Source organism: Centroberyx gerrardi, chromosome 11 (genome assembly GCF_048128805.1).
Source record: "Centroberyx gerrardi isolate f3 chromosome 11, fCenGer3.hap1.cur.20231027, whole genome shotgun sequence".
Taxonomy (NCBI): Eukaryota; Metazoa; Chordata; class Actinopteri; order Beryciformes; family Berycidae; genus Centroberyx; species Centroberyx gerrardi.
The window spans coordinates 16529566-16586147 of record NC_136007.1 but is presented as its reverse complement, the minus strand read 5'-3'; the positions used below and the strand labels follow the sequence as shown (position 1 = coordinate 16586147).

Genomic DNA, 56582 nt, shown 5'->3' with positions numbered 1-56582 from the left:
TAGTGGCATGCTACAAAAAAAGGGACATGTTTGTAAATGCAATCAGATGCTCTGTTCACTCATATGCAAATATAAAGGCTGTGGAGAATTGTGGTCTCAGGAAGTCAGGAGGCAGATCACCATCCTCCCCATGCTTAACTATGGAGCTGTATGTGAAACTTGCCACTTAATACTCCTCACAAAGTGTCCTGTACCACTTTATAAACTGTCCATCTCTCCAGATAAAAAGCTCAGCGGCTCACACTCATTTACAAAACACTGCTTGGGCTGACTTCGCCCTGTCTGCAAAACCTCTTCCTTACAAAGTGTTGTGAATCTCTTAAGCTGTTTTGCAAATAAAAAGGTGGATAAACTGATTTCAGGTGGGCTTACCCTCCACTACATCTCTGATTACAGCTAACCCCAAACCCCTGCTCATCCTGAGGAGGAAGCCTTTCAATCTACCAGAACTGAATGAACTCAACAGCACGATATGGATCAGATTAGTTTTATATCTATAGCTGATTGCATTCTGTTCAAGGTATTAGGTCTACAGTGTATCAGATAAATGGCATTATAGGAGTCGTCTCTATGCCTGACTCCTGTTCAGATACGTTTTCATTATAAAACTTCACAAGCTGCAGTTTGCACCAGGAAACAAAGAGGTTTAGGTGTGTTGTTTTGAAACAAAGCTGCAAATCTAGCTATAGATAGAAGTAAAGGACACAGAGTGACACATTTTATATATTTAGTTTTATTCATTCTCCAGCCCAGTTTCAGTGGTTTAACCCTAGTTTCTTTCTTAGCCAGTTTTTCCTGACAGCCATACCAAAGAGGCCAGATGCCAACAGCTGGCTTCCTTGTATAAAGAGGGTTGAAAATTGCTTTCCGTGTGCTTCTGCATGAAATGTGCATGTAGTTTAGGAAAGCTCTGGGCACGTAGTTTCATTGAAACTGTAACTTTGAAGTATTCCTTTAGGGGGCCATCCATCTTGTTTTCTTTGTGACTATCAATGATTCAACTTCACAGTAAGTTTGTAAAAAAAAAGAAATACCAAGGACAGCTGATGAACAGTTAGTTCACGCTTTTAGCGGAATTGCTTTAGTTTAATCCATCAAAATAGCTAAGGTTTATTTTATCAAAAATAAAATGATGCGCCCAAATAAACTAATATTTAAGTAATTTTCATGCTATGCAAAATAGGAGATAAGTAGATGTGGAAAAATGGTTTTCAGCTGAACTGGTAAATAGAGAGAGAAATAGAGAGAGAACACCAAGGTAGGCCTAAACCATAGTGTTTGATGTACTGCACTTGCAATCACTTTCAGTCATAAGGGAGTTAAATTTTGAGGCACCATTACACAAATCACACAAAGCTAACATACCAAGTACACAGGCGCTGCACCAACTGCAGTCATTGCAGATTGGAAAACTAAAATAAACAAGACAAAGGAGAATTTCACAAAAGCTAATACCAGTGATGGAAGTGGTGCTGCAGTGGTGGTTCACAAATATTTAACTTAAGCAAAAGCAGAAATACCTGAACTGAATAGTACTATGGTAAATGTCATTAAACTTACACTTAGGTAAAAGTATTGATGTGTTTGGTATATGCTTCATTATCAAAATTAGGCTATAAGTATAATATAATGTCTTTGTTTTTTAGTGGATATGAGGCATGCTTTCCTAGATTACAAGTGTCAATTGTTCACACAACGGATACTCAGATTGTGATTATTTATTTAAGATGCAAATTTTGTTTCAATTTTGGACTTGAGTCATTATGCCACAGGGCCAATTTGGCTTTATACCAGGATGACACTGCCACCTAGAGGTGCATTTGTACGGTCTTGATAAATGTATGAGCCTGTTTGGATTACAGCCAGCATGTCTTCATATGTCATAAGAACATGCTATATTATCTCAAGAATGACATTCAGTAACTGTCTATTGGTATTCTTACATGCACACAAATCTACAATAAGAACATTTGCAACAAAAAATATATATAACAGAAATATTTCCAATGTTTTGTGAAAATCTCCAGAAAAAGGTAGATGAAAGCAAAACTTTGATCCCAAAATAGCTAAAAGCCAGCGCTCCAGAGTGAGAGGTAAGCAGTGTGACAACCAATTCTGTCGGCCCATACTGTCCCATCATGCATCATTAACCCTGTCTTTTACAGTGGGTTCGGAGGTTGGGATTGGACAGTGGTTGATGTGGAAGTCACATGCGGGTTACCTTGCACTAACCGTGCTCCTGAACAGCCAGACAGTCCTGCAGACCAGCCACATTTATTCAGTGCTACTGTGCTTTGAAATCTCATCAAACGCAGAACATTTTTTCTAGGTCACTGGTGAGAAACTGCAATAACATTTCTATTAGGTTTTTTTTTTCAGACATGAATGATGTCTCCACTAGCTGCCTTCACTTGTGTTCCTCTTCAAAACACTAAACTACATGTACATATACAGTAAGTGATGCATTATGTAAGTATATTAACTATCCACAGATTGCTGGGTGTTCAGGACGGTCTGTCATTCTCTCTCTCATTCTCTATCAAAACCGAACATTTGATTTGTCCTGCAGTCTCTCCAGTCTCTCCCTCTCAAGCTGAAAATCTAGTTCCTAATACAATCTGTAGGTTTGTCAAATTGCATTTTAATTTGGCTTACTTACATATTCTCTAGTTGTGATTGGACATCATTTGCAGCACAGTTACATTCTTATGAAGATGATGTTCTCTTTATAGTGTGTTTTGTGGATAATTTGAAACACTGGGTGCATTACTGCTTCGAAATGCAAGTGAAAGGTTTAATTTGAAAGTGTTTCACATTTGGTTTAGGGGGAAAACATGTTACCTGATATTCCTTCATTATTGTTTCAACAGTACAGATTATTTCTCTCTGTTCTCTCTCAGTGTTACTGTCAAGTTGCAACATAATTTAATCAATCATTTTGTCACAGTAGTTCTCACATTCTTAACTCTTCATACACAACAGTCTCTCTCTCTCTCTCTCTCTCTCTCCCCCTCTGTCTCTCTCTCTCTCCCTCTCACCTGTATGTCATGGCGGTGCGCTCCGCCTCACAGTCGGCCAGGGAGAGGCCACACTCCCTCAGGTAGAGCTCCAGCCTGCGTCGCTCCACCAGCCTGTGTGCTGCCTCCAGGATCTGGGAGGCCAGGGCCTCGGACTCGCTCCTCGGGCCCTGGCTCTTGTGGCTCCGGGGCCCAGCCTTCGCCACCGCCACCCCGGAGGACGACGCCTTGGGCTTCTTACTGATGCCATAGAGATCCTCCACCGAGAACTTCCCTCCCTTGCCTCCTCCACCACCACGACTACCAAACATTATTATACTGAATATGGCAACTGCTCAACTGAGAATTGGTCCTCTTGTTGTTTGCACACTTCCACTTACTACATCTATGTTAAGTAATAGCAGCTTCCAAGTTACAAGCAAAACAACAAGGCAGTGCGATTCTGATAGAGATTACGGAAGATTTGAAGCATCCAGCCCGGGGAAAACGTCAGGCGTCCAGCTGCTGGAAACAAGAACTTAAAGCACCTGTAAAATATCAAAAAGTCTTGATTGCTCTTCTTTGGAGTCTAAATTCAAAATGAAGCGGAGCCAATCCTGACATGCCAGCCGCAGCAGCACCCAGACACAAATAATGAATCCAACAGTATCAAACTGAAGTGAGTTGCTTCTTTGACTAAAAATGGATAGGAAAAGCAATCTGCATCTTTTATCTCTCAAAGGAGGGACAGTGAGGGATTTGTGTTGAAGCCCCACCAGCTTACATTCGTTCAGATTAACAGAGCGCCCGGATGAAGTATGTGTAGTTCTGCAGCAGCATATCATCTGAAACCAGCCCAGCGAAGGCTGCGAGAGTTCAGCTCTCTGACCTTTTCTTGAGGCATCCAATACTAGCAAATCCTTTCACCAACATCGGAGAATTGATCAATCGATCCGCATGGACTGTAGACACTGGGCTCATTTTGAGGGCAATGTCATCATAACTAAAGGCTCTTGCTGCCTTCTGGCTCCGCTGGCTTCAACAGGGAGAGGATGGCATCAGGCCAACGCCTGGCACCGGCTTCAGGCCAGTGCTGAGTGTTATCATCAGGGTCTGGGTTAATGTGCTGGCTAAGCCCCAGGCGCCTAATATTTTACACACAAGCCATATAGGAGCCTGGTACATGTGAGTCTCTCCCCAGCGGCACAAATCTTATTATTGACTGCCGGTTCACCTCATAAAGTAGGACAGGAGGAACATCTGCATGCAGCTGTATATTATCTGCTTTATCTCTAGCAGCCTGCGAGAATATGAAAAGAATAAAAAATAAAGATAGACACAGAGAATATGGAAACACATAAAAGAACAAAATTGTGGTGTCGATAGAAAGGGATTACTTCTATTCTCAACAATGTAAACAAAGAAATCCACATTATAATCACCTGCAGGTGGGAAGGCAGTCCCACCCAACAGACCCAGAAAAATGCTTGAATGTGCATCTTGGATTAATATTATTCATTTTTGATTTACTTCTAGTTGTTCTTCAAAACAATCTTGGCAGTGTCAATCACGTTGTTTATGATTTTTAATTTGAAGACTTAAAAAGCAGACTAAAAACACACTTGTCAGTCAGATCCTTCACTTCCACCCACCATCAAGCCAGTTAGTAGCCTATTAAATTGCAAAATATTGGATTGCTTTTTCAATGTCAGCTATCTCAAAAGGCGGCCCTCAAAGATGCCAGATCCAGGACTGACATGTTGAAGCTGCTCACTGTAGCCAACATGTCTGTGAAGTAAGTGAAAGTTAGGCCGGACAGGACAAAGAAACAGTATCAGTGACTTAATGAATGAATGAAAGCCCATCAGTACACTAAACTCAAGCCCATTGACTGTGTGAGAATCCATTCAGCTGTCTGAGTTGACGTTTTCTGTGCGTCTGCTTCCATTCCTTTATCTTCCAGCTGTCAAGGCAGCCAGGACGTTTCTGAGCCGCGGCTCCCTCTGCCTGGGCTGCAGTGGCTTTTAGAAGCAGAGATCATCTGGGATTAAGCCGCTGTAATCGCTCTCTCCAGTGACCACAATCACACGGGCAGCTGGCTGAGGTCAATCTCCATCTTCCCAGTGTAAATTACAACCCCCAGTGTTTCCAGACCACCTTTGAGCTGAGAGACGGGGGGAGCGGTGGCCTCAACCCGGTCTAAGTGGTGGGATTATCATGATGTGTGGTAGGATGAAGTAAACACGCATATGAGGTATACTAAGTAGAAAAATGTGTGTTTACGTTTGTGTGTGTGTGTGTGTGTGTGTGTGTGTGTGTGTGTGTGTGTGTGTGAGTGATCCTGGTTTCCAGATTGTGTAACTATCTGGTATCTGGGCTAGAGCAGTGGAGTTTGTTTTTAGTAATCTGTTGCATAACTGCTCAAAGATCTTAGATTTCGTCAGTCTCACAAAGTGGTAACTCGGGAATATAAAGCATAAAACCATGATTAAATCCAGCTTCATTTCCTGCAGCCTGGCACCTCGCACACAAAGTGACGAGAGGGTGGCGAGCTCTTCTGCTAGTGAGAGAAGAAGTGGGCATATTTCCTCAGTGGGTGCGTGGCAGAAACACCCGGCTTTGAAGCAGCACAATGTAATCACCTTTCTTGATTCATGTGCCACTCTTCAGGATCCTTGCTTGCCATCGCTCACTTGCCAGCACCTTTACAAGCTGCTGGGTGTATAGGTTTCATTTCAACCTTTTTTTTTTTTTTTTTTTTTGCTTTTCCTGGATCAAAGTCTGGGTTGCAAATCACACTGACACGCTATTGGCCATAGTAGTATAGCCTAGATGCAACTGTTTTCCCTCACTTCATCACCAAGATTGAAATAAAAGACTTAAATTCACACAAGAAATGTATGCAGGTATGAAGTGAGTGAGGAGAATTACTTGTCCATATGATATACAATGCGGCATTGGTAAACTGAAAATGAAAATAAGAAGCATGCCTAATTTGTTGTCAAAATTGCTTTATGAAAGCATACAATATAAGGAGTTTCAATCAACTAGATGAAGAGTTTGTTTTTGTTTTTTTTAAGGGGAAGGAGAGTTCATACTTATGACCAAAGTTTTAAACTGGGCTCAATGTGCTTTTAAAAACGCAGAGCGAGAAAAAAATATAGTATGCATTTGAGACAAATAATGTGTGTGTGTGTGTGTGTGTGTGTGTGTGTCCTAATATTGGAGAGGGACATACCGCGCCTGTTCCCCCTCAAATCTACACCAGTGGTCGCACAAGCAAAACATGACTGTTGTTCCTTTAGGGTGCCACATCCTCTTCCCTCCACAAGGTGGCGACAAGGCAACACAGCAAATCAATACTGTTATGAACACACTGTTATCACTGTTGTGTACTGGACTCAAAGTTACTGTGTAGGCTACATTAAATGAGGGATCAAGTATCAACAAGCAACTATATCACTGCAGCGTCTGGCAGTGTAGACCACGTGACCACCTGGAAGAAGCTTATTTATTTGAACGTGGAAAAAAATAACTAAGTTCTCCCTATTTAAAATCTTTGGAGATATCTTTCGAGGTGCACGTTGAGCAATTTGAATGGACTGTGTGGATCACTTGTGATATGACTACTGACAAAAAGGCTTTGGCATGACTTGTTACCGGTGGCGGTTGTGTAGTCCAGACCAATCTCTGAACTCATAGGCATTCACCGACACACGCCGCTTTCTCTATTAAATGGGATTTCATCTGTCTCTGTCAATAAAAACATCTGGATGCAGTGTACTACCCAGAAGAGAACACACTGTGCATAAATTGTAGCAAATAAAATGGCACCCTCAGTTTATTAAGATGCTCTGCTGCAGGCGGGAGACATATCGGGCTTATTGATGCAGACAGAGGGTTTTTCCAACTCTGAAGTCATATCTCATATCAAAATATGAAGAGACACTTACTATACTGCCACATAAAGAGCTGTCTACCAGTTAGCTGCTGGATAAGTGCAGGTTTTGCATAGTGTTAGATGCTGTTTCAATGTCCATTAACATGTGATCTCTGGAAAATGCTCTTTCACTTTGTGCATCTTGAAGTAGGCTAGTTAAGTCCAGGTGTTTGGTGTGTATACTAGATACAGACAAAATCTTACTTTTATAACCTAAACTAACATTACATTATCAGTTGTTAAAAGGCTGACTAGTAAATGACTGTGATACAAGTAAATACATGTCTTTGATGCCATGTGCTAATAGTTGTGCTCTAACAGACAAGTGTGACACGGATAACTTCTATTAAAGAACGGGTCGGATGGATTAGATGGGTTGAGCTTTCATTAACTTCATTTTGTTTACACAGTGGCAAGCCGGAGTGCTTCAATCAACAGATAAACGTGGAGTAACGCAATTAAATGTTTCTTTCAATATCAGAAAAAGCTGACAGCAGCCTTTTTTTGCACACTAGAGGGAGACATAACACGGTAAATAACAGTAATTAACACCAACGAGTCCGCCTGCGTAAATGGCTGCTGCCCCTTTTTGGCTATTACTAGATATTAAACCGTGGGTAGCCTATGTTGTATCTATAAATATCATGGAAAAGAATAACTGCATGTTATCAGCTGTAAACTGTTATACAAGTCAAGGTTGATTACAATTACTTTATTTCTGTAATCTGATTACATCATCTAAGGGTTACCTTCATGGTTAGTGCCCAGCATTGCTCACATACACACACACACACACACCTACACACACACACACACACACACACACACTCAATATATTTTGGAAACCTCATAGGCCTATATTGCGTCCAGATGCGAGTTAAATCATAACCATATGCTCCTTCCTCAGATTTCTAAGTATGCACATGGTGAACAAAGGTGTAGGGACCCAGAAAGAAAAACACACGCACAAACACACACCGCTCCTCTGACGGCCTGCAGATTGTCACAATGTGAGTCCAGAAAACACGGCGATGGTTTGTACATGGGGTCAGTAATGAACGTGAGTGGTCATGTTTTTTCAGTATAATGAACAATTATGAGGGGCTGTAATTTATCCCAGTAGGGCTGGACCAGCGGGCGTAGGTTTTGGGGCCAGAGGGGAACAGAAGGGGAACGCTTGTAGGCCTGCTAAATGGGGAACTGCATTCATGCACCCCAAAAACTGATTGAATAAGATTCTAACTTCGTATTAAACAGCAAATTCCTTTCATCTCAATGCAATAAATCAGAAATCTTCTTGCTATTTGAATCTATATACTAATCATGTGCTTGGTAAACATCCATGAGGAGAGATAAGTTACTCACTAGGCTGCCAAACTATAATGTAACAGCAGAAAACGGGGAGAGAAACTTCCAGTTGAGATGAAGAATAGCTTTGACCACTATAAAAATATAAAGACCAGACTTCACTGGAATCAGAAAGACGGAGAAAGCAGACAAAGCCGAGAGCTCTAGCCTACAGCAGCACATAAAGGCGCATTGGAAGTATTTCACAGCATTTCAACTCCAATTTCGGTGATGTTCATGTTTTAACTTCAGCTGAAGGATGAAACGATCCTCTGTGGGTTGAGAAAGTTCTACGACCCCCTTGGGCTGATGAAACGCTTTCAAAACCCCACTGGATAAACTCAGAAATGCATGGTGGTCAAGCTACAAACAAGACTGTTTTTCTTAGTTGCCGAAAAGTTGACATTTTGGGAGATGGAAGTTTTTAACTCGAGAGGGACGATTTATACTTCTGGGGTTCACAGGTGAGGACGGGTTAGGGTGATATAGGAGGTAAGGTGAGGCCAGAGTGAGAGGTTAAGTGGAAGATTGACTAGCAAACTTTGAACTGGGTTCAAATAGGCTATCAAACACATTTCTTTTAGACACCTTTGCCATTTCTTATTATATTCTGTCAATCAACACAACATTCCTCCACTACAAACACACAGCCACTCACAAATCAATCCCCTTTTGTGACATGAAGCCTCTCTTACTCTTAGGACTTCTGGAGTAATTTGATAGTTTTCCACTACTTTTAATTCCCCTAGTGGGCCTTGAAGCATGTGGATTGAGTTTCAGAATATGGGGTGATTTACAAGGAGGGGCTGAGGAGCGGGAAGGTCACACTTCTTTCATTTCCTCACAGAAGGGAACGAGCACATCTTAGGAGAGTGGGAAACAAAGGGCACTACGGGGGAGATGGATGGCTGGAGTGTGTGTACTGAAAGCTGAGACAGAGCAGCAGATAGGAGCGAGGACCCCCGTGGAGCTTTGGAGGGGCGACCGCTCGTCCTGAAGGTGTTACATTCTCACTCCCACTAACGACTAACACCCGTCTGACATGGGGTTTGTTCTGCCAGCTTTGAAGTGTCAACATGACTGGAGAACGAGAAGTGGATATGTTAGCTAGAAATATTGTTTCTGATCATAAACATTAATCATATTGGTAAAACAGTTGGCTTTACGCATAATCAATTTCTTTACCAAACAGATGCACAAAGGACCACCATTTTCTGGCTGAGAAACATGGATCTATAACTTCAGCTGAGGCCAAGATTAAATATTCACAGTAATTGGGAGATTTCCCATAAATTGAAATTACACACAAGTCCATTTATTCTCAAGACAAAGCCCTAAGAGAGAATAAAGAAAATACTAAGACACTAGTACTACTTAATAATTAATGATAATGCATCTCCACAATGAAGAGGCAGCAGGGGTCTGCAGTGTAAAGAGGTTCATTAATTCACTGTTGGTTAGATGCATGCTGGAAAATACAAGGCAGGTTCCACATCAAACCACACTGCAGCATGAGAGTGTAATGATGTTCGTACAACCTTTATTCGACCAGGCGCGTCAATTAAGAGCAAATTCTCATGTACAGTGATGGCCTGGCACAAGCTCCTGCATGCACAGTCAACACAATATGCTGCATAGCAGTGGGGAACCAGTTACTTTCCCAGTGCAGTGATCAGATTTAATATAAAACAGAGTGAAACTGCTCTACCAGGCAATGTGCTTACTATGTTTCACCACAACTGCGCTGCACACATGGCTGAAAAACAATCTTCACTGGCTGCTTGTCAGATTTTCTCAGAAAAACCGAGCCACTGCGACCAATTTGGAGAAAACCTGAGGCTCGAGGCGGTGTCAGTGACAGTGACACAGGAATTACAATATCCAAACTAACTTTCCATCCTCAGCCTTCTGTCCTTTAAGAGAACCAAAAGAAAAAAATATGTACATTTATGGAAAATGAAAATTACTTGCGGTGGTTACCAGCAATCAAGCAAAGAGCTGGCAACTTTACATGGAAACAATACACAGTTGGCGCAAGATCACACTTTGTATATTGTGGACTGTGAATTGGTCTGGATGTAGGTTGAAACCATTTCCCACATCTTTCTTGCCCTGCCCCCCCATCTCTCTCAAACACACACTTACCTGTCCCACTGGCACCCCCCCTCCCCTGCCCCCACCCCACCCACACACACACACACACACTCTCCCGGCCCCCCACCCTACACCCCCGGTGCACCACACTTGAGTGCACGCAGGAATGCAAGGGGAATGACACAATCCCCTAAGTGCTAAAACCTGGTTGGCCCGGTCTCTTCTGTCCTCGACCACAACCCTAATGAATGACCATTCAGATAAACAGACAAAGCTCAGGCTAGATTCATACTTTACGGTGCGGTCAAGGGTCACGCAGGCGCCGTCAGAGGTAGAAACCAGAGACAACAACCCATCTCTCACACCAATACACACACACACACACCCTGGCATAAACAGCATGTTTACAAGAGCAGTTACTCATCATTGTTTATCTCCAGCACATGAAAGCTCCTCTTGCACAGCTTTCTGCTCTGCGGGCCACGCGAGAGCAATAGCAGAAGAGGAATGACTCAGTAACACGGAGATAATCAAAGTACATAAATCAATGAACCTAAACACTTCTTGAAACCATGACAAGCACCACTGTGGTTATGGTAGCTGTGGAGGTAGGGGAAGAGGGGGAGGGAGAGGGACAGACAGAGAGAGAGAGAGAGAGAGGGGGAATGAGAGTCTGAGTGAGAGAGTTTAAGCTTGTGGTGTGCTATAAGCTGCTCTCAGCCCGAGGCACGGGAGAAGAAAGAACATCTCCTCATGATTAAAAGGGCTGAGGACCAGGAAGGGAAACATAGGAGAGGACAAGCCCGGAGCCCTCGGGGGTAAAGGCTCTCTAGAGAAACAGAAGACAGAGGAAAGGCTGCGAGAAAGCAAAGCTGGAAAACGTTGGGGGGAGAGAAACTCAATTCTCAATTCTCTCCCTGGCAGCCTCCTGTTTCTTTCTCATTACTGAGGACGGTGATAATGTAGGATTGTTTGCAACCAGAGCTACAAAGGAAACAGAAATCCACCCCGAAACACATTTTACTTATTATTGCTATGATCTTAGGCAGTCCAGGAGAGATATTATAATAATAATCATTTATAATCTCATAAAAAAAATATAAGCAAGTGAACGGTAGACAGAGATAACACCTACTGCACAGTAGCAATGTGTATATGGGCCAGTTTTCTGGTTCACATCTGTTAGCACTGAAATAAAACTCATTTGGATGTAAAACCTCAAACAATCCACAAAAAATCAGTCTTGAATGTTTTGTCAATGGTGCAGCTCCCAATTTTGGTTCTCCAATTTTTTGTTTTGGCAGAGTCACTGGGAATTATTGGGATCAAACTGTTTGGGATCATAGCAATGTGTGAATTCAGTGGATTTTCACTTTTGGGGCAAACATGGATGTCATCAGTGAGTATGTGCATGCACATATGGTTGTGCAGTTTGCACGCTCCACTTGATTGCACGTGTGAATGAACTTGGGTTGGGGGAAATTTGACGTATTGTTCGTAAGATGAAAAATGAGTCCTTGATGGTAAACACTGGTGTGTATCTTTATTATGAATACTGAATACAGATTAGCCTACACACAGGACGGTAATCAAAACATACTTTATCTATTCATTATTTAAAAGACTACTTTATAGAGATCTTCAATATGAAGACCACATTTTCACATAAACTCACACTCTTGAATGACAATACCAGTGTTTTTGACTTGTTTTTGTGTAGTTAATCATCATCTTTTACTGAAATATTTGGCAGTCATTTTGTGGTGGTTCACCACTGCCATGGGCTTCCAGTGTATGTGAAATGTAAAGAATAAGAGGAAATTCTTCCCCACAAGCTGCATTATGGCACAAAGTCAAAACTTTTCACAAAAAAGTGATACGCAGTATGGAATTTGTATTGAACATAGTGATTTTAGTAGGTTTTCAAGCTGTTTAAGGTACATTTTCATACACTGCAAGTCTGTGAGCTATCCGGGCAAACATGATACAGGACCAAAATGTCAAAAATGCCGGTATTATCCTTTAAGAAATGCAAAACTGGTAAAATCTTCAAGGAATTCCTTGATGTTTTGAATGGTAATTTGCTGTTTTTCTTCAGCAAGCAAATGTGAGGGGATTTTTTTTTTTACTGGCTGCTCTGTTAATCAAAAAGCAGCTCATTAGTATTGTAAGCATTCCACATTGAAACATGAACACTGAAATGGATACTGCTAGTTGTCAGCTAGCTTATTAGCTTGCAGCTGTACATTGTTTTCCATGATAAATGTTAACCATTTTAGTGTAGCTTTAGGGCAAACGCAGAAGCATTTTGCCAACTACATGACCAACATCTGATGAAGAAAAATAATAAACTAACATTCAAAATGTCAAAGTATCCCTTTAAGGTACATTTTAAATGAGATAAAACTGAATCACCCATGAGGGCTTTCTGCTTTATAAAATAGGCATTTAAGACCACAAAGATGATTGAATGGCACTGGAACATGAAGAATAAGGAAGGAATAAGAGATTAAAAAACATAGCACTTATGACATCAACAAAAACATAAAACAAATTTGAGGCCAGATAGCTTCCCTGGTGAAAGTCTATGAAGAAACAATTCTACAGTGTTCTCTGGTCTCTGTGTCCACTTGGTCCTTGTTCAGTCTGAGTATTCTGGAAATGAGCTGCCAGCAGAGACACAGGCAGTGGAAATGACCAGCCACACTCCAAGAGAAACACAGGAAGTCACTGAAGACTACAATTCAATTCTCTCTGAAAACAACAAAAGTGCTGATATGTCTCCGTTTCGCTTTTCTCGCACATTGCTGAGCTGGTGAAGGGAGAGCCAGACCGAGGAAGATGAGAGAAGACTGATTAGGATGAGTACAGCGCTCTCCAAAGTCTGTATTACACATCACACCTGAGTAAAGAAGAGGTAACGTTGAAACCAAATGAAAACATAAGGAAAATCCAACAAAGCACGTTCAAATTTTCAGTCTTCCGAGAAAGGTGTCCATATAATAATGTAATCCAAATGGATTAATGCAAGACACCAAAGGTGAAAGTAGTTCATTCATAATTACACAATATTATGAAAACGGCAATCAATGGATTGGCATTGGCATTGCTTTGTGTCTCCTTTGGTGAAAGGTGAAAGTGTCATTTTATTAGGACAACACTACCAGCCAATGGCTAGTCTCCAATTTTTATTATTACACAATATTACAGAAGCTATAACCCTTGGATTGGCACTGATCTGTCCTTCCTCTGGGTTCAGCAGTTTTATTGGGTCCTAACCTCAGTTAAACATGAACACACTGGCCACTACTGTGAAAAGGAGGCAGAGGAATCTGCACAGCGCCATCTTCGCCCCCAGGTCACCACCTTTAAGGGTCACTGTGGGTGTTACGGACAGGCCGGTCATTGTGCGACCCTCTCATGCTGATAGGAAAGTCATCTATAATCAGAGAATCTTTTTGTTCTATGGTAGTAATAAACGTTGCCAATCCTTCATGGAGTCCATATTTAAAGTGGGTCACCGGTGCCCAGGAGAGGACTGAGAGCGCACGGCTACACCTGTGTGCTGGTGCTCATGTTCGGGTTGGGGGCGAGGTGAGCGACGCAGCCATTAGAACGGCACGGACGCAGCGCTCTTGCTCCTAATGGTCAGAGTCTGGATGCTGGAGAGGATCTTCCTCTGATGCCCGGCCAAAGTCACTCCCATATGCAGCAGCTCCCTGAGCAGAGAAACAAACACAATCAACAATCAGGCAATAACAGATACAAACAGATGGAAATAAGTCAGCAACAGTAGTTAATGCCTGAAGGGTGAATGACCAAACAGTGCAAGAAAATGAGACAAATATTAAAATTGCATTTCACTTGGTCAATCACCGAATTTGCCCTCTCTGGGAATCCATAGTCTTTCTTGAATTTTTAAAAACCTAGTCTAAAACTTGTACTACTAAAACAAGTCCAGAAAAGTAGATACTGTAATATTTTATTCTGTGTACTGGTCCAAACTTTTCAAAAAGTAATTTAGGCTGTGTGCAATTATTGAAAGCTTAGGAAAATATCCTGAATGCCAGTGGTGGCTGTGGATCCCCAGGGTAGCTAATGTGGGAGGTTGACTTCCTGAGTTTCTAGGGGAGGTGTGTTTACTGGGAAGTCAAAATGTTCCACCAAATTTAATAGTGGCTTTCAATAAGAAACCTGGAGGTATGAACTGACTCTGTGGTGATCTGGGCCAGCTGGTCTACTGAGGTGAAGCCGGCCTGGAGGAAGCTGTCTTCGTAGCGCTCCATCTTGATGGCCCTCAGCCATTCCCCCACTGAAGCACACGAGGAGAGGGTTAGGGGGGCGCGCTGGTCCAGCAGGGGGTAGGACGGCCTGGGGGACAAGGTACCGAAACAAAGGGACAAGTTACACACACTGTCACCAAAACAACAGTGTGTAGCTTACATATATCCTCCAGCGACATTCCAGGCGACAGGCAGAGGTGGAATCTAAGTCTGAGTGACTGACAGGGAAAGACAATGGGATTTGTCAGGGGCGGAGGTGTCCCATGTTGTATGTGACCAGTCCGTAGGCAGAATGAGGAGCAAGGGAAATGGGCACAGCAAGTGTCTGACAGGTCACAGCAGGACATTAAGGGGGTACAGAGGATTGGGCAGTAGGAGGCTAATGCCTGTCCTGTGACAGGCAGGACTCTACATGGACAGTAAGAAGAAAGAGACATTATAATAGGACAGGCATGTGATTCATTCTCTAGCTGTTTGTTTACTCCCACTGTGGCCTTCTCAGGCAGGTTTCCTGTCTATCACCCAGAAGACATTTGCACTCTTACCCTGCTCCTTCTTGGGCCACTATTTTGAGTGATGCGGGGTTGCGGATCAGCTTGTCCAGAGCGCTGACAATCTCCGCGAAGCGAGGACGCGCCGAACGCTCCTTCTGCCAACAGTCCAGCATCAGCTGGTGGAGGTGGGTGGGGCAGTCAGGGGGCGGGGGCAGCCGGTAGTCCTGCTCTATGGCATTGATTACCTGATAGGAAGAAATAAGGAGAACATTCTTCTTTGAAAGCGAACCAAAAGACATGCATAAATACAGTACATGTATACCCACACTAATGGACACATACAGGAAAAGGACTAAATAACAGAAACATCACATAAAAAAGGACTTTGAAGTAACTGAATCACAATTATACATTACACACAATTATCAAAACCTCTGAGCTGTTCTAAAATCACCGTCAAGAACGGCCCAACATGACTTATTGCTTCAACTTACATCCTGGTTGCTCATGTCCCAGTATGGCCTCTCTCCGAAGGACATGACCTCCCACATGACGATGCCATAGCTCCAAACATCTGAGGCTGAGGTGAACTTTCTGAAGGCTATCGCCTCTGGTGCCGTCCAGCGGATCGGGATCTTACCTCCCTGTAAGGAGAGCCAAACAGGTCAACACTGCACACTTCACAAAGAACAAAATCATGTTCATACAGAGTTCTGGTGATTCAACACTGAAGCAAGTTAAGGACCTTTACTATGACACACTACCAACAAATGTACAATCCTTGATTGAGGAACATCGTTAAATAATTAATATGTTCTGTGCAGCCACAACACAACCCAGATGACGATGTTGTGAGCACAGTTGATATAAAACTACAAAAACATAATGTTAACTAAATTATGGACCACATTTGAAAAAGTAATACATGAAAAAAAACATGGTCATTAGAGTGTAAATGTAGAGCAGAAAATATACCACCACATAATCAATGCCATGCTGGTCCATTCACAGATCAATACCCTGATCAACCACCGGTTAAACTACAGCCATTCACCTGCCATAGCTTCACACGGAGAGTTTCTGATCCTTTTCATGTTAGGACTCCCAAACAGAAAGGCATTAAGCCCCACAGACCCCGCTGGATAAGATTCTGCCCTTGGGACAGATTGCATATTCTGTACGTAGGCTGTGGTTAGTAAGCTGCTCATTGCAGTCATGATTGCCATGTTTCTTTATACATAATCATATGAAATTGCTTTTCAGATTACTTTACTTTTCTTCAGGAGGCTTTTTGGTAGGTGCTACTCACCTTCTTTATCAAGTGTTTCTATGTCTTTTTATGCTTATTGTGCTTGATGTTTAATCAATTTCACTCATAAAACTTGCTAATTAAGATATAACTCTTATTACTATCTTATACTATAGTAGCCTATCATACAGTATAGCAGGCTAACCATTGTCTTGATGTCACTGTACAAATAGAAAGGCAAGGGCAAAGCTTTTGTACGAGGCTATGAAACAAGGTGACTTTTAGCTTTTGTGAATTAATATTGTGAATATTATTGCTATAGATAGACATGAATGACTGCATATCATCTGACTGGGAGTTACTCTAATTCTCTAACTGAATGGATGGTTTCTCAGGCAGTCCCTGAAGAGGGCTGCTGTCTCACCAGAGAGCTGGTGTAGGTCGGGTCAGAGGAGTTCTCCTGCAGGAAGCGTGACAAGCCGAAGTCGGACACCTTGCACACCAGGTTGCTGTTGATCAGGATGTTACGGGCAGCGAGGTCTCGGTGGACGTAGCTCATCTCCGACAGGTACTTCATACCCGAGGCGATGCCACGCAGCATACCCACCAGCTGGATGGGGGTGAACTGGCTATCGTTCAGCTATAGAGGAGAAAAAAAGTTAAGTTTGAGGATGATGAAGTGACTGTGTGTTTCAGTGTGTGTGTGTGTGTGTGTGTGTGTTCACTGTGTCACACTGACCCGTAGGAAGGAATCCAGCGCTCCGTTCTCCATAAACTCTGTGAGGATCATGACGGGACAGCTGGCCGTGATGATGCCCTCCAGGTGAATGATGTTGGGGTGCTGGAACTGGCCCATGATGGATGCCTCTGACAGGAAGTCCCGCCTCTGCTTGTCAGTGTAGCCGCCCTTTAGTGTCTTTATGGCCACGTAGTTTTCTTTCTTCCCCGGAACCCTCAGCCTTCCTCGACACACCTCCCCAAACTCTCCTGCAGCGCGCACACACACACACACACACACATCTTAAATGGATGCAGTGGTAGTTTGTATGTTTGTATTGTAGTCAGGCATTTACCACATTAGGAGGAAAAAGGTCATCTTTCAGAAACCCTAAAGCTAGCTCGCAGCTAGTGGTGCCCTTTAGTTTGAATGAGCGTTGCTAATAATACTAACATGTTTATCGGTTAATTGGTAAATTAAGGTGACAATACTGAATCTTTTTCCCTACAATGCTACAAGTGCCTGGTCAAGACAAATGACAGACCAAAATTTAAAATGTCATTGAATCCATTTAACCTAGCACATTATCTACTTTTAGCTTTTAGAAACATTATTTCTCAAGAGAACAATCTGCAAGGCCGCACGCTACAGGAAAACATAATCACAGTCTGTATATACACAGGAACAGCTGATCAGGACCAAGTTTATAGATTTAGATTTAGAAATAATGGGAAAAGCAAAAGGCAGGGGGCTCACCAGCACCGATAACCTCCTCAATCTTGACAAAGGAAACATCGATTTCCTTGGCAAATTCTCGCACTGCCTCATTAGGGTCCTCATAGGTGAAAGGGTCGATATAAACCTTGACCCCTGCGAGGGAAAGACAAACAAGATCGTGGGAAAGGAAGAGGAGAAATGTCAGAGAACTATGAGCAGCAAAGAGCCCAGTCACATTAAAAAATGATTTCCCTGACGTGTATGACTTTGTAAATCGCTGATGGCTTCTGCACAGTCTGTAAGAGTGTGTGTGTCCTTTATCCATTACCTTGGCCAACGAGGTACTGGCTGTTTTTGTCACTCATTTCTGGATCCTTTATTCGGCTGTGTCTGCTGCAGGTAGAGAGAGAACAGGATAAACAGAATGAGGTACAGAGAGGAAGGAGGTCTAGTTCAGTGGTTCTCAAACATTTTCATGCCACAGACCCCCAGATAGACACATATCATGGCCACAGACCCCTGATTAATAAGATTTTGCCCCAAGGACCCATGGAAACATTATTGTTGTTGTTTTATTATTGATTTGTAGAACTGTCTACAGTGTACATGGGGAGATAATAGGGCCAGAGTGAAACCTAGGATTACAGTGGTCATTCGTATCCAATCTCCAACTGGGATAATTCTTAGTGAATTCAATTACAATGAAATTAAACTATTCCTCATTTTTCTGAGGACCCCCTGGAAGCCTCTCAAGTACCCCACTTTGAGAACCACGGGTCTAGTTAACAGAGGAATGAGCGTTAGGCTTTCCTTTGGTTAATATTCCTAATGCTTTTTCAGCCTAATGTGATGCAAATCAATGGTAATAAGATGTGATTTTTCAGATGCAAAAACAATCACGGGATGCCCCAGTGAGTTAAATTCAAACTGCTGCAGAAATGAGCAAAAAATGAAGCAGCTTACGATTTTTTATCTGCCGTCCATAAGTTCTACAGAACAGCACCTCAGGAGCTTGTAGGGATACAGTGTATTGAAGGACAGTCTCCCCTTCCCAATATACTCCCCCCCCCCCCATTTTATTTTATTTTTTCCACACAAAAAATTCTGCCTTGTTGTGAAAAGGCTTTTATTATCCATAAACAATCTTATGGAATCTCTCTCCATCTCAGACACACAATATACATGGTGGCTTGTGGTAACGGCGGATACCTAAACCAACCCCTATGGTTCTGCTCTTTGACATGAGCGGCTCCATTATAATTCTGCTGGCACAAACTCATCCCTGCAAGACTGTACAGCCCTGTAGCTACTGGATCCCTGCCTTCCTCCATTCCTCTCTCTCTCCCACCTCATAAGCCTAAAATAGCAATAATGCACCACCCTCAGTTAGTGGCAGATCTGGGCCTCAGCCACCGGTGTGTGTGTGTGTGTGTGTGTGTGTGCTCCCGAGTGTGTGTGTCACAAGGTCACAGCTATTGTTCTCTTGTCCTGTGGAAACAGGGTTGGGACGGCTGCATCCTGTCTCTCCCTGCCCTCTACCTCTCTATTGCCGTCTCCCTCTCTCGCTCTCACCCTCTCTCTCTTTCTCTCTGATGGCATCCAACACTATTTACTGAAACAAAAACAATGAAGCCTAAGGAAAATGTTCTAATGAGCAGGATAACTTTTAGCTGTGTAAGCAAAAGGTACCATGAATATTGCTTTGTCTCCGAACAGGCTCACAAAAAAAAAAAAACGGTGTGGGTAACAGAGTGCAAATCCACCCTTGATAAGATAGGATTTGTACAAACAAAAGAACAAAGTGCTGCAAAACTGTAAAATCGGGGTCACGGCTGTTATTTGTGTTGGTCCCTTCGATTTCCCCCCTCTTCTCCGTTTCCTGTTATTCTGTCACCTTCTTTCCCTTGCAAATCTATCTATCTCTCTCTCTCTCTCTCTCTGCCTCGTTCTCACCGTATGCAGAAGACGGCCACGCAGATGAAAGTGACGAGCAGCAACATCCCCACAGCGATAAGGATACCGGTGAGCAAGAGCTGGGAGGGAGAGTCATGCCCTGAGAGGAGGATGAGAGAAAAGACGAGGAGAGAGAGAGGGAGGGAGAGAGAGAGAGCGAGAGGGGTTATCACAGAAATGACAGATGGACGTTTATATTGGTGGTAAAGAAAAGTGTGGGAAAAACGGAAGGAATGAGGAGAAGGAAAGAAAAAACATGACATGAATTTGTAATGCTAAGAAGCTTAATAATACAAGGACACCGGCTCAATGCAAGGACACTGGCAATAAATTCATAACATGATATTATACAGGAACTGATTGTGCAGACAAATATATAGAATATATTTGTGTGTGTGTGTGTGTGTGTGTGAAATGCATGTGAAATTCGCTCTATAAGTGCAAGCTGAGCCGTTCCTTACCATCAGGCAGCGTGCGGAAGATGGCTGCAGGACTGAAGCTGCCATAGCCGGCCATGGTGCGCGCCCGGACCTGCACCTCATACTGGGTGGCCCTGCGCAGGTCACTCAGCACGACCTGATTACTGTCACTCTCTCTGTAGTGGCACTGCTCTTCACTGCGCCGCTCCTATGAAATGGAAACAAAAATAGCGGGATGGAAGGTGAGAGAGTCATTGTGAAAAGATGGAAAGTCAAACCATGAAACAGTGCTAACTTAAAAAGGGCCCTATTATAGGAATTCAAATTCTCCTCTATTTGTATCATATAATATCAAGGATGATTGATGTAGACACTGTTGAAATTTTATTTTGATTGAGTGGTTCAATTCAAAGTTATTGCATTTTGAAAAATCCATCCATTTTTACAAGCAGTTTCAGATGAACTCCAGTCAACGCATCACAACTGGAACTGGTCTTGATTGGCTCCCTTCACTAATAAATTGCTAAAATCCTTCAAATCAGACAAGTTTTCAGCTTTTGAACAGAGCAGGTGTACCTCATTTGAATTAGAGGAGCTGGTGGTGTCAGCCAATCAGGGTCCAGTATTGTGACTTAGCCTTCAAATTCAATAAATCAATACCCTTTTAACAGGACGCCGAAAAACTCCTACACTCCTTTGTTTCAAGTACAGTAGATTACTGTAATGCTCTTTTCTCTAGCCTCCCTAAGAAATCAACTGAACGATTACAGAGTGCAGCAGCAGCTCGCATTCGTACCACAACCAAGAAAAGACATTACTCCTCTCTTAGCTTCCCTGCACTGGTTCCCTGTGACTTTTAGGATTGATTTTAAAATATTATTGATTGCTTTTAAGGCACGTATGGGTCTGGCCCCCCGACTACATATCTGATCTTTTAACCCCCCATGTGCCAGCCCGCCGCCAGCTTCTGTTCCGAAGTCTGGGCTCAGGACGGGCGCTGATCTGTTTTTTTTTCCTGTCAGAGCGCCCAGGCTTTGGAACAGCCTGCCAGAGAATCTCAGACTGCTTCCTTCAAGTCTCTTCTTAAAACACATTTCTTTAAAGTAGCATTTTTATAACATTCTATTAATTTTCATGCTTTGCTCTTACATTGGTTTGTTTCTATTTTTGGTTGTTCTGTTTTCTTCTCAATGTCTTTTTTCTATTTTTGTGAAGCACTTTGTAAACTGTTTTAAAAGGAGCTAGATAAATAAAATGATTATTATAAATATTAGTATTTATTTGCAGCGCATTATGATCAACATTATTCTTATCCTGAGCCACAGCAGATTGGAAAACACAATTATAAAAACTGAATTGTTGTCTAGATGTGTATTTGGTGTCTCTTACCTTCTCACAGTAGCGCAGCTGGTACTGCAGGATGGTGTAGTGCGGCTGGGCTGGGACTGACCAGTGGAGGGTCAGGCTGCTCTCTGTGGACACGCTCTTCCGAATCACAGACACGAGCGCTGGCACTGCACAGACGGACATTATGAACACCATATGAAATTCTCACAACTTAAAACCTCTCTAGCTGTTGCTCTCTTCGCTCCCCTCCTTCTCTTACCATCGTGGCTTGTGGTGATGTTGACACTGTCGCTGGCGGGGCCCTTGCCGCTGAGCTGAGACACTCCGTTGAGCGCCTGGATAGAGAAGGTGTATGTGGTGTGAGGCAGCAGGCCCCACACCTCCACCCTGCGGCCCAGTAGACCATGCTGCGTGGGCCGGTAGCTGACGCTGTCTCCGCAGGGCAGGCACGGCCCCCTGGGGGACCCGCACAGGGAGCACCGGACAGAGTAGCTCAGGTCCGTTCTGCCGCCGTTGTCCAGGGGCCCGTTCCACTCCAGAGTGAGCGTGGTGTCGTTGATCTGGGTGACGATGCTGCGTGGGGCCGAGGGAGGTCCTAGAGTGACAACAACACCCAAGTTAAACCACTTTGGCGTTCTGTGGCAAGACACTGAATCCCTAGCAGCTCCAGGGACGATACTGTAACTCACCCTGACCTCTGACCTCCCTGTGTGGGGGGGGGGGGCAGGTGAACAGAGAATCAGTAGAGCATCACATAAAAACATGACTGCACTGTATGAGAATATTAGTACCATAACGTGGAGGAAGTGAAATACATATCATCACAGTGCACAAACCTTCCCTATTAACTTCATGTGTTGTGCCAAATTACTGCTGCTGTACCTTTTCCACGACACATACAGACCATCTGTTGACGTGTTTTTCAATATGAACTATATTTAATCAGACTGCACAAAGAGTTACCAAGGAGAAGATTAGAGCCCAGCAGGAGCATGTGTTGCAGAATTTAACTGGTGCAATTACATTTGCCTAAAATTGGATGATAATGATCACCGGCTGAAAATTGTGAGAAGACTGTGATTGCCTCAAGCCAAGCATAACTAAACAGCAATACCACTCAGCCACTGTGAATGAGTTTCTGTTCCTGCCAAGGAGACAGAGCTTTGTCACTGAGCCTGCAGCTAAGACTTAAGTGCCAATAGTAATGTTCTCATTGGAAATCCTACGGGGAAAACATCACACACAATTTAGAGACATATAAATTCTGAATTCAACATTTGGGAAGGGGGATTTTCTTTTAGAGTCGAGTTCATTTGACAACTTTAAAACCCTAAAAAATAAGCACTAATAAAATTACCAAGGACGTCATAATAAGGTCAAAGACGTATTTCCATGGGGAAAGGTCCTTATGATTTACAGAAGGCTGATTTGACATGTTACATATAAACTGACGATAAATGTAATGTGAAGAATTGCACGGGAAATCTGGTACAATCAGAACAGAATATAAAATGGGAATGGCCTAATTAAGCAATAAATAATTAAGATAAAACCTTTGTAATTAAATTTATCAGTAATTAGAAAATTGGTGGATGTGAATGCTAGTTGGCATTTATGCCGCACCTGCTGAGAATGGAAATGGTCAACAGCCAACAGAGTTTCACATTGAGTTTCACAAACTCTTTTTATGGCCCTTCCGAGAGTGTGCACCTAATTAAAAAGTCCTTCCCACTCACACATCGAACGTGTGGCTGAATTGAAATTCCTGAATCCACATGGAGGTGTCACTCGAGACCATCAATGCCTCCTTCACTTTTGAGTGACCACCCCACCCCCACCAACCTGTCACAAAAGCCACATGCATCTCAATACCCAGCGCTGGGACAAAGGACACAAAGCAGATGAGAGGAGCCTGGCTAAACGACACCAGAGGAAAAGAGAAATAGAGGCAGAGATGGTAAAACAAAGGCAGGGAGAGAACAGCAAGAGTATCAGGGGAAGGAAAGGAGTGAGAGGAGAGTGTGGATGTTTTTCGTGGCTTGGCACCTCCATATTTTGCATGCAACGTTGAGTGCAAGTACTTTCGTATGTACACTTACTGGTGCAGGGGGTGTCGGGCATGTCCGATTCTGCTCGCAGGTATCCTGAACGACACGTGCACACAGACGCCCCTGTGACGGTGCCGTGGCTGAACCCTGGACAGCCTGTGCACGGGCCCTCTGTGCCCGACTTGAACTGACCCACTGGACAGGCTGGGGAGAACAAAGGAAAGCACATTATCATGAATTTGGGATTTTGGACATGACCTTTTGAGTACTGCATTGCACAATATTATCTCACCCGCTGTGTCCCAGACAGACCTGGGTAAAATAGAATTTGCAAATCTTGGGATTGACACACAGGACCACGCAGTGAACGCTAGAGAGTTTAGACAATCATGGGAATGTATGTGATAGTCAATTTAATATACTTTTCTGTCATTGACAACCTTCCTATCAGTGAACTTGTGAAGTGAAGAAATGCTGAGAAATATTTCCCTTTGCTATTTGACCCAAGTCTTGTTCCAGCTCACTTCACTGAGACGGGCACAAAAACCAACCACCAAAAAGCAACTAATGTAGCACTCAACAATCACGGACAACATATACAGACAGACACAATGAAATGAAATGAGCGATGTGATACCAGCAATTCTCAATGAGCCTCGTACACAGGAATGGTCTTATGGGCTGTCACCTTATAACGTCACTGTCACCTTATAACGTCATATGCAGTCATTGAAAGCAAATGTGTGTATATTCTGCATTCAACATGGCGGATGAAATGGCGCTCCAGCCGCTGAGTGAGACGAGTTAAACACTGAACTTGACCTGGTGTGGACATACGCAGGTCGATCCTTTAACACTGACTATATTATTATAGTCAGTGATATAGTATTTGGGTATCAGTGTGTGCTGAGTGCTGCTGCATATCTGAGCTGTTCGTGGCTGTTTAAATATCCAGGTATTAATTCAAATAAATCAAATGCCAATGGAGTAACAGTGACTGACAGATGACAGGATTATTCAACTAACCCCAGAGCTGCTGGAACATTAACACAGAGGTATTTTTAGCTTTTATTTAACCAGGCAAGTTGACAAATAACACGTTCTGATTTACAGGAACAGCCTGCTGCAGTATTTTCAGAGAGAAGGAGGGTTATATACAGATACTCCCCTGGAAGTTGCTTTAGACAACCAGTCTTCTACAATTGGTCACTAAGCAGCATCTTTGCATTTCAATGAATCTCGACAAGGATTCAGCTGTGACATTGCTTCGTACTTGCAGCTATTCATGCTAATTTGTTATTCTTTTTTGTTTTGATATCATTTTTATTTTAACTTTATGAGTTCTGGACCTTTTCGTCGGCCAAAAACAATCATTGGGAGTCCACTGGGCCCTGAAAAATGTTAAAACCTAAAAATACTACTTAAACTTGAAGCATTCATGCTGGTAATGCTTGTTTTAAATATGAAGTTTGATGTTGATACTTGATCATTCGCATCCTGGAGCTTTTTTTGCGACAGCTGTGAACATTCTGCTGTAACTCCTCAACTGCTGAACTTGGAGACCTCACATCTATTTATGAATGTTCAGTGTCATCTTGTAACCTTTTGTAATTTATATTACACTGATAGCACTTAAACTACAGGCACATGGGTACATATACCCTGCGCATGGAAATCCAATTATATTTATAACTTCCTACAGCTTGGCTTCAAACATGTGGTTCAAATATTCTAATCAAACTCATCTAAACCACTAATTTAATCAACTTGACAGCATTCATACTTTTGAAGACAGGGAACTTTATCTGACCCAGAAAATGTATGTATTGTGTGAGAGATATAGGCATTGTAGCACCATTGATTTAATTATAAACCTAGGCAGTTAATTTAATTTTTAAAATGACCAGCCTTCCAAGCAAATTAACTCAATTGTTCAATCTTGCTTTAATGGCAATTTCCCTTTCTGGTCTAGTGGGTTTTTTTTCTCCCTATTTGCTTAAATGTCAGAATGCTGGAAGTGGAAGTGCTAACCCCACTTCACCAGGAGCAGAACATTTGAAATGTTTTTTATTTTAACATATACGTATTCCCCCCAGAGAGATCAAACTAAATCCCACCTTCAAACAGGAGCACAGGCAAGCACACATATTTTCTTCAGAAAAATATTTAGCATTTTGGAGTTGGGTTTCATTTTTAGATGTATGTGTATTTCTGGTACAACACTTATGTGCGTGTGCGGAGGGGGCTTGTTAATTGGACTCATTAGGCAGAGCTGCTGCATAGCTCCTGAGAGAATCATCTTTTATTGTCTGCTTTGCTTTGATGTTCTCAAAGTGATATGATCTTTACCGCCAGCCTTCCCCCTCTGCCTCCCCTCACCTCTCCTGCGCTGCCCTCCTCCCTCTATCGTCGCTGATACTGCGGGCCTTTCTGAGATGTCTCAGCAGTAACCCTTTGACCTTTTAACCCTCCCCTCCTGAGCTCAGCGCTGCTCCACCCGACCTCTCCCTGTCCCCTCGGTGTCACAGCCGTTCCCCTGCCTCATTAACTTCCTCAGTCTCTCATTTCCTCTCAAATGGTTAGACCCTCAGTGAACCCCACCCTCATGTTGCCATTGTTTTCTTGTTTAGTCTGCCTGCTCCGGTTTTGTGTGCCTGCGTGGGCGTAGTCTACATACATACTTATACGTGTGGCTTCCCACCGAACCTGATGAGAGAGCACTTTCCCCAAGTCCAGTCACGCATTCAACCTTAGCATTCCTCTTACCTGTGCACCGTGTGTGTCCCTCAGCGGGCTCAAATCCTGGTAGGCAGGCACAGGAGGTCGTAGGCTGGCCAACCCACTGGCCGTCTTCCCCACAGAAGAGCTTAGGTGGGCGAAGTCGCAGCCCCTGTTGGGCGGCGTGCTCCACACACACACCCTGCGCCTCTTGCACCAGGATGCGGGGGACGGTCTCAGGGAAGGAGGACAGGGCGCTGACCAGGGCGGGACACTTCTTGAAGAACACCCTGACTGACAGCAGCGCCATGCAGGCTCCCTGAGCCTGAAAAGCCAAGTAGAAGCCTCTCTTAGACAGAGGGCCGAGCCGCAATGTCTTCACATTGAACTTCCGCTCCCCTCCCTTCCTCAGGAGAAAGTCTGCAGCCACTGTGTCCACCTAGGACAGGAAGAAAGGGAAAATTGTAAGGGCAAGATCTGTAACTCTTATATAATGGTCATTCCAACACAGAGAATTCAATCTTTTAAGTTCACATAATACATCAAAGTTTGTGTGAATGTTAAGATAGTAGATAATGAAAATGTACAGAACCGTTAAGTGCTGATACCTTTGTGTATGGGTTCTCCATCCAGGGTGGGTGAGTGTCTGTGGCCTCGTTGGAGTCCGCCTGGTAGTAGTAGAGGTTAAAGGTCTCCTTACAGCTACGGTGGTGGGTGGTTCTCGAAGAGCACTCCATCATGGTGAAGCGCAGTTCCACATACACCTGAGATGCTCCCCGCCGTTGGATCAACCCACTGCGCAGCCAATGGCTGGAAGAGCTGTCAGTCTGGCAGATCTGATAAGTCCTCACGCTGTTGTTCTCCTCATCTAGACCGCTCACTTCCTCCCACTGAGAGAAAACAGAGAACAAAGGATTGTCAGATAGCAAGTTAAAATGACACATGACCCATAAAAACATCTGAACTCTTTGTTTCTTCCAGCCCTGAGTGTATTTAATTCTCCAAGAAAGACTTTCACTATGGTCTTTATATATTTGGTAAAATAAAAACTCTTATTCATCGTAATAAGGTTGTAATTCATCGTTGGCTCTGTGCTTTATAGCACCTGTCAGAGAAGCCTGTGGGACGGATCTGGCCTGCCACAAATTTTGATCCAGCCCACATTTGAATCTGGGTTGTTAAATCATTCTTCCTGCAGCCACAGCTAGTGGGAATACAAGTCTCAATTGTCAAACAGAGCACACTATTGCACGCAGCATCCAAGACAGATGCAGATTTCACTACTACACACTTTTAAACTACAACGCAGGGATATAGAGAGGATATTACAAATATGTATGATGAAGTGAAAACCTTCCAAACCAAACTGCCTTTGTGGGAAAGCCAAATGAAAGAGTAAAACGCTTTAATTTTTTACTTGTGAGTCAAAGGCAAACGTGCTTGCCATCACTGTGTTCCCGAGAGCGGGATGCAAGCAAAAAAATTAACATACTCAGGGCAGAATTTAGCAGATTTGCTGAACTTGAGGCTCAGAAATTCAGTTATGTAAATATGTAAATTTTTAAAAATCCATTTGCAGATGACGTGGAGAGCGAGGCAAAAGACTGGCCTGAATGAATTACAGTGCAGCAGTGCACTGGGAGCCAAGTTTGAATCTCTTGAGGTGAGAATTTCCTCCTTTCATCCCAGATACAATGCCAAAGCGCGCGGGAGCACCTATTTATGTGAACAAATGTTCTGTGATGAAGATCCACAAATCATCCCACAGGTCCCATCTGACTTTACTATAAGGCCTGAAAATTGCATCAGAGGAAGAGTGCAAGGTGTCGGCTGACAGCAAAAAGAAATTGATTCTTTTACTTCAAGATGCATTATTTTGCTTGACTAAAGGCCAGATACATCCACTGGGTGGGGTGGAACAATTAGGCCATCAAAACGGGATGCATATCAGTTAACTATATGGCACATGTAAAAAGTTAAACCTATCCAATATTTATTTTGCTTGACTAAATACCGCATATAGGCTATATATACCTATTGAGATGTATCATTTAGGCCATTGAAGCAGGCTGTATATCAGTTAACTATAAAAAAACAAAGATAATCAATATTCATTATTTTGCTTGATTAAATACCAAGCAGCTTTCACAGCCATTGGTTTCCCTTGTTTAGGGCTTCATGTCAGGCAAACTAAGTGTCAGAAGGCTACACAGGATGTTTAAAAACATGGTCAAAGATAATTAGTTTACATTGTTAAACTAAATGAAAACATCTAAACAAATATCCGGCCCTCAACCTAATTCTAAACGTGGCCCCGACTGAAATTGAGTTTGATAGCCTTGTTTGTCATCCCCCTTGGCATGGCTTTCTGAAACAAGCCTAGGTGTAAGTGAGGTAAATTAAGGAGTTACGGTCGGCCAGTGTGAGACAGAGGCAACGTGGCAAGAATCGGCAACTGGTAAAAAGTTTTTCGGATCATCAGAGTGACTGTTGTCATCGGTGTAGTAATGGAAAGGAGAAGGGAACTCATGGAAAGAACTTGTGTCCTGTGTCAGGTCCCTAAACGCCCCCAAGCCCTCGTAGATGGGCAGCCTGACAGCTCGGCTCTAACTAGTAGTTAGGGCAACAAGGTTCACTACTCTGAAAGGTTCACTGCTTTTTCCCCACAGGTCATTTCTGTCACCACCTGACCCTGTCTTGAAAACAAGACTAAAAAGCCCCCCATCTGGGAGGAACCGTAGCTCGGATTTCTCGAATTTCCTCTCCCCCCCCCCAAGTCCTTATCAAAGAACATTCCTTGCCATCTGTCTGACTAGTTTCTTCTTTTGTTTTGAATCTTGCCTCTGCATTCCCAGGTGTGCACAATAGTTTTTGTGCTTGTCAAATCATGCAGTGGCCCCTTGTGCTCTATGAATATAGTCGTAGCCACTTGTGCTCCTTGGATTGACACAATGCCATCCTGGAAGAGATCACTTCAATTAGGATAATAATACTTCACTGCAGTGTGGACGTGATCACTCAAAATGGCTTTGTCTTCAATGGCACTTACTTTGCCCTCTAAGGGGGTGGAACAGGCGTAAACTCTGCCAGGAAAATAAACCACACACCTTTGCGCTGCCACCCAAAATGTTAACGATAGGAAGCAAGCACTCAAATCTGCATCTTTTGGTGCGTGTCACAGATGTGCTCATGCATTTGTTTAGCAATATGAAAGATAACTCATGTGACTAAATGACTTCTTTCCACTGTCCAGCTGTCATCTTTGAGCATGAAACCATTTAACCACGTCTGCTCTCTTCAGCGTAATAAGGGGTTTACGCACCACAATCCAAACATGGCTTTCCCTCAATGTGACGCTCTTGATGAATTGCTGCAAGTGACTGGCTGCACATACTGTAAATTGACTGCTTGTCTGTTTTGCCTTGAATCTTGAATCAAATGCATGGACAGGAGGGCTGAAAAAAATCAAATTGTGATTATTTGACAGAATATTGCAATTGCGATTCATATCATCACAAGTTTTTCTTGTCAATTGTTAGAACTTAACCTTAAAGAAAAGTGATTCTGTTAAAAAAAAATAGTTGTCAGTGTGCAGGATTTACTGAGTTTGAGTATGATGAAAGGTTTTCACCAATATTGTACTTGAAATCCAATTTGGATGCTTCTCTCCCTTGAGCAATTAATTGCAGCCTTTGCGATTTGGAAATTGCAGAAGTTCATATTGTGATTTCGATCTTTTTTAGAGTAATTGTTCAGCTCTTATGAACAGCATTGTTAAGGAGTAAGTGCTTTTGACCAGTCCCTGAGACCTCCATGCCAGCATCACCATAGCCATTTTTCCTCATCAAGAGACATCAGCAAGTTGAGCAGTTCTCTCCATTGATGCTGCTGGCAGAAGTGCCCCAGCAACTGACTCGGTCAAATTACAGAGATGTCTTTTTCTGGCTCAAAATGGTGGGCAGCCTGTAACTTTCACTCCTAAGCTGATGCGATATGTCAAAGCATCTGCTTTCAATGTACTTTATATCCCTCATTTACTCTGGTGTTTCCTTTATTCTGTCAGTTACCTGCTGTATAAGGAACTCATTTGTAGCAAAAGAAGCAAAGAAACAGCTGCAAGGCAAAAATACCCGGTCACCACAAGTCCTGTGTATGGAATACAGATTAACAGTCAGCACAGTGAGGTTGGGGTTACACACCTCAGGCTTGGCACGGGAGTAGATGGTCCACTTGAGATCTGAAGTCTCCGTCTTGGTGTTCATCAGAACCTCTGTGAAAAAATAAACATATTATCACTCACTGGAAGATATATAAACACATGCATACAACTTCATTATATGCAAAGAAATATACAGAAATATGTACAGAAATATACAAAAGCCCTAGATCGAACTCCATTCACTGTACTACATCTTTCTGCCATGCATTAGCTACAGCCTACCAACTGCACTGGGATCATGGTAGAAGATTGAGTTTCATCAGTCAATTACATCTGGAGGAACATTCCCACTACCATAAATTGTCTTCCCTTGCACTTATTTCTTTCTATTCCCCCATGTCCCTTCTGTTCCCAGCCAGACACCATACTTGTGGTCATGGTAAACCTGGCAAAATAGTCCACTTTCGTCCAGGGAGAGTAGGGACGTAGTGTAGTGGGAACAAGGGTTATCGGCCAAACTTACACAGATATATACATACATGCATGCACACACACACACACAAACATTTAAGCCCTCCCAGACATGAGCTGTGATTACAATTGAATTGATTTTTTTCTGTAATCTTTCGAAAAGGGCGGACAGCCAGCTCACTAACAACCGGAGCAGTTCTGGCATGATTCAGCATCCCAGTACAAGCTGGGACCAGATGTAACCACTCGATGTAACTCGATGCAAAAATGTCAGTTAGGTTAGGGTCTTTTCTCTGCTCTGCTGTATTGTGACTTGTATTTATCGATGGGAGGAGGTTTCTGTCGCAGACTGGCTTTTAGAGCCCCACACATCCCTGAGGAGGTTCCCTGCTGAAGCTCATCTCAAGGGTCAGGCAGTCTGAATTTACCAATAAACAGGATTTAATGCAGCTCTCCTGTGTGCCACGATCAAGGAGAGCACTTGCATAAAAATGGATGTCAGTGGAAAGGGGGTTTGAGTGTGCGTTTATCATTGGGGTTATCAGGATGTTTTGTTGAATTAGGCTCACAATATCCCCCAGTAGGCTCAACAGTAAATTCTGGCAACCCACAACCACTCTCAATACACACTCTAGACACACACACACATAGCCTATACACTCAGTTACACGATACTACATCTGCAGTCAACACAACACAAAAGAGAGTACTCAGAATCAACGGGATCAAAACAACATCAATAGGCTAACAGACTAAAGGGATGTCAGACTCCTTTGGCTTGAAACATCCAAGTCAGCAGTTCAGAAACCACAATGTGTCAGCCAACTACAGACCAACTCAGCGCACCCCGCCGGGTCACCAAGACAACGTGTCGAAGTTTTCCAACTGGCCAGCGGGGCTCGTTGGCAGTTTTGGATGAATAGGTTCTTTTAACTGCTTTTTGACAGCCGCTGCCTGTTTACTGGCCATTTATTTAATAATTGTAAATAGATTTATTTAATAATGCCTGTTTCCATGTTCCATGGTAAAATCATTATTTTTTCAAAACATTATTCAACCATTGGTTCCCCGCTGTCTCAATGGACTCTGAATACTCTGAATACTGATAATGAATGATGACAATAGAAGACATTTTGGAAAACAGAAATTGTACACCAAACAAACAAATAGCTCTTTAAAAAATATTATATTTCAATGGGTATTTTGTTTTTATAATGTTTAAAAAAGGTTGAAAACATGACAAAGATAAATATGGTTTAAATTTTGCAAAAAAAAAGTAACAAAAAAGCGACTGAGGATATGATCTATGGTTATCATCATGCTGGAAGACTAACTGTATGTGCCACACCATGCAGGAAATCACATGTAGGCTGAGTTCAGTTAAACATTCAAAAATAAGCATTAGGCCTAGTCATTTCATTTTAAAATAGCAGTTCCCCAGTGGCTTTAGCCAGGAACATCAATTTACAAAACCCCAAAATACAGAGAGAGTCCCTGCATCTAATAGAATTTGCCACCGAAACTTCAATGACGACGATGGTCAATGTGATAAATTGGACGTCACCAAAAAGGAAAGCGGTTCCTGAATGCTCCCCTGATGTTACAGCCTAATCCCAATTTAAATTTTCCAAGTTAAATTCATTATTTGTTCAAAAAATTACAGCCTAATCCTAATGAGTATAGTCAGTTCCCCACGGCATGCAGGATGGGAGAATGCTTGAAATACGCTTTTACACACAGACTAGTTGTTTCCTCTCGGTTACTCCTCCAGGAAATACTGTTAATGTGGCCAAGTCCTGCACACAAATTGGCTGCTGCAGATTAAGACGCGGTACATACACTTACTGACTGCCAGACATGTGAAATCAGTGTGAGGATATTATGTGAAGGCAGTAAGCTTTTTGAACATCAATAAATCAGTGTGAGAATATTATGTGAAGGCAGTAAGCTGTTTTCGCATCACTCTGTTCATTCCAAACAATTATAGTATTTTACCAAAATAATTGCAACGCCTACAATTATTAATCTCTGTGATCTCGTGTAAAGTGAGAGGCAATCATATCTATCACTTACCAACCCACACCCCAATAAAATATGCATGAAGGCATGAAAAGCTGTGAGATAAGACTTGGCACAATCTGGCTCGCCCTTCCTACTGAGACAAACGTGGCATTGTTGTTGCTGTAGCCGTCCAGAGACATTCACACTTGCAGACACCATTGTTTGACACTAACGAGGGTTAAATTGCCGGTTAAAGATCAAATATTGCGGAAAAGCGTGGGCTATTCAGGATGGATTGTAAGCAGGGTCAGGGTGCGTCCTTAGTCCTCCCACAGCTGCACTCAATACTTTGACCTGATTATTTAAAAATATAGGGGGACATTTTGACAGTCCAAAAGTTGTTTTAATGCTATTTTTTCAGATGGTTTTAATGATTCATTCTGCATCACACACGGCTAAGTAATAAAACATTTCAACATAAAGGACGCTGTTTTTTGGGAACAGAAACTCCTACAAGTACACTGCAAAAATGTTGCCTCAGAGCCCAACACTCAGCAAAACTGACCATCTGCCAAGTGAGTACAACTCTATCGACTCTTCCCATGGTAAGGTTCTTCTATTTCTTTTGGCAAGCTATGGGGCCCCGACCGAACTATGTGAATAAAAACAAAAAACACCAGGAACTGTGGACAGTCTACAACTATCTGACTCTACTTGGTTTTTCCACGACGGTTTTGATGATCACTTCACCACACCCACCTCTGCTCTGCTCGCTCACATCTTAGCTCCTGCTCATTTATAAATACATTCCCTCAGTGAACAAACACCTACTCCCCCCACCAACTCATCCCCTTTTTATCCCCACCCTCCCCTTCCAATTCACTGACGAATCACTTTGATCTTTCTTACTGCATTCTACGTTGGTTTCGATTTCACTTTCCCATTGTCTGGGTCGCCTGTCTTAAGAACAGCATATGAAAGCGAAGACATGCCGCCACTAATTGTCGGCGTTGCTTATGCTGCACGTTCGTCAGTACATGACAGAGAGGTAAAAGGTAAATGTACCCTTTATCAAATCACTCTCCCTCTGTAATACTCGTTTCTCTTTGACAAGCTACACACTTCACTCTCTCGGCTCTTCGATTTGCAAACTCTGAAACTATCCTTGCACAAAGACACACGTCTCTCGCCTCTTTGACTTTTCCGCTGCAGAAGCCTAACAGCCTTGTAGCAACAGTCTCAGACGATAAAGAAAAAAAGGGGAGGAAGGACTGCAGAAAGAGGGCAGAAAGGGGAGAGAGGTGGATGAGGAGGATAATTGGGTGGCAAAGTTCAGGCCGGTGTTTTCCCGGCATTTGCTCTACCTCCAGTTCACTTCAGCATAATTTAAAGACCACCTTCATAATGCGCACGCTCCGCCGTAAGATTGCCCCGTCTCTACCTTTCATATGCACACCTGCCTCTGTTTCATATGCTGATTTGAAGTAGCGGAGAAGAAATACCACCCCCAGGCACAGTAATCACTGTTTATCGCCCCTCTATCATTAAGGTTTATGAGACAGGATGCATGAGCACGAGTGTTTCTATGCGATCGTGAGTGTTTCTATTATGTGCATGCATGGCCTTGCCTCTCACTGAAGTAGATTCAGACTGAGCCCTATAAGAGGAAGCCGGCGTTTCCCCTACATTCTTTCAGCAGCGGTGGCCACCCACTGCTGGAAAATTACCCCGACTGCTAGAAAAATGGAGAAACAATGAAAATTCATCATCTGGCCGTATTTAACACCCAAAACAAACAGTTGTACAGTAATTACAGTACAATTGTGCGTATGAGAGGCATTTTTTTTAACACTACAACAGTTACTGGAACTGATTTTAGAATTGGGATCAAGAGTAGAAGGACTTGGCCCTGGAGCTGTGATTACAGATAAATAAAATATATATATTTGAATATAATAAATAGAAATAATCAGCAAATGTTTGAGTTTTTATGTTCGCTTTGGAAAGGTACGGAGATGTGCTTTCTGTTTGAAATAGATACGACCACAAGATATCACTGGTGGCATGGCAGAAAGTTTATCTTCATCACCGCCTTGATGTCAGAGAAACTCAGGAAAAGGGACAGAATTATTTACTCTACGTAAAAGAGAGACACAACCTACAGAGAACAGCATAAGGTTTTGAGCTTGAAACTGTATTTTTGACTAGGAAGGAATAACACAACACAGCAGATACTCCGGTCCCATTCCCCGTGCAATCTGTCTTCTGACTTATAACTGACCTTAAATTAGAGAGCAGGACCCATCCAATCAAGACCTGACACAAACCTCTTCTTAATTACATTCACAATTCTTCACTTTGCTCTTTATTTCTCTGCCGTGTGCCCTTCCCCTCCCACTTTTCCCCTCTCTCTGTGGCTCTGGAGTGTGATAGGGAAATTATAGGCCTGTGAGCATTTGCCCTGCATCAGCTACAATTAGACCCCATTTTAATTAAAGAAACAGAGTGCCAATTACCTTTACACACCTATAGAAACTGAGACACGGACAACAGTGACAATGGAAAAGAGGAGTGCAAGTAGGATAAGAGCTGTGAGAACAAGGTCTGGGATTTACTGATGGGATGGATGGTGCGAGATGTAAGAAGCTGAAGTGAAGGAGTGACAAATGTAAAACAGACGGGCCTATCAGGGCGTTTGCCAACAATAATGTAAGAGCTATGTTCAATATTTGATTCTGAATGGCTGTAATGTCGGCTTTTTTCCCCTAAAATTGCTAAAATTGCCTGGTTGAAGCATCCGGCTTTATATCAAGCCACATCAGCAATAGTAATATCTTGGTAGCATGATATTGCTGCATGCTTGATAAAATGTTACTTTCTACAACACATGCGATCGCAATCATGTACCTCATCTTCTCAGCACGCAATGATGCCACTCACTCATAGCCTTTACTGTAATTATTTGAAAAAATAAATAAATACAATTATTATTAAATAAACAATGAAATGTCTAGATAGCAAGCTAGTAACGTAAAAATATACTGTCAGGCCATATTCACATAGTGCTAACCAGAGGCAACGTTAGTGAGGCTGCTAGCATAACATTAGCTTGCTGATTCATAGCAGTTTGGGACCAGAAAACTGCTCCACTGCAGAGTAGTTATCATATTTGCTGGAGTAGTAAAGTAGCCTAATTCCCCTGCAGAAGATTATCATGTTAATTATATGGTGGGAATGACTGTCCTCCAGGTATTGTTCAGATCCTCAAGTGGAGGGAAACAAAATCAGGCATGCTTTTTGGATGTTCTTGTGCCTCAAACTATTTTTTACTACCTCCATGTTGCACATACAGAAGAAAATAAACAATAAATTAAACAAATCCCCATCCCTTCGGTCATTTTCCTTTATATTTTAGCTTTACACCTCCTATATGTTCTTGTGTGAGACCATATTCACACATCGTTAACCACAGGCAACGTTAATGAGAGTGAGGCTGCAAACATTAGTTTGCTGATTCATAGCGATTTGGGACTAGAAAACTGATCCATTGTAGGGTTGTTACTAAGGTTTTGCTGCAGTAGTGAAGTAATTCCATTACGAAAGATTATCATGTTAATTATATGGTGGGAATGATTGTCCTCCAGGTATCGTTAAGACCCTCAAGTGTTACAAGGGATTTCGCTAGCAAGTTTGAAATTTAGCAGATTTTGGATGTTCTTGTGCGTCAGGCAATTTACAGCCTCCATGATGCAAGATAAAATGAAAATAACTTAACAACCACACCTGTCTTTTTGTGAGTGCAGGTTAGTGTGTGCATGTGAGCATGAATGTTAGAGAATGTGCAAAAGCTGATGGGGTGAATATGTGCACCGCTGTTTGTGTGTGTTTGACACAGAGTTGTGTCTGTGAGGGAGGGAGATTAGGCCTCGGCTTCCTGCAGTCCCCTTCCTGTCTCCTGGTCTGGTGGGGGCCGGCCACCAACATGCACATCATTCACCACAGCAAGTTAAGCGAGAAACACGTTGACTGCTGATGTATAACAAAGGCCTCCTGTGGCACTTGAGGATGCAGGTGAGCTACTACCAGCATGTGTGACTGGATGTAATGGACGGAGTAGAGAGAGGTGAAAAGGGAGAGAGAAAGAGTGCGAGGTGAAGTAAGGGTGTTAATGTTCGACGCCTTTTTTGTTTCTTGTGTTGTGGTTCTCCCTGTCCCAGGACAGGAAGCGAGCCTGTTAGGGAGGAAGCCTCACACTGGACAGAACCCAAAGCTGCTACCAGAAATGACCAACACAGCTGTGAACCAACATGGCCGACCGAAAGCATTGAGGATTAAGGATTTGGCATAAATTTACTTAGTCACCGGAGTCTGACTGGACTGAATCACTACATTGTGCAATTCTCTGACTGATTCTGACCCCAGATGCGGGTGTGTTTTCCCCAATTACATTAGTCTAAAAGTTCCCACTGGAGGAAGGTCAGATGACTTCAGATGACTTGAGTTGCGTAGCTAACAAAAAGCACAGTGCGACGGATGAGATTAATCTGATTTATAGTTGTGTGATAAGTGGCTCAGCAGAGAATCTATTCTGATCCCCATCACCTTTTTAATCTTTTCTAATTAATTCCCAGTGTTAGATGTACATTTGTGTAACATTACAGATTGAAGGGCTGGAATAAAACCTTTTCTCTGGGTTTGGGAGACAAAAGTGAATGTTTACTTACACAGACAGAAGTATCCAAGGGCATACAAATGATAAACGACCTACAATTCATAGGTGTTCTCCTTTAACTGATTGTGGTAAAGTGGCAGGTGAAATTGTTACAGCATTCAACTGGCATGAGTAGAAAATGAATATATAATTTAATCACGCTGGTACAAAATGCTTAGGCCCTCCCATATAATCAGAGGTTAATAGAAGGTTACAGAATATGAGACATGTAGTTCTACACCATATTATATCGAGTGGGAGTTACAAGTAACGAGTTCTGACCTCAGGTGTGAACAATGTTGAAAAAACACTTTTGCATCATGGATTGAAACTGCCATGTCATTTACACAAACAACATTCGCACAGCTTTGAGGCCTAAAATATTCCAAAAGAGAGTGCCGGATGAAAAATGATGCAGAAAAACATGATCTCCAGAAATGTGACAACTATCATTGATTGATGACAGATTGCATAATTATAGGAAGTGTTTGCTGCTGTATATCGGCGTGCATCAGGAACTGTCTGATGTTGGTGAAGAGCAGTGAAAGCAACAGATTTTAATGCATCACCAAAAGGATTCTTTTAGTACACATGGAGGAAAAGCAACCGCTCCCAAGTTTCCCCTCTTTATTCTGGAAAAAGTGTTAATCATTTGGAATGCAATTCTAAGTAGGCATATTTAAGAACTCCAAGCCTGAAAGAATTAATTAGCAGCACTATCTCTCAGTGTAATTTATTAAATTGCCTCGCTTTACAGCATATTTCAGCTTCTTTGGAATATCGATCTGCCACTGAGTGTTTTAAAATGAATTCACCTCCTGCTAATGCCAATTATGGGCACCGCTTTCTCCAGCCCTCTTCAAAAAATAACCTAACTGTGTAAAATTGAAAGGCATCTTGAGAATATTGTTGCAGGTTATGCCAACTCCCTGAGGCATGGCTTCTAAATACAAAATCCAATAACAGCAGGATAACCTTGTATGAATTACGAAAAAGAAGTTACAAATCTTTTCACAGATCATTATATTTGGAGGATGTACTGCACTCACAACCTTGGTATTTCCACAAATCATGCTGTCTCGAAATAAAAGATTATATTACGGAAAGTAAAAAGAGACACCCAAACTGGCAAGTAGCCTCAGCAGTGGGACGGTGACCCATCAGGTTTTGCGGCATGAGGAAATCACAAATAACATATCTGCCAGACATTTCAGATTCGCCATATTTCCACTGTAACCTGAAAACTCACATCGTTATGAAACTCGTCATGGACTCCCTTTAAATCAAACCCTAGTCTCCTCCATCTGGCTCCTCTACTCGCGCCTGATCATTCTGCTGTTCTCCATGTTACTTATTACCTCGTACTTCTTGATCACACATGATCATCCCAGGTACACAGGGATTTTTGTCTCCTCTATTGTCTGGGCACTGTGACTTTGATCCTTGCATTTCTTACTATTGGATTGGCGATTTAGGAATTTAAAATCAGCTTATGAGCATCAGCTAAATGCCTAAAATGTAAAATAAAAATACAAAGATATTTTTGAAAGCTGAATTAGAGAAATGGTACTACTTTCATTTTATTTAGTGGACCAAAAATGTTTACTATATTGAACAAATTCAAAATACAATTGAATTGTTGCACTTAGGCTACAGCATACTCTGTCATGCATACTAAAAAAAGATTCATACTGTAACATCTTATGAGCTTCAAAAACTCACTCCTCTACAGGCAATTAGGAGGAGGGGATCTAGAAAAAAAGCTTCTCCAGAGAGAGGCTTACTGGCAATAGTAAGTTTCTAATGGTTTAAATGAAGATTTTTAATTGACTTGTTTTCTATAAATAGGATGCTAACATAATATTGATATTGTGACATTGATAATGTTGGTTGTATTAATATGTGATTGAAGCAATCAATTATGGTAATGACTACGGCTGATGTCATTATAAATACACCTGGGTTTGTGATTTTAATTTGCAGGCTGAGGAAGAGTTGACAGTCGAAACATCCGTGCCAAAACAAGACAGAAAATAAAATAAGAAGAAACAGAGAGCGGGCTACCTTTGTTTTTTTCATACATGCTAAAAAAACACATCATACATAATACAATTGAATTGTTGCACTCACATACTCTGTCATGCATACTAAAAAAAGATTCATACTGTAACATCTTATGATCTATGAAACTCACTGCTCTACAGGCAATTAATATTCATAATTTCAGCTCAGCCACATACATTTAGCTGAATGATTTATTTTCAAAGACATTGATGCCACAAGATTGAGGCGCAAGTATTTTAGTAAACAGATGTGCTGCACGGTGCACAGCTTAAAAGACAACATCATTTCATACCTTTACCGGCGGCATGCCTTTGGTAAAAGGTGTTACTTTGTTAGATGCTTTCATAACGTTACAGTCTGTGGGTCTGTGGAGTATGGGAGAAATTGAGATGAACAAAAAATACTATAAGCCATATTTATCTAGGTAGAAAATGTGTTTACATTGAGGATAGGATGGAAATGATAAACTGAGTCATTGATGAATCATCTGGCAGACATTACTAGTCAACAGTAAAAATACCAAGCAGTCAAACTAAATCCAGTTATCAGAGTTACCAGGAGGAAGCACTCTATTTCCATGCTTCATCAAAATAAACAAAATTCACACATTTTATGTTTATTAAAGATAACTGGGAAAAATGAAATCATCATATGCCATCTGGTTTGGAAAAGGATTGCACGCATAGTAAGATACAATACATCTGCATTTCTTTTTACCACAGTGCTGTCATCATGGCACCATGGTCTCCAAGAGCCAAATTCAGGTCAGGCAGAAGTCGGCTTTAGACAGATACTTCGCTGTTGTGAAAATTTGACTTTAACAACAAATCTTTACATCTTAGATGCACATTTTCCTCTTATCGTATGCAAATGAGTTTCCACGGCAGTTTGTAGCAGTTTTGGACTGCTACAATACAATGATGTATGGAGATGTATATAGCTAAATCTTTTCATGATCGTAAGACGTACTCTGGCAACTTGTAATGAAGCACACTGTTATAGAAGCAGTACCTCTATGTATGTATGTTATATGCTATATAGCAGTTCAGTTGCCCACATTAATGAGCAAGCCAAGTAGCCTGACATTACTGTAGAAGAGATGCAGGCAGCTGATCAACTAGGGAGCTGCTGAGCTGAGGAGGTATGTGTCATCACCAAAAACACACCATGGGACAGTACAGGTTTTGCACTTGTCTTCCAACACTTTATTGATCCCTGAGGGGGATTTTCACCGTTTTGCCTCCACAGAGAGGTCAGAAGTCAGGGTCAGCAGCACCCCTGCAGGGTGGAGGACACATGGAGTCATGTGGTATTGAACCCGAGATCTGGGATGATCTCTCTAACCAGTAGGACACCCTTCCACCTCCAGGTGTCTATGGTGTCTTTCAATATTCAGACTAGGGCTGAACAATTAATTGAAATTTTATCGAAATTGCAATATGGCCTACTGCAATTTTCAAATCGCAGGAGGCACAATATTTGTTAAAGGCGAAATGTGTGTCAAAATACCATTTTAAATTAAATATTGTCATGCTGCAGAGATGTCCTGGCCTATACATCATATTCTACAGATTTAAGAAAACATCTTTGTTTGGTACAGATCCCTGCAAAAATCACACCATAATCATTTTAATACGTTTTTCAATGAAAATGAGAATAATGATGTAAAAATGATCATTCCCTCTAATATTGCAAATCATATCGCAATTGCAATATCAGTCAAAATAATCACAATTAGATATTTTTTCAAAATCGTTCAGCCCTAATTCAGACTAGTCAGTTTGTCGGTTAGACAACTTTAGATTAATCATCAGCTGATTTGTGTCTCTGTATCATTTACTTGATTAGGATACGTACCAAAGGTTGTCATGTGTGCCTCTACAGCAGCTGGGGTGATGAGTTATCCTACAGAGTAACTGCTGCAAAGCTAACTCTTGGTCATTCGTTAGTGGTAAAAAGCATGGAAACTGGTACTTTTGTAAAATAATATATAAAGAGTGACCTATCCTATTTTAAATCTGGACTGATGAAAAACCCACATACCTCCATCCACTGCAGAAATGCACCTAACAAACAGCCACTCTCCATGAGCCCCAAAAAAGGCTATTGCTGTACTAAACAGAGTTTTTATCAAAGCTTTTACAAAAGCAGAATCTACAATCATTCTGAAAAAAAAGATCTTGCCAAAGCAAACACACACACACAAGCTTTCAGTGACTAATCTTGCAGTGGGAGGTGGACAGCTTGTGCAGACTCCAGCTAAATAAACCATCTAAGGATTGACACATCTAAGTAGAGATACAAGAGAATAGTCACTCTTCAATGCTTTTATTCTGACACATCACTCTCTTTCATATCCAAACATCAACAGACGCATTGAGAGCTACAACTCTTCGTCAGACTATGCATTGCTCTTACAAGCTTACTACTGGGAGTTTGTGTGGTGGTGACCGATATCAGGCGCAAAGAAAGGCTCATATTTGGCTGTGAAGTCTTAAGAAAAACTCATAGCCTAATTTGCCTTCTCCAGCTACTCATGTTTTCTTCAGGGAGTGAATTTAGTAGATTACGAGATGTGTGAATTGCACAACCACACTTTTGGCCAATCCCTGACAATTGGACCTAGTTTAATAATGCAATGACAGTTGATCGGATAGCCTTAAGCAGAGATGCAAATCACCAATCACCAGAAGCAACTGGCATTGGGAGGATTTTGTGTGGAGGACATCATAAAAATGAAACATCAAACTGCCGAAAAAAGAGGCGCTGAACGCTCCTTTCACCAAACTGACCCACTCCTTTTTGGAGGATGCATCCCTCTTGAAGCCAGTATGAACACATTAGCTGTGTGCATACTGTGGGAGGGCTGCTACACAGGAATGTGTCTGCTCTGCTGTATATTTAGCAGAGCCCACTTGGTCCAGCGCAGTATGTAAAACAGGCCCTGGGAGACTTACTGAAACCTTATGTGTGCATCAAGGTGGAAACATACTTATGTTCTTCAGGTTGATCCCCTACCAACTGGATTCTATTTTAACTTGAAAAAACGGATATCAAACAAAAGATGTAGGTCAACATATGACGCGTGGAAGAAAATATCCCAGACTCAAATCGAATCATGCCTACTGATGGTGTATGCCTTAAGTATGCAAATTTGTACTATCAATTCCTAACATTGTGTACACATTTTTTTCTGCACGCACCGTCTGCACATGCAGTCCCAGGCTCTAACCTGCCTTATGTTCATTTTCTTCCTCACAGATTTCTATTTTTGAATGTAGCAACATGAAACAGCATAAGATATAGGACAACAATGGCATGTAGAAATGCTACACAATATATATTTTCAATGTGGTGCTCAGTATGCGGACATGAAATAACAGCCTTGATCGCTGTGCAAGATAAGTGACATTAGACAAACTGCTAAGAGCTTGGAACTAAAAAAAAACGCTGCATCTTAATGCCTTAAACAAGCCTCACTGTAAATAGCACAATTTTTGCACATTTCTCCTTCCCAGTTGTTGTCTTCTAGTCCTTTTTTTATCCCATTATTATTATCCCATGTTCATCACATTACAGTGTTCATATATCTGGCCCCAGGTGCTTGTGATTTCAGCATATTTCTGCATATAAGCAAAGCACACACCATGCACACTGCACAGTGTGCAAACGTGCAAACATGCACACTCTTTGCCCTCTCTGCACTTGTTCTCTCTGTCTAAGTCGTTGACTCTTGCCGGTCTTCCCATCTCTCCTTCACTCACTTCAAAGAGAACCCCCATCCCTCTAAAAGTGCCATTCTCCTTGGTGCTTATGGCTGATAGGCTGTGGCCTCATTCCCTCTCCTCTGCAGCCTGTCCCCATTGTGTCCCACTCTCAGAGAGTAGCATGTGGGTGGAGGTAGAGGACAGACTGACTCTCGACAGTGAATGCCTGACACGGATGTACGGGCTGGGGGTGTATCTTCTCATCGAGCTACACCATCATCCACCTGCAAGTCTCCGCTGCCGTGTGCATCCTTCCCAGCGAGGGAAACAGAGAGAGAGAGAGAGATGGGAAGAGAGTACTTGTGGCACTCAGATGCCTGTTTAACTCTTGAGGAAGCTAATCATGGGATTGAGGTGCTGGGGATGATGGGCTACAGGCTTTCAGAGAGGGGGGAGGTTGCTTTAAATGCAAATCCCTTTCTTATAAAAATCGGTTCCGTTTAAAAGGATTTCTGGGAAACGATCCACATTTCCACGGCAGGGGAGACAGTCGGCAAGAGAAAACAGCATAGCAGCAGTCAAACATCAAGGAGACAGAGGACGTGGAAAGAGTAGCAAAAGAAAAGGCTACATGTCTGTGAAAGAAGGGATTGAGGCCCGAGTAAGGCCTCTTAGATTCTGAATAAAAACATCCTTTCTGCGTTTACTGATTTGAGACACTTTGTGAGTTTAAGTTTAGATTATGATGCATTATGCCACTCATCATGCTAGTTACGCCACGGAGGAGGCAACAGGAGTGGTAGAGAGGTGAGTGAGTAAACAGAAAAGACACGGTAAGGAAAATGAGAATGCAACAAAGGGAGGATATGCCCCCTTTGAGAGATTTCAGAGGGTTAATCTTAAAGGCTAATTGTGAAAGCTCACTGGCTCACTGAGGTGGAAATGATTTTCCTCTTCAAACGTTCTGGGCAGAGACCTCTAAAAAAAATCAGTTATATGAAAATGCTGCCTTCCACATAAATGGGGACTTCTATCTGTAGGCTATCAGGACAAGATTGCTGAATGTTTTATTTCGTATAAAGAAGCCAGTTATATGTTGTTTAGCTGGTTGGCTAGCAGCAGCTGATCTGTGTTGTAGTATAAAGGCAAGATGCAGTTGTGTGTGTGGGCACACCTTGCTGCCTCCACCCAAAATCAACCCACTAGGCAACTGCAATTGTTGTGCCCACAAGCTATACACATTTGAGCTATTCCTGTTCAGACTTGGCATATCAGCTGCATGTCATAAGAATTGTCAGTGTGCCTTTGCTTGCATGAGGGTTTTATCTACTTCTTGGCTTCTTTCTCATCCCATTGGAATGACGGAAAATCTGCTCATGGAATAATTACATTTTCCATTTTTTTTTTTTTTTTGCCAACATGATTCTTTTTCATGTTGTGTAGACGAAGTGTGGCAAAATGACATCTAGAGAACAAAGATGCTACAGGTAGCAAAACAATATAGCAACATCATATTTAGCAGCTGTATATTAGCAAAAAAAAAAAGCATACTGCAGGGTATGCAGCAGCCCTATGCCACTATCACAGCAACACAGTACAGTAAGCTAGTTTTAAAAAACCCTGTGGTTCAACCCCTCCTCAAGAAACACAGTTGTGATCCTTTGAGCCTCAGTAAACAACCTATTTCAAAACATCCTTTTCTATCAAAGGTTTTAGAGAAAGTTGTCTCAGCAGCATTTTTAAGAAACACCAATCAGGCTTCAGTGCACTCCATGGCACTGAGACGTCCTCACTTGATGCCACAAATCACAGAATGACATGGCAGAAGACTAAAATAAATAAATATCCAGTCTACTAGTTGATTCTGATTTCTCAATGTTGCCCTCACTGAGATTCAGTTTGACACGCTTGCATTAAGCAAATTACTCTACGCATATCTGATCCCCTTGTTATGCTGATGACGCCCAGCTGTATTTGCCTGGAAAAGCAGGTAATCTGAACTGTGTGTCACATCATTTTCTTCAACATGTCAGCTAGTTAGAGATCGTCTTGCTCGGCCCTCCTGGGTTCACAAAGCTGATTCAGGACAATCTGTCTGTCAATGTCAAGTCTGCTGCTGAAAATCTATGAGGAGTTTGATCCAGTTTTTAACTTTTGATGAAAACCTTCAGCCATTCTTTCTCCAGCTAAGAAATATCTCAACAGTAAGGCACATTCTTTATCCAGGAGAAAGTTCTCCTCTAGATTTCTATCTAAGTGCTGCAACAAGGCTTTTAACCACAACTAGGGGACATGACCACATCGCCCCTACATTAGCCTCCATGCACTCATGTTTTAGTATTGATTTTAGGATTTTACAGATCACATCTGAGGTTAAAATGGGTGCTGGTCCCTCAGGAGGCAGTCTGGGAACCTCAGGCACCTTTTGGTCATTTGAAACTGAAAACAGAAATGTCTTTCTGAAGAGGTCAGACAGACAAAACCACTAACTCGGTTACTACTCTGACAAAACTGTGGAATAAACTCTTTCAAAACAAACTGAAGCCTCATACATCAACTGGCTAATTGACTCGAAGCCAGAAATGCTCTCAAGAAGAATTACTATTTTTACATGAGTATTCCCATAGGGAGTGTGTCTGCTCAACAGTGAATTTATGGTGACCTTTCTGTTTTTGTTTTTAAATCTCTTATGGTATCACTATAATAATTCCACAATATCCCTATAGGGACTATAGCTTTGGTGTGATATTTGTATAACATCCTTTAAAAATGTACTGCAGGGGTCCCTTTTCGTTAAGGGAGTGGCAGTAACAAACACAGCCCAGTAACTACAGAAAACAGACATATGGCAGCATATTTTTAGGAAACTCCAGACTCACCTTCCTCTGCAGAAGCCAGCAGATCCCGGTCCAGGAGGAGGATGCACCCCAGCAGGACGATACTCTTGCATGTCAGCTCCATAATGTCACGCAGAATAACGCAAACGGGCAAATGAAGCGTCTGTTTTGCCTGAATTAAAAAGTAAGTGGCACGGGCGGCTCGGCTGTGCACCCACTGACCGCAAACCAGTCCGCATTTAACATGGACTTCAGTTCAGAGAGATGTGGTCAAAACACTGTAGTAGCAAAAACACACTTGGGTTATGTGCAAAATCGAATAAGAACAACACCTAAATAGTCGATTATGAATGTTAACTACTTTTAACTGGTCGGATGCAACACCTTTAATAACAAGGGTTAAGCTAGGCTGGAAACTTCTCAAGATTGTCCAACTTTGTGTCTTGGGAATGTCTTGGAGGAGAATAACAGTCTTCTACAAGTCTTAGGGCTTTAACCCCTAGTTTCACATCCCAGTCTTCTGTCAACACAGGAGATGCATAGCTGAAACTTGTTGTATCCTCGGGTCTAATAAGCTCTTTGTGCTCCACACGACTTCTCCCAAATTTTCTCTCTTCAGCTCGATGACCGAGCAGGCTGAATCCGCAACCAGGGCACTTCACTGCATTCTGTTAGTTGGCAAAAAAATAAATAAAGATGTAAAAACGTTTTCCCTTTGTATCACTCAGCTCCTTTTATCCTTATCTTCTCGTCATGTTCTGCAAACAACCAGCCCGAGCATGTTTTTTGTTTGTCATGGATCAGACTGTTTGGTTGGGGAGAGAAAAAAAAAATCCAAGAAAGGTGGTGAGGATGCTGCGCGATGGGTTTAGTCTGGCCTCTTTTTACAGGCGAAATTGAGAATAAAATTGGGAGAAAAAATGTCTCATAGAGTTATCTCGTTAAAACACTTGACTACACGGACAGGAGGCATTAAAAGTTACGCTGTAATGTGGCTGGTGGGCTTACTACCGTAGCCTGGTCACCGAGGACTTTATCACCGCAGAAAAGCTGGAGTCGAATGGCACCAGCAGCAAGCTCCGCCCATTCTCCGTTTCCATAGCACCAATGTCAAGCCGACAGAGTGGGAAATAGAACTTCCGGGAACAACTTTCAAAATAAAAGCATTTTATGAGTTGATACACAAGCACCAAAATGAAAATAAATGATATATTTAAAAGCAAATCTGTCATAAATAAAGTGTTGTTGTTTTCACAGAAGTTTTCTCAGTATATTTTCGCAGCCATGTAGCCTAGGTCTAAAGGCCTGTAGGCATGTGGGCAAATTTTTTTAGCCCAAACATTCATTAAGACACACAAAACTTACACCAGACAACTTGGAACAATGTGTAAGATTTTGAAAAAGTCAATTTTAACCCATATCAGTGGCACCGTTGTTCATTAAGGCATAAAGGCGTATTTTGGCATAATGGCATTCATGCCTCTTACACTTTCATGATGACCATGGCCTGAGAACTTCAGTAGGAGTAATGTAGTGGTGCTGTAGGAAACATCAGCTATCCACCCCCCGACCCCCCATCCCCGGTTCCTCTTAGTTCAATCCTGAACGGAGACACATCAAACTAAAAATATACCCAAATGCCAACGTGCCCAGTCATTTCAGCCAAAATTATCATTGGTCATTCTGACCACGTGCACTGTCTCCGCATGAAACTAAACTGGAAAACCCATATCTGTGTAAAGCCTGTGACATCACCTGGCACCAAAGATCAGCCAATAATGCAATTTCAGTAGCATGGTTGTTACCTTTAGATGTCAGGCTTTACACAGATTTGGATTTTGGGTTTAGTCACCCTTTAACCAGGTTCAAGCAACACTCAATAAACAGTAACTCACTGTACGCTTTTATTTTGAAGGCAAAACCGCTTAACGTCCGGTCTCAGTCTGGCTAATATTTCTGGCTAGCTTGACTCAGTTTTCCAAAGCCGCGGTGAAGCCGAGTAGCAGGTATTTAGCGACGCAGGCTGCTACACTGGCTGTCCTCTGGCTAAAACTGTCCTCTCAGTAAAACCTGCCACTAGATGGGAGTAGCAGCATCAGCAGCTCAGACGGCAAAGCTGCAAGAACTGGGTCCGCTCCCAGCACATTTTGGTAGGGGGGATAATGAGGCTGTTGATACCCAATCCTCTTCCGGGGTAAAAATCAAATACATTTACATTTAAATATGATAGCCTACTTTATCCAAGGAGGTACTTTATCCCCCCGGGGCGGGTTGAGTCCCGGAAGTGGTCGGGTGTCTTGTTCAAGGACACTTCAATGGGACTGGTAATTGCGACATGTCACCTTATGTCACCTTAGTCACGACGCCACCCTGCAGCCGCGTTGCCTTAAGGCCCTGACACACCAGGCCGACGGTCGGCCGTCGGGCAATGTCGGGCCGTCGGTAAGCGTCGGTGTCCCTAGTTTTTGCGGTGTGTCCCGCACCGTCGGCACTAGTCAGACCCTGTCGGCGGCTTTTCGGCCGATTGAGCATGTTGAATCGGCGTCGGAGCCCGTCGGTGAGAGAGATCACTCTGATTGGTAGTTCGTGTTTTGCCTCTGGATGATCGGACTGATAAAGGACTGATATAAGGCCCTGACTGGTGTGTCAGGGCCTTACCAGAGCACACAGAGCAGACCTTGTTTTCTTTCTGTCTGATGGAAAAATGTAGGTGTTGCATAGTTATACACTAGTCTATATAGTTATTTATCATGCATTTCTGGAGTGATGTATTTGTTCCACTCCCCAGTCATTTGAAACTTTTATGTTTTATGGCACCTCCCCCTTAAATGTGCATATTTTCCTTTTCATCTGAACACAATGATCAATATTCTTTCAACAGAGACCAATTCATTACTGCAATGTAGTTTCACAGCCTATTTTCTTCCTCAACTGAAAGATCTTTTCCCCAGGAGAATCACTTTTACATAGACGATCTGGCCAAGGCAGCGGCATAAATAAGATCAAATGCATATTTAAAGTCTAAATGACAAAATATAAACAAGGCATTAGCAATTCAAGCTTCCTGCAGACTCAAACTTACTAACAAGGCCAGACCAATGTTTAATTTTGGCAAGGCAAGACCGGTGTTTTATGTTTTAATGTTCAGTGTTCAACCTGAATTTTTTAAAATTATTTCTAATTTCTATAGGGCAGAGTAATTAGATGGACCTCCTGACCTCCCAGAAGAATTATGAAGTTCATGTGTTCAGTACATCCACCATATGGACTTCACCGCAGGCTGGATTCAAACGTGTTCCATAAAAATCAAGCGTACAAATAGTAAAATGGTGGATAAAATATTTAACACATAGGTGACTGAAGTGAGAATTCTGATTGTTTTTCACAGCATTTGGTAATTGCTTGGACCAGCTGAATGTGTAAAAACAGTAGATATGTTTAAGTGGATGGATCACATGTTACTGCTCTACTCTATATCAACGCCTCATCTTATGCTTTACAGAGCACTGCACACTGCCTTGCAAATAAAATCAAATGAAAGCAGCATGAGAGTTCATGACTCATACTGCATCAATTGTTAAGACCAATATTTTAGGCTGGGACTGTTTTGATCCCTACACCTGCATAGGAATGGAAGACATCTTTCAAATGTAAATTATCACGTTGCTTTTTGCTTTGTTTTTAAATGACTGTTTTGTTCTTTTGACCTCATTTGATGTACTCAATTGCATTGCAAATAATATATAATATAAAATTGTACAATGAAAAAACAAACAAGGTTTTCTGCTCCTACAACTTACAGCAACCTATAGCAGTATTAGTCTCCTGTTTCTTTGTACAAAAACCCTCACATACATGTAGCCTGTTGGATTTCTTGTGTCCGTTTTCATTTCTTCTCTTTTCTTTTCTTTTCTTTCATGCGTCAGCGTGTGACACAAGTGGGTAGGAACTCGAAACAGCATTCATAAGGATGATGCCGAGGGGTTTTCCAATCACCAGAGCTGTCACATATACTGTATGCAGGGCATGAAATTCTTTCTTATAAGCTTTAATCAGGCTCTCACTTTCAGCTCTGGCAAGCAGCTGTGGGAGCTTCAACAGGAAATAATAGAGGAGCGAACAGGACTGGGAAATGTCCTTTGGAGATACCATTTTTCTTCTTCACACTAACTCGGTCTAGAATTTGTAGAACGGCTCTCTTGAGTGCGAGGCAGAGGAGTGCTGGGATCAGAATGACCGACAGATGAGAGGAAACATGGCTAGTTGTCAGCTGTGTGCGTATACTTCTCTGTTTCACAGTGGCTTTGTGTTATCAGACACCTGAACGCCGTCCCACTATGACTGATCATCACACAGCTTTGAAAGCCTGCAAGGAGGCAGGATTTTGTAAAATTGGTTTGGCTAGTTTTAGGATGCCAAGAATCCTAAAATCAGAGAGTTGCTGATTACAAAGAAGTGGAGGCTCTTCAGCTGTCCCATCTGGCCTGATGCTTCTGTGGATATTTCCAGTGTTGCAGCGCTGTCTTCAGAGATAGGCAGGATGGCTGTCTGATTACTTGGTAGCATCACAATAACTAGTTCAGTGAATTTCCTGCATCCTTTTAAGGCAAGGTACATCACAATTACACATAGTAATGATGGGAAAAGGTATGCAGCAATCCAAACAGTTCAAAAAGCCTTGGCACAGGACACTGCTTGTATTGCATGCTCTTTTGCCAAGAGCAACTAATGCCTGTAGCAATAAAAGTTATCATCCCCCTTGCCAAGCTTCTTTTGGAACAATGCAGAAACCCTTTTCTTGATCCCACTCATTACAGAGACAGCAGGGAGACATATTTTCAATATTGCTTCTGTTGTGTGTTCTGTCACTTTTTCTGCAGAACCCGCCTTTGTCTGCATGTTTGCATTTTCTCTTCATTTCCTGCAGCACCTACAGTCTGTAGTCAGTATATTTTACACTTGGTTAAATGTGTGTATTGGCATTTTGAGGAATATTATTTGCTATTTCAGCAAGTATTGGTAACTTGTATAATCACAAAAAAAAAAAGATCAGATGTCATACCTGCTTCCACAAAATGGAGATTTTTCTCTGTGTGCTTGGCACAGGTGACATAACAGGCTTTCACTGGTTAAGCCGTGCCTTTGCAGATGCAGCTTATAAATAACACTGTCTTGCTTTTGGAATACCTTGTCTTTTTCTTAGCTGGTAAAACCTCACGGTGCAAAACCAATATCTTTGTCATTTGTCACTTTGAATTTATTTCAAGGTGGGTAAGCTGCAGAAGGGGAATTTCCTTTGTAGCCATTTTTAATAAGCAACATGGGTATAGACGTGACATCTTGCAAGAGAGGTAAATATTCAAGATGTTAACTCTATGCCAAAACATTTCCCTCAGGCCTGCAATTCTCAGATAGTTTCAATACACCAATACCTTCTCTGCATATGGGCTTGGCTGCTGTGTTTTGACCAGTCAGTTCACCACAACGTGCCTTAGAGGTGTCTGAATACGCCTGCCTGTGTGTTTAAATGGGCCAGAAGACTGCGTAGATGGAACTCATGGGATTTAATCCCACGCCAATCCGAGGGCTCTAGCACAACGCCACAGGACTCAGTATTATTTTGGTCTATACACTTAAGTAGGCATCTCTTTTGAAACAGCATAGAACAGCATCTTCTGTCAATGTTCTGTCAATGTTATGTCAATGCTCAGCTGCGCTCCACTCCAAGGATGATTCTTCTGATCTTTGTATACACTGTGCAGTCAGTGGGAGACATGAATAAAGAGAAGCAGAGGCAGCCAAAGTTGTATTACCTGGATTCACTAATACAGCACATATATTAGGAATAGAGTAAAGCCCAGGTTGTTGTACACCAACAGATTGAGAGGTGCCAGCTGAGACCTGATGGGTGGAAGTGAGAGAAGAGAGGAAAGGAATGAGCGAGCAAAAGACAGCAGTACTGTATGCTGCAATGAATAATAGAAAACGCACATGGAAAGGATCTGTGTCTGATCCTCCACAACAGACAGGAGCTGTCATGTTAATAATGAAGGTAAAGAGTGATGTTGACAAACTTCTGCAGGCAGCCAAAGTGTTTGGTAGATTGACTCAAATGCCTTGGTGAGCTCTATAACATGAGTAACAATTCCTGTTGCGGTCCGTGAAACTTCTCCTGGATTTGCCTGGACATAAAAACACGTCTGCTGTTTCTGCAGCAGGCCTGAAACCACACTGGATCTAAGAGGATTTCCTCAACCGTAGGATTTAGTCTGTGCAGGAGAATACCTTCCTGGATCTCCCTTGCACTGGAAAAGTATGGAGAAATATTGCAAGTTCTCGCCATTTGGTTTGGCACCTTTCTGGACATTGGTAATGTGGCATTCCTGAAGTCTGGGGGCGTGTACTGTATGTGCGAAGGTTCAGGGAAAAAACTGATAACCGATTCCCTGGCCTGGAACAGCTCAGCTGGTGTGTCTTCAGGTCCGCTGATGCTATCGGCTTTGAGTCGCTTGATAGCTTGTACTTGTTCGGTAATGGTTCACTGGTGTCAGCTGCTGTGGTTTTGCTTTGAATGTGTCCTCTCATTCAGGTAATCTTGGTTAAGGCAGCAGTTCAGAGTGTTTTTTCCAAAACATGTGCGCACACACACACACAGCCATTCTTTCATCCAAATCATGTCCTCTCACACCAATTCTAGCCTGGACAACACCAGTGTTACCGATTATGAGCCTATTGTAAAACAAGAGGCTGTGAATAATTGCTGGTGATAACAGTGCAGGTTCTCAGAGTGTGAGGGCCAGGACCAGAGTTGTGGTGTAGAGCTGTTTGACATTTTAACTTCACTCTGCCAGCTTCTTCCTTTCTTAATCTTTGGGATGAAATTGGATTCTAATCACTGGCTTGATTTCCCTCAGTTTAATTATTCCCTTTGAAAGCATTAATCTCTCAGTCCTGAGTTTGAAATTATTGCCCTCCCTGCCAATTAAATAGGGAAGTGACTATGGACTGTGTGTACGTTTGTCTCTCAGAAACTACTGACCTGAATTTGATGAACACTTTCAAAACAAGGATCTATAATGATATTCTCTACTGAGTAGGATAGAGTACAGGATCCCTGTGCAAGGTCAGTATATCCAGTGAATCAGTGACTTAAGGAAGAAATCTCAACTGTTCCCTTTGAAGTATAATAATCGTATTAGTTTACTATATTTCTATGTAATCCATCTCTCAACAGGCATCCGTTTTGCCCTGGGATCTCACTTTGCATTACACCACCAACTTCTGGGTAGATAGTGTACTCATATATCCACTGATAATAGAGCACCTGTTTGTGGGAGATAGGAGGATAACAGAAGAATGTGGATGGGAGTAACCTGAGGGCTCAAAGGGCTGAGCTGCACACCACATATCTGAGAGGTTTTGGGTTTGAATCCTGCTCATGGCCTTTTTCGCACGTCATCCCCTCTCTCTGTTCATTCTAATAAAGAAAAACTGGAACAATACAGGAAATGCCAAGTTGCAGACAATTGACTGTTGCTTTGAATTTTAGAAGTGAAATGCAATCTCCCTCCATGACTTTTCTTAGAATCACTTACTGTACAAACCAGGGTTGTAAGATTTTCTAAATCACACAAGGAAATAGTAGTTGTAATTATATTTACTCCATTCAATTGCCAGCTTGTTGGCTTTTTCTAGTGTTAATACATGAAAATGATCTTTTTTTAAAAGAAATATATGGATGACACAAATATGCTACAAGCCTGAAGCCATGGGATACAGGAATAAAGGGTCATAACAGCCATATATATGCACATATTGCATGTCTGCACACACACACACACACAATAGCATAATATGAGATCAAACAGACTCATATTCATTGTGTGCTTTTCTAAAGAGAAAATGGTTCCCCTGATGAGAGAGGGGGAGAGAAAGAGGAGGGGAGGCTGCTGTGGGACTGGGGAGTAAGAGACAGAGAGAAAGCTGGTTTAAGATGCTGAAGAATGAAAAATGGAGAATGAGCGCCCTCCGCTGGCCGGACTGTTGTTTCCCTGCAGTCTCACCTGTGTAATTCTGATCATCATTCAAATCATCAACACAGGAAGAAAAAACAACATTGCAAAGTCAATTTTCAGAAAGCATTTTTAAATTAATTTTATTATTTTATAGCTAATTTACAACAAGCGATTCACTGAACTGGAACATTTTATTTTGCTTGATATTGTCATTGTTAAATAGATTTTTCTGCATCAGTTGACTTTGTTGTAACTTTATAATCAGTCTTTTTCTGTAAAAATTCATATATTTTATAAGGAATATCACACTATGATACGGATGGCTGAGAGAGATATTAAGAAATACATTGAACCCTCAAATAAAGAAATTGAAAACATATTATTCCATTCATGTAGAATGTGTTATGTGTCGGTGTTTCTGTGATTCTGTTCATGTAAATGGATGTGTGGAAGTGCTGATATATTTGTGTGTGTGTGTGTGTTTATGTGTGTGTGTGTGTGTGTGTGTGTGTGTTCCCCACCCAAGGTGTGCGGATGTTGTTACTGTTTGAGCAGTTAACTGGGCTGTGGCTCTGATGGATTCTCTACTTGCATCAATTCAGCAATGTGCACGGCTAAACCCAAAGCCACACGGCACCCCAACATCTCGATTATTTACAACACTTCATGCCAGGACCCAAAAACTCTCTCAATATGAAAAAAAAAAATCAAATAAAATACAAAAATATACAGACTTGAAGTGAGTAAAATGGAACCAGTCTTAATAAATAATAAATCATAAACAAAAAAAAAACATTGATACTCTTCATTCACAAGCTTCAGCTGTTCCACCTCGAGAGAAGCAAGTGAGCAAAATAAAGAAACAATAAATATGAGCGGTCACTTCTACCAGCACTTCTACCTTCACTCTTATAATCATAATTCAGAACAAATTGTAAGTAAATACAAACGCGTGCTTAGAAACCCTTGGAGTCCTTTGCCGTTTTTCCTGTCGATACCTGTAGCATATAATGCTGTCAGTGCAAACTTTATAAATACTAATATAATCTTCGAAGACACACACAAACCCATCTCCGTTGCATAACATCATAGCAGTATTGCACTAAATCTTCATGTGCACGTCTCACTCTCTCGCTCTAGCACACACATACGCACACCACCCATTTATATATTATACATTATAATCATATATTATAAAGGATAAATAATATCATGATATAGTATAATTAGATTTGTATACATAACGCACACTTTCATGTCGCCCAGCACACACATGCATACACAAGCAGCGAACACACGTAGGCACACGCGCACACAGTCACACAGACACACACAACTGCATTGTACGTGTATTTCAATTCGAACATATACAAGAACATGTCAAATATGTCAGTTCAAAGCTCTAGAGTGAGGTCTGCTTTACATCGACTTCAACGGTTCAATTACTTCTGTGTAGGTCTTGGCTGTGTTTTACAACAATAAAATGGGAACGTGAGTAAATTCAACAACCAAACAGCAATATTACCCAAAGAAATCAATGGAATATTGTTTGGAGATGTTGATTTTTACAGACTAAGTCCCGTTAGAAATTGTCATAAAAAAGATATATATATATATATATTTATATTTATATATAGGCCATTTATTTGTTAAACATGACTTAGCTTTAATTTGTGTGGACACAAGAGGGAGAAAGAAGCGGAGAAAAAGTGGAAGAGAGAGAAAAAAGAAGACCTATTCCTCCCACAAAGAGGACTTTCCACACACACACACGCACACACACACGAATGTGCACAAATGCGCACACACACACAGACACACACGCACACACACACACACACACACACACACACCATGGCTGTTACTGTGGCCATTGGAAACAGTGTGTATGTCTGCGGCTGAGGGATTGTTTTGGACAAGTGATCAGTGAATTGGCTGTGATGCGATGAAGCTAAGCTAACAGCGCTGCTGTTTGTGCCTAGAGATAACATTCATCCTGGAATCTGACTAGCAGGTCAGAACAGCCAGTCCCCCCGTAGAGGAGTGTGCTAGGTTACAGCTGAGGTTACAACTCTACGTGTGTGTGTGTGTGTGTGTGGGTGTGGGTGTGTGTGTGGGCGTGCGTGAGTGAGAGTGTGTGTGCATAAGAGAGCAGAGGCTATACTGGATGTCAGAGCATCTACTTTCGCTCAGGACCGGCCTCTCATGACCATCACGTCTCAGGACCGTGTCTCTCTTCTCTTCTCCCTTCATGGGACATGCTAAAAAAACTCTTCCACAGCATGGAGGTGGAA

At 42.1% G+C, this 56582-nt stretch overlaps 1 protein-coding gene across 1 annotated transcript; it reads right to left on the bottom strand.

Moving 5' to 3' along the window:
• Nucleotides 1-11964: 11964 nt before the first annotated feature.
• Nucleotides 11965-46509, bottom strand: ephb4a (eph receptor B4a). The gene is made up of 17 exons (XM_071898187.2): nt 46316-46509; nt 30523-30593; nt 26932-27213; nt 26372-26762; nt 23657-23809; nt 21817-22152; nt 21600-21724; nt 20253-20418; nt 19792-19891; nt 18167-18231; nt 17878-17991; nt 17143-17390; nt 16828-17043; nt 15649-15798; nt 15206-15399; nt 14590-14748; nt 11965-14096 (listed from the first exon to the last, which is right to left on the bottom strand). Exons 1-17 carry the CDS (start codon nt 46395-46397, stop codon nt 13988-13990), a joined length of 2961 nt encoding a protein of 986 aa, XP_071754288.2. The 5' UTR covers nt 46398-46509; the 3' UTR covers nt 11965-13987.
• Between the last annotated feature and the right edge of the window lie 10073 nt (nt 46510-56582).

Excerpts from the sequence above, each read along its gene's own strand:
- ephb4a (XM_071898187.2), bottom strand. The coding sequence starts at position 46,397 with ATGGAGCTGACATGCAAGAGTATCGTCCTGCTGGGGTGCATCCTCCTC. Across the intron at positions 22,153-23,656 it reads GCCCGACACCCCCTGCACCA|GACCTCCCTCGGCCCCACGC; the intron begins GTAAGTGTACAT and ends TTGTCACTCTAG. Across the intron at positions 18,232-19,791 it reads GTGGCCGTCTTCTGCATACG|CAGACACAGCCGAATAAAGG; the intron begins GTGAGAACGAGG and ends CTCTACCTGCAG.